The sequence below is a fragment of the Felis catus genome, chromosome C2 (genome assembly GCF_018350175.1).
Source record: "Felis catus isolate Fca126 chromosome C2, F.catus_Fca126_mat1.0, whole genome shotgun sequence".
Taxonomy (NCBI): Eukaryota; Metazoa; Chordata; class Mammalia; order Carnivora; family Felidae; genus Felis; species Felis catus.
In genome coordinates, this window is record NC_058376.1 from 137,364,159 (window position 1) to 137,425,106 (window position 60,948).

Consider the following 60,948-nt stretch of genomic DNA (forward strand, 5'->3'; position numbering starts at 1 on the left):
ATGTTCTGTCTTCACTGTCTCCATTGTCATCAACTTGCACTCACTACTTAAGCTACTAAACTCTGACTCAGCACTGAACCCAAAGGACTTTGCAAAGTTAACCAATCATCTTCATTCGGATAAACCCAGTGATCTCTGTTAGTCCTTATCCCTTGTAACTTTTCAGTCCTGTTGAACACTTCTGATCACTGTCTCCTTTTTGAAACATTTTCAAAGGAAGAGACCATTGCTCTTTATCTGAAACAGAGGGCTGAATGCCAATGTGTTGTGAGCTAAGTAAGGGAAAACTGTACTTGGAAAGCAGTCTTTAACCATCAGTAGAGTCTGGGGAGCTATGGAGTACAAACACAGACATACTTTCAGAAGTGGGAGTATTTGGGGATAGCTTAAACTTCGGCTTTGAAAAATTGGTTATTGGAAGGAGCTGTTGCTGACTGGCTGACTTAAATGTATGGCTACCAAAGACAGTTGTTGCCATGCAAGTCATTACTGACCAGTTGAGATGGATTTAAAACCAGCTCTAGAGATTATTTTACATATCTTGGACTGTGGCCAAAGAACAATCAGTCCTTTCCTTGAATTATTAGAAGTAAATCAACTTTTTAATTTCTCCCTTGGCTTCTGTTCCTCTCCTAACTTTCCTCCCATGTCGTTAATTTCCCCATTTCAAGCTTTACTTGCCACACCATTTCCCTTTTTTAAATGCTAGACACTTAAGTATTAGAATTCCTACCATCCATAGACTTTATGTGCACTCAATTTCATGTGTCCTAAGACCTCTTCTCTCTTCATCAATCTCTTGATGATTTCAGCTAATCTTCTGTCTTTAAACACATTGCTTGTACCTCCCCAGAGCAGATTTCTACATGAGACCTTACCCTTCTACCTCATATGTATATACCTAGTTGCCTAATTAATATCTTCACTTGGTTGTCTACTGCACATTTCAAGCTCAACACGACCCAAATGAAACTTCCCCTAAAATTTTCTTCCATTGATAGCCCTGCTCATCTCCACTAATGGCAATTCAGTAATTTATTTTTATTGTGATGTAATTGACATATAAAATTCTGTAAGTTTAAGGTACACATGTTGATTTGATACATTTTACAGTATGAGTACCACCATAGTATTAACTAACACCTTTGTCATGTCACATAATTATCATTTCTTTTTTGTGGTGGGAACACTTCAGATCTAGTCTTTGAGAAACTTTGATATTTATAGTACACTATTATTATTTATCATCATTATGCTGTGCATTACACCTCCAAGACTTTTTCATCTACTATTTCCAAGTTTGTACCCTTAAACCTCTAATTTCCCCACTTCGTAGCCTCTGGTAAACACCATTCTACTCTCTGTTTTTTAACAAGTTTAGCTTTTATATGATTCACATATTAACTAATATTATACAATTTTTGTCTTACTCTGACTTATCTCAGTAGAATGCCCTTACAGTCCACCATGTCGTCTTAACTGGCAGGGTTTCCTTCTTGTCATGGCTGAATAATATTCCATTGTGGTGTGTGGGTGTAAGTATGTACATGTGTATATATATATATGTGTGTGTGTATATATGACATTTATTTATGGACACTTAAGTTCCATATTTTGGTTATTGTGAATAATAGTATAGTAAGCATGGAAATGCAGATACCTTTTCAATATCTTATTTTCATTTCCTTTTGATAGATACCCAGAAGTGGGATTATTGGAAATACGGTAGTTACATTTTTCAATTTTTGAGGAACCTCCATACTGTTTTCCATAGTGGCTGAACCAATTTACGTTCCCACCAACAGTGTACAAGTGTTCCCTTATCACCACACCTCAAGGACACTTTTCTCTTGTTTTCTTGGTAATAGCCATTTTAACAGGTGTCAGAGGATACCTCATTGCAGTTTTGATTTGCTTTTCCCTGATTATTAGCCATGCTGATCATCTTTTCATATACCTGTTGACCATTTGGATGTCTTCTTTGGAAAAATGCATCTTAGTTACTCTCTTTCTTAAAAATGTTTATTTAGGGGCGCCTGGGTGGCTCAGTCCGTTAAGCGTCCGACTTCAGCTCAGGTCATGATCTCACGGTCCGTGAGTTCGAGCCCCGCATCGGGCTCTGTGCTGACAGCTCAGAGCCTGGAGCCTGCTTCAGATTCTGTGTCTCCCTCTCTCTCTGACCCTCCCCCGTTCATGCTCTGTCTCTCTCTGTCTCAAAAATAAATAAACATTAAAAAAAATTAAAGAAAAAATGTTTATTTATTTTTAGAGAGAGAGTGTGGGTGGGAGAGGGGCAGAGAGAGAGGGAGAGAGAGTCTCAAGCAGGCTCTACACTGTCAGCATGGAGCCCATGCTGATCTCAGTCTCAGGTACCATGAGATCATGACCTGAGATGAAATCAAGAGTTGGACGCTTAACCAACTGAGCCACCCAGGCACCCCTCCTCTGTCTATTTTTAAATCAGATTTTGTTGTTGTTGTTGTTGAATTGTGTGAGTTCTTTAACATATTTTGATACTCAATGATGGAAGGACACTTTCTTCAACAAATGGTATTGGGGAAATTGCACAACCACATGTAGAAAAATGAAATCAGGCCCCTATCTTATACCACTCATAAAAATTAACACGAAATGGATTAAAGAATTCAAGGCCTGATAACATAAAACTCCTATAGAAAAAGATGGAAGAAGCTCTTTGACATTTGTTTGGGCAATGATTTCTTATTGGGTATGACATCAAAAGCCCAAGAAGTAAAAACAAAAATCATTAAGTAGAACTGTATCAAGCTAAAAAGCTTTTGCACAGAAAAAGATATAATTTAAAAAAGGCAATCTATGAAATGGGAAATACTTGCAAATCATATACAAGAGGTTAATATCTAAAATTTATAAATAATTCATCCAATGCAATAAACAACAACAAAAAAGCAACCTAATTTTAAAGTAGGTAGAGGAACTAAATATTTTTCCAAAGAAGACATCCAGATGGCCAACAGGTTCATAAAAAAAATGATCAGTCATAGAACAATTCAATCCTATGCTATGTTGTCTTGGGGAGGGGGGGGGCACTGGGAAAATTCCTGTGACCAAATTTGTATTCTGGGGTTTTGTTTATTTGCTTGCTTATTTGTGTGCTTTTCTGCTCTATGGTGTGCTGAAATCTTTTGGGAAGAGAACTGGATTGCTCTAAATTTCCTCTTGTCCATGGTAATCTGTCCAGGTGGCACTCTCCAGGTTTTTTCCAGACTACTGTGAGAGGGGTTGTGGCATGTTTGCTGGCTCTGATGATTCTGCAACCTTTATGGAGGTCTATCTGCTTATTACCGGATGCACAGATGGGTGAAACTCTTTCCAGGTCCCTTGGCATCTGGAGCTAGAGCCCACAACACCCACAAAGGTGCTTTCACTTATGGGTGGATATCTAGTTCACTGTTAAAAAATAGGGGCAAAAAGGAGGAACCTCTTACACCGCCATGCTCATGCCCATGTTATTGCTCTTAGCATCAGTCTTTTCAGTAGGAGTAATTCTTGACTTCTCTCCTGTCACACCACACTCTTCAATCTGTCAACAAATCCAGTTGACTGTAGCTTCAGAATAAATCTGTAAAATGATCCTATCTTGCCATCTCCATAGCTACCATCTTGGTCCTAAGCACTATGGCTGTTTGAGAAGGTTATCGCAACAGCCTCTAAACTCATTGTCCTGCTTCTATTCTCGATTTTTTCACCTACTATTAAGTTGAGCAACTATCCTGATTTTCCTGGGACTTACCTGGGTTGAGCACTGAAAGTCATGTGTCTCAGCACACTCCTCAGTTCCAGGAAGCTGGAAAAGATGGTCACCCTATCATTTACTCTCAAGACAGTGTCCAGAGTTGTCTTTTAAAAATACAAATCATGGGGCCCAGTTGGTTAAGTGTCCAACTCTTGATTGCACCTCAGGTCATGATCTCACAGATCATGAGATCGAGCCCTGCATCGGGCTCTGCACTGATATGAAGCCTACCTGAGATACTCTCTCTCCTCTCTCTACCTTTCCCCTGCACAGGCATCCTTCCCCTGCCCGCCCTCAAATAAATAAACTTGAAAAAATTCCAATACAAATAAGATCATATCAATCTTCTATTCAAATCCTTTGGTGTTGCCCTCCTTCACTCGGAGTAAATGCTAATACACTTAGAATGACCTACAAGTCCCAATGCGCAGAATTCCACTTCTTTCTCTCGTCTGACTTTGCTATAACTCTGCTTGTCATTATTTTGCAACAGCTACTGTGCCTTCTTTTATGTTCCTTGAGCTGTCCTCCCTTAGGATCTTTGCATTGGTTGCTCCTTCTGGAATACTTACCCTCTAGATACGTATGTGGCTCATATTCTCATTTATTTTAAGTCTTGCCCAAATGTTACCTTCTCAGTTATCTCCACCTGACCATTTAATATAATATTTGCAGTACCCACTCTCAGAACTCTGAAGCTTAGTTTCTATGCCTTTTTTTCCTCCATTGTATTTACCACCTTTAATATATAATTTATTCACCAATTATGTACACGTCTGTTAACAATAGAACGTAAGCTAACAAGGATAAGAATTTTTGTCAGTTTTGTTTACCAATGTATTTTCAATGTTTAGAATAGTTCCTGGCACATAATAGATTCTCAATACATATTTGTGAAATGAATAAATTAATGGCTTTATTTACCATTTACACATGGAATGTTCTCTGTCTCTTTCTCTCCTTCTACCAAACCTCTCTAAATAGCTCAGGTCTCTACATATTTCTGCCTTCTTAACTTGTAATATCAGAGTGTCCTACTGGAATTTCAGACTCATTTTATTCAAACTGTAATTCATTGTCTTCCTGCTCAGGCCACACATCTTCCAATGTGTTCTTTTCCAGTGAATGACCATATTTTATGTCTGATTATGCAAACTAGGAACTTGAGAGTAATCTATGACACTCATTTCTCCATGATCTACAATATCTAAAATTTTGTCACTTCTGAATAAGTGGAATCTCTTCATTTTATTCCACCTACACTATCAACATCCATGCCCACGCTTCTTATCATTTCTTAGCTGGCTGATGTCCTTAACTGATCTTCTCTCCTCTGTTTTATCTATTCTTCCTAGAACTGCAGCCAAGCTGAAACACAACTTGTCAACTTGTGAATACACACATACCATCATCACTTTGCTCAAACATTTAAATAGTTTTTATTGTCTTTAGAATAAATACTAAATTGTCAATATGGCCTCCAAGGCCAGGTATGGTCTGGGCTTTGCCTATGTCACCATATCTAGTGCTAATGTCCCCCTAGCTCTCCTAATTCTAGCTGTAAAAGTCAGTCTGACTTCCTTAAATGCTTTATGCCCTTTCGTCTTGAGACATTAATGCACACTTTCCTTCTGCCTGAAATATTCTCCCTCTCCACCTTTTCCTGATTTATTGCCTATTTCAGAGCTCCACTCCAACATTGATCTTTCTGGATAATGTTTTGGGACTCTCCAAATCTTGTCAGTGTCATGAACAGGCTCTCATAAAATCATGCATTTCTTTTCATAGTCCTTTAAAAAAGTAACTTAAATAATTATGTGATTGCTTTTTGAATGTCTGTCTCCCTGATAAAATATCAACTTTATGCGGGAAGAGACTATTTTTTTCGCTGCTGTCTCTCAAGCGTGTAAACAGTTTGTCTTAGTCCATTTGGGCTGCTATAACAAAACAGCACATGCTGGGTACTTATAAACAACAGAAATTTATTTCTCACAGTTTCTGAGGCCAGAAGTGATCATTTTTCAGCACCGTTGTTTTCTGGGGGAGTCCCTTTCCAGGTTGCAGACTACTGACCTCTAGCTGTAACCTCACATAGTAGAAGGTATTAGTGAGATTTCTGGAATCTCTTTTAGAAGAGCATTAATCCCATTTATTAGGGCTCCATGCTCATTACCTAACAACCTCCCAGAAATCTCATCTCCTAACACTAGAGCTTTGGGAATTAGAATTTCAACATATGAATTTTGGAGAAAGAAAAATATTGAGTCTCTAGCACAATTATTTGTACATTTTAGGCATTCACTAATTTTTATGAATGGATGGATGGATGAGCAAACGAGTGAAGATTAAATTCTAGTTGACACCTCTCTGATTTTGTTCTTCCTCTCTCTTCTTTCTCCTTAGGGTATGTTGATGAAAGTCTCCCAAGCTACATGATAGTTACATTTTTGAACATCAGATCTATGGAAGCCTTTTTTCAATAGTGATAAAGAATTATTTTTCTTCCCTTAGTAAGTATAGCTGCAGGTTAATCAGTAATTAATTTTGTAATGTTCATATGTTACATAAAATAATAAGGCTGTACATGCTTTCTTCTCAGTGTAGTGTGCTGATATGAAGCCAAGATATCAGGAAACTAAAAGCCTTGGGAGAGCCTCTTACCTGAGCAGCTTTAGGTGAGGGAAAGTGTATAGGGTGAAATTAGGGTGATTATAGAGTGTTTTCATGGAAGACACCAAGTGCTGATTGGGGTAGTTATCGGAATTACAAGTGTAGATAAAAGCAAATATTAGTTAGGTGAATTACATAACAGAAAATACCTACTTAGGGAGGAAACACTAGGCAAATTGATTAAATTCTCCTGGATAGAACCTTGCAGACTATCTTGTAAAAGTATCAGTCACCTGTGTACTTACTTTGCCAGTCATATTAAGATAAGTGCCTTATCTCTGATTATTCCCACCGCCCAATTTGTATTCTTAACAGAAAGGTACAAATTTGATTCTATGAAATTTCTGAAGGATTGTGGAAATATGTATTAGAAAATAGTTACACTTGTTTCTGAAATGTAGGATGGCAGGATTAAGATGAGCTCTTCTAACAGAGAATCAGAATAATAATGGCTTAATCAATAAAACAGTTTTTCAAAAATGTAACAATATGTGCATAACTGGCTCAGGGCTAGACTAGATCTTTCACAGTGTTGGGACCCAGGTGTAGTTGCTGCTCTTCAATCTCCAGGGTCCTGCTTTAATCCAGTACTACTTACCATCCAAATTATAGCCTGTGGGAAGGGTACAAGGGGAGGTGAAGAGCATGTCCTAGAAAGGGCACACTCCACATCTGTTCTGATGTCATTGGTCAGAACTTAGTGGTAACCATAGTTAACTCTAAGGGAGGTTGAGAAATATACTCAATATCATGAATGGCCATGTGTCTGCTTAAAATTGGGGCTAGTATTACTATGAGAGACAAAGAAAAGCATATCTTGTGGGAAAAATAACAATCTCTATTATAGTAAATAAATCTGATCTTATTCATGTTTTACAAACATCTCATTCAATGTGTTTTCTGGAGTTGTTTTCCAGTGAAAATAGTTTGGAATATTTTCTGCCTTTTGTTAAACAAGCCAATGATAAGCAAAAATAATGGTAACTTAAGGTCCACATGAGAATGGGTGGAAATTCTTGTAAGCTAGAAATGAGTAACAGAAGTCAACTGGGTTGTTGTGTTTTCCTTGATGCAAACTAAATTTTGTGAATATAGACTACATGTGATGGTGATTCCATATCCTTTTTATTTACTCTATGCATCTTTAGTAGCTTGTATTTTTCCTAGTTAATATTTGCTCTGGACTGTTGTATCCACTGAATTAAGGAGAGAACCATCTTCTTTCCCATTTTTGGCACCTCATATACACAATGCTGGATGCAGAACCGTCAATATTTGATTTCTCCCAAGGATACCACTCACACCAAGGTTTAATGTATATAGCAGAATTTATTGAAGATTTTTTGGTAATGTTTTGTGTGTGTTCATGTTTTACATCCATATTGAAGACAACAAAATATTATTAGTTTGGTTGTTTTTTTACATTTTTTTTTTTTTTATTCTCAAGAGAGAGAGACAGTGCATAAGCAGGGGAGGGGCAGAGAGAGAAGGAGACAGAGAATCCAAAGCAGGCTCCAGGATCTGAGCTGTCAGCACAGAGCCCAACGCGGGGCTTGAACTCACGAACCATGAGACCATGACCTGAGCTGAAGTCGGATGCTTAACTGACTGAGCCACCCAGAAGCCCCTAGTTGTTTCTTAAAGTGTCTCTTTTAAGTTTTTGCCTACTTATTCTTGAGCCTTCCTTCTGCCTTCTCTTTTCTGCTCTCTATCCCTCTTCCAAATTCCTGTTTATTTCCTATTTAAAACAGTTTGACTTTTTCTTATTTTTTAAAAGTTTCTCTTGGTTCTGCTCGTGTAAAAATATTTTTTAAGTATATATGGTTCTTAACTAATTTTTGGTACCAGATATTAAATACTGATGTGATTATTGTCTCACTATTTGTGTTCTAATTATATGCATTTCCTGAATCTCAACTGCCCAATAGAAATATGTGAGCTATTTATTTACTTTAACATTTTCTAATATCACATTAACAAAGTAAAAATAACCATGTACAATTAATAGTGTATTTCATTTAACCAAGTAAATCTAAAATGCTATAATTCTAAGATGTAATCAATATAAAAATTATTAAGAAATTTACTCTTTTTCTTTCTGTACTGTCTTTACCATCTGGTGTATATTTTAAACCTCTAGGAGCACATCTCAGTTCACGTGCTAAATTTTCATTGGATCTACATAATTTCTATTTAGATTTTATAACATTTGTAGTGGAAAGATCAGATTTACATACTCAAGTCTTTGCCAATATAAATAAAAGTTTTCCAATAATTGAATTGAATAACAAAAATAGTTTTCCTTTAATATTCACATCTACATTGGTAAAGGTTGTTTATCTTTTGCAGGAAACTTGATTTCACTTTGAAGCAAACACCAGTTTTAAAATTATATCTATCCAAGTTAAATAAATTCACAACTTTTTGCATCAATTTATGTTATTAACTTTGAATTCAAAGAAGTACTCCATAAAGGGCAATTCTAAATCCAACAATATGAACATGTCCTTTTAAAAGTTTTCCTTGTAATTTTGCAACTAATTTCCCTAACACAGTCCATTCTGCATATTGACTGATGTTAGAAATATGTGTAAAATCAACATTATTGATTTATATTTTAAAAATTCTTCGTTTCAAAATAAATTCTAATACTTCTCTAGTCAGTTCACAAATAAATTCTTCCTTTCTTTGAAGCTTTAATTTAGTTTGTTCATGTGTAGTGAAAAAAAAATCCTACTTCATATTACCATATTTGTTTGTCTTTGATTCTTGAATATTTAACAAGGACTTCTCTTGTTTCCAGAAAATTCTTAATTTGAGTTACAGTACAGTAAATCTTTTTAAAAGTCTTCCATGCCTTAACCAATGAATACTGGCAACAAACTAAAGATTATTAAATATATTGTCTCGTGTTTCTTTCCAAAGTTCCAAAAGTTCGCTATGATTTATGTATTCATGAAACTTTTCAGAGTCTACTTCAAAAGCCAAAGCATAAATATTTGTAACATGTGTCATACAGTGGGATGAAACAATTAAAGAATTATTCTCTTATTTTAAAATCTTAATAAATTCATATTTTTGACCTAATATAGAACATTGTCCATAGTGATAAAAAAGTTTTCCCATACCTAGCTGAAATCCTTCTTTGAAAGATGTATTCAAAAATATATATGCTATGCAGTTGATAGTTTAGATTATAATTGACAACACTGCCTCATAAATTTGAAAGTTTATTGAGACAAAACATGCCCAAAGATTTAATTGTATAATGTGTTTTGTTTTGGATGACTCATCTCATGCAAAAAAAAAAAAAGTATTGACAATTTATCAAATTTTGAATCTTTGATATTCTTGGAAAGGTATACTATGGGCATTTGTTCAGTCCTCATGACTCACTAACTAAATTTTCATGACTGAAATAGTAATTTACTTTACCATCTCCTAATCTAAAAATGGCATTTTTTTGTGTGACTGCAAGAATCCAAGTTGTTTTATAGCTTACCAATGTTATAATCTTAGATCCTGTTAAAAATAATTTATAATTTTTGGCATTTAACTTTATTTTAAAGCAACCAATTTCTTCAGTTCTTTTTAGCTACAGAGATAAAATTTCTTAGTAAATTTATTATGCCCACTTAACATTGTTCTCTTTAGTGTCCCTAAGATTGTTTTTGCAAATCAAGCAACTTTTTCATTTTGCTCTGCTGCAGCTAATTTTAATTGCTATATGTATTATTTTAATTAAAAGTAATTTAATTGTTATAATTAAAATAATAATAAATATATCAATTTATTATTATAGATACCACTGCAACCCTTGCTGTCTGCATAAAATATTCAAATTTAAATAAACGTATTTTGTTATAATTGGTACATTAAAATATTCAAATTGAATCAATTCATAGACACCAATTGAATTGATGATAAGCTTATGTGTATTACTAGAACTGATGAATGTTTCCAACATACACATTATAACATGGAAATAATATCCTACATGATCCAGGAGTCAAAGTGAAATGTAGCTCTACCAAAATAATAAACTTGTGTAACACAAAAATATTTTACCCTACTTGAGTTTTTAAATATAAATAAATTAAAATTGAAAGTTACATTCCTTAGACTCACTACCCACATTCAAATGTTCAATGGTCACATGTGGCTAGTAGCTATTGTACTAATTAGGACAGTTATAGGTGCTACGGTGACATCTCTTAATGTTTAACTCAGTAATTTCTTACATTTCTTAATTGCAATAACCTTTAAAAGAACACATTTCTCTAGTTGTATGCTTTGTCATAAATTGTGTCTTTTACGTATTCTTCCTACCTAGCACATTTCCTACTCCTTGGTAAATATTGTATGAATAAATAAGCAAAACTGTACTTTCTTTTTACCGTTTTCTATTCCTTCCTGTGATAGACTTTTCCAGTATATTTAGAACCACCTGTAAAGCTGGTCAAATCTAGACTAGGTCAACCATTTGGCCTTTCTGCAACCATCAGTTTTGATTTCTGTTCTCTTCAGTCATCTAAGTCATTATTACTCATTTGAATGCTTTCCAGCCACCAAAATATTGTTGCTATCATTCTTCTATATTCTACCAGTTAATGCTTTTGTAATGTCATTTCAGGAGGGTATAGAAATAAATGCTTGCATCCAATTACGACATTTCCCTTTTCTTTATTAACTCAATGTAGTCTACACTTTGGTTTTTTCTTTATTATAGATATTCTCTCGGAAGTTGCCAATGACCTAAACATTAGCAAATCTCACTGACTATTTTCATTTCTACAATATTTCATGAATTCTATCTCTTCATATTCGGGAGACAACTTTCTTCTGGTTCTTTTATTTTCATATTTCTCACTTCTTCTTCACACTCTCCCCTTCAGTTTATCCTTAAGAGGCCTCTATTTTCCTATCTCGTCTTTTTCTACTTTTCTATAGACCTTAATTTTTCACTCAACTTAAGACCATCCAAACCTAAACTCATTATTCTCTCATAGACAGAAACATCTTTCTTCTTTATGTAAACTCTATACAAGCAGGAAATATGTTTTCCTTGTGCATAATTTTATTTCCAATCCTAGCAGGTGCGAGGCATGTAGTAAGCATATAATAAATGTTGTAGAATAACTTAATGAATGAAAACTCATTTTAAATTTTGTTTTCTTACATCAGTAACTAGATATCTTGAATTTCCTCCTTTTGGATTTCCTTTTTCTGCCACCAATTAAATGTTCTCCAGGTTTATCCTGGGCCTTTTATGCATTTCGCTCCAAACTTTCTTTCTATATTTTCTCTTAGCCATGACTGTAGCTACTATGTTTATACTGGTGACTACTTATGTTTTGATTTTTAATTCCAAATTTTACATAAAGCTCCAGACTCCTATTTTCAGTTGCCTGCTTTGTACCATCAGAGTCTCAATCTGGCCCCTAAAACTGAACACTTACCATATCCAACAATTTCTTCTCCACCGTCCATCACAATCTGCTCTCCATCTTTTGCCGCCTATGCTGGATTATGGAATCACTATCCACCAAGTTGCCCATGACACACTGTCCCTCCATCTCCCCATATGAGTGAATCAGTTGCCAAATCCTGCATTGTTAAATTCATGTAATTTCAAATCCAATTCTTCTGTAGGTCAAATGCTATCATCCGATCAATAATTCCTTTTTTTTCCTCTTTCCTCGTTGCAACACTGGCCTACCTGATCTTCCTGTCACCATTCTTTCCCATTTTAGCCCATCTTCAGTATTCCCTTATTGTCCAGATGATTATCTTTCTAAAAGTCAAACTCAGTTATATAACTCTCTTGAACAAAACTTGATTTATCTTTGCCTCCTGTTATCTACACATAGAAAGACCTCACAAGCTATTTTTCTAGACTTGGCTCACAACTCCTTCCTCTCCTCCACCCTTAACTTCTATGGTGAGCAGTGGCAGGCTCCCTATTAATAAACCCAATGGAATTATTTTATCTATTTCTGAAACTGCTACCTCTTTAATGCCTTTTGTATATTTTTAGAGAAATATATATATTTCCCTCTGCCTGAAATGACTTACTGCCTCATCTTTGCCTGAGGAATCATTCAGTACTCCTTGCAAATGGATATTCACAGCATATCTGTAGGTTCTAATATAGAAATCTATCATTATTTGAAAAACAATGCTTCGTTATTTGAGAAAGTTATTCTCTTGGAAAGCTTCTGCCTTCCAGAGGGGAGATGTATGAAAGGAAGGGGACAGTGCTAAACCATACATAATCAAACAAATCAATCCTGCTAATTAGTAGCATGGCAGGTGTAGAGTCTGGCCTGGCTCACACCTAGCTTAGAAGCAATTCACATTCTATTTCTGCTGTGATGCTTTCTTGCAGGCAGTCAGCCACATTCTGTGTTTCCTTCGTATTTGGTGCACAGTTCCATTAAAGCATATATTAGATAGTTTTCTAGTCATTTGTTGACATGTCTACTGACATGTGAATTTCTTGTGGACAAGTCCAATTCATCTTTATATCCCTGGATATATAATTTACTCTAAACTCACTTATTTTGAATAAATTTGGAAGAATAAAAGAGTGAGAATGTTGAAGATCTATGAATCAAAAACCTGTTCTTGATAGCTCTCCAGTTTCTTGGATTATGTATTTCTAGAGGGTAGACTGTACCTGCCAAGGCGAGGATTTATAATAGTTTCTTTCAAAGAAAGTCTGCAATATCTGAGTTTCTTATGTTTGAAGGTTGAGATGTCAGTTTATCTGGATCAGAACTTCATGTTTAGGCGCCTTTAAATAACTTCGTGTATGGAGATAAACTTTTGATGGACCCTTTTGTGGCATGAGCAAGGCCACAACTCTGTGATCCTGGTATGTAAAATTGCTAAATGGGAAAGAGAAGGGGGACTTTGCCCACGAATCTTAGGGTCTACTTGGAACCAAATGAACAATATCTTCCCCTTCTCTCATTTAATATAAAAGAGTCTTTTTATTTAAAATTCTTGCCTTGGCAGCTATGTGAAAATGATATTTTAATCATCAGGTCACTTATTAAAAGGTATGATATTGGCCCAAGTGCCAATCTCTACCCTTTAAAAACATGAAATCTGAGAACTTGAGAGCTATTAAGAATACATTTTTTAATTTCAGTGTTGGGGAGATTTACTTCAGTGAGGTATAGAGCTCCAACCAAAATTGGTGGCAGACACGTTTAATAAGATTCCTGGAATAACGTCTTAAGGAAGCAAGAAATCTAAACTTGAGTAGCCTGAGTCACTAAGGACAAATGTAGCTTTAACTGTTGCTACTTCTGGTACTTGCTTTAAATCCACATATTTGGCAAGAAATTTGCTTTGAGGAATATTAACTGTATATGTGAGTACAAACTATAACAGCTAGAATTGGGGGTCCACAAGTGGCACCACGTTAGAAGCTGTGGCAGGCATATGGACCTGGAATTATCCTGTGGACAAATTTCCAAAGGATGGTGTAGGATTCTGCTCCAAGTATAATAGCAATAGTACTTAAGTCAGTCTCCAGATCTTCTCTTGCTGTCAGGAGAAAATTGACTTACCTTTGGACTAGGTAAGCTTACCCTGGGATTCCTGGATAATTAAGGGGCAGGGAAAATAAGCCTTGATGGGAACTGGTGAGCTTCCTGCTAATAAGTCACAGGGAATTTGAATGATTAATTAAAGAATAAAGATGGCATATTTGCTCTCTGCAGTTGTGGTGAGGCTCATACTAGTTAAATAGAGTGCTTTGTAGAACTACTTTTGATACTTTGTAGAGGCCCAATGGCGTGACATCTTTTAGTAAAATCATGCAGTTACAAGTGTTCAATAAATGAAAAATATTATACACATGAAAGAAGTTTTATAATAGATTATTAGTATGAATTCAGAATTTATATAAGAATATTTGTGGGGCGCCTGGGTGGCTCCGTTGGTTAAGTGTCCAACTTTGGCTCAAGTCATGATCTCATGGTTTGTGAGTTGGAGCCCTGCTTCAGGCTCTGTGCTGACAGCTCAGTGCCTGGAGCCTGCTTCTGATTCTGGGTCTCCCCATCTCTAGGCCCCTTCCCTGCTCATGCTCTGTCTCTCTCTCTCAATAATAAATAAATGTTAAAAGAAATTTTTTTTAAAAGTATTTGTGAAAATATTATGGTAGCAATTACTCTGAGTGAAATTATCTTAAAAAATATGAATGAAGTAACCTTACCAACAGTATTTCTCTGATCTTGTACAAGGGAACTGTCCTAGGTATACTTCTGTCGTAAACCATTCATCCAAGGCTTTGAGACAGATATGCTTAAGTCTGAAATGCAAATGATACATATTTAGAGACAAAGCATATTCTAACTAGGCAGTAAAAGGCAAGACTTTTGTTGTCTTTCATGACCCATTTAATCCTGTTGCTCTACATTCATTATGAATGTCTCCAAAAGGTGCCAAAATAGACAGGTGAAATGTAGAAGATTAAATTATGTTCAATAAACCACTTGTTTGCCCACACTGTGCCAACAATAAACATTCCATTTACATTTTTTTCTTCACCTAGTTGGCTTTTTTCCACTCTCATCCTTATTATTTTCTTCCTTCTTTTCTTTGAATTTAGTTTGCTCTTCTTTTTCTAGTTTCTTAAGGTAGCTAGGTTCTTTATTTAAAATCTTGTTTCTTAGGGTGCCTGGGTGGCTCAGTTGATTGTGTCTGACTTTGGTTCAGGTCATGATATCACAGTTTATGAGTTTGACTCCTGTGTTGGGCTCTTTGCTGACAACTCAGAGCCTGGAACCTGCTTCAGAATCTGTCTGTCTCTCTCTGTCTCTTTCTCTCCCCCTCTTGTTCTCTTTCTCTCAAGAATAAGGAAATAAACATTTAAAATTTAAAAATAAATAAAATAAATAAGATCTCATTTCTTTTCTAATATAGGTGTTTAAAGTTAGAGATTTCCCTCTAAGCACTGCTTTCACTGCATTCCATAATTTCAATAACATACAAAAACCTGCTCCTGTATTGTTTCATTTTCCTCCCTCAGTTATACTATTGTCACAAATTATATTTTTATAAATTATGTATACATCAACTTAGATTGATAAATATTGCATTATGCAGTTGGCTTTTAAATCAGATAGTAAAAAAAAGGAGTTACAAACCAAAAGAAAAAAGATATATATTGTCTTTATATTTACCTATATAGTTATCTTTACTAATACTGTATCTCTTTGCGTAGATTCAGGGTTAGCCAGAATGATTTTATTATACTTTCTTGAAAGGCAAGGCTGCTAGCAACAAAGGATATTAGTTTTTTATTAGTCTGCAAATTAAAAAATTTCCTTTATTTTTGAAAAAGAGTTTTCCCAGAAATAAGATTATCAGTTGACAGTTCCTTTCAGAACTTTGAGTATGTCACCCTAGAGTGTTAGTGCCTTCATGATTTTTTTATAAAGGTGTTTTTATGTTTATTTATATTTGAGAGAGAAAGTGCGAGCAGGGGAAGGGGAGGGGAGGGGGAGCCACCCATGTGCCCCTTGCCTTCATGATTTCTTATGTAAAATCAGCTCTTATTTTACTGAGGAGCCCTTGTATGTGATGAGTCACTTCTTTCTTGTTGCTTTCAAGATTCTCTCTTTGACTTTAATAATTTGACTATAATGTGTTTCAGAGTGGATTTCTGAGTTTATCGTACTTAGAGTTCCTAAACTCCTTAGATGTGTAAATTCATATCTTTAATCAAATTTGGGAAATATGTAGCCATTATTATTTCTTCTAATTTTTGACCTTATGCATATGTTTCTTTGCTTTATGGTGTTGATTATGGTGTTGAACAGGTTTCTAAGGCTAGGTTGATTCTTGTTCTCTCCTCCCCCTCTCCCTCCTTCTCTGTGATCGTCACCATCATCCCCTCCTCCTCCTCCTCCTCCTCCTCCTCCTTCTCCTTCTCCTTCCCCTTCTCCTTCCCCTCCTCCTTCTCCTTCCCCTCCTCCTTCTCCTTCCCCTCCTCCTTCTCCTTCCCCTCCTCCTTCTCCTTCTCTTCTTAATTGACCTGTCTTCAGGTTCACCGGTTATTTTTTCTGCCTGCTCAAATTGATGTTGATGTTGAAATGCTCAAGTGAATTTTCATTTCCACTCCTTATTTCTGAATAATACTTTTCAGCCCCATAATCTCTAGTTGGCTGTTTTTGTGCTCTATATATCCTTATTAATATTCTCACATTGTCTTCGTTTTTGGTGTGATTTCCATTAGCTCTTTGGACATATTTAAAATAGCTAATCCAAAGACTTTGTCTAGGTCCAATGTCTGTTTTCTCGGGGATTATTTACATTGATTTCCCTCTCTCTGGGAAAGGGTCATACATTTTTTATTTCTCTGTATATTTCTTAATTTTTTGTTGAAAATTGGACATTTCAAATAACATACTATGGCAACTCTGGGAAACAGATCCTCCCTCTTTCTCAGGGGTGCCACTGTTGTTGTTTGTTGTAGTTGTTCTTATTGTTTAGTGACTTTTCTAAACAAATTCTGTAAAATCTATATCTTCATCATATATGGCTACTAAAGTCTTCACTTAGTCTGCTTAGTAGTCCCCACCAGGGAGACATGTTTATCACTGAGTTTGGGTGAGGGTAAATAAAGACAAACATTTTGAGTGGGTTCTTCCAAGTATCCATCAAACAAAGAAAATAGGGAAACTCATTAGGAATGAGATTCAATCTTTTTTCCTATAGAGCTGATAACACAAGTTATTATTTTGAAATCTACCCCTGATCTGGGGAATGAATGAGGGGCTAGAGCAAATTACAATATCACAAAGCTTGCTGTTCTTACTGATAGCAATTTTTCCTGATTAAATGCTCCCAGGTTGCTGTCAGCATTTAGTTAATTTCTGTATTTTTCAAAAGTTGGTTCTGACCAATTCTCCCCAGGTTTATTTTTGTTTATTTTCTAAAGACAGACTTTTAAAAGTTTCTAATTCATCATTTTCACTAAAGTCACCATTAATGATTTTTTTAAAAATTACAGTGATGTAGAACACAATGTCCAATGTAATTATATTTTTAATGAACATTTATGTGATTGGCAAGGTGATAGGGGATTCAGTATTTTCTTGGATGTAATCTTTTTAATACCTGAAACTGATTGGTACTCATTCCTATTTTGCAGCTAATGAGAGTGAACGAGTAAGTGAGAAAATAGTAATTTGCCTAGGAGCCAAAGCTAGCAGACCTACTTAAGATCTGTTGCTTATGCTAAGCGTAATGTTAGGTTATATTTCAAAAATTCAACTTTGGGATGACTGACATTCTCACAATAGTTTCAGTAGCTGCCTATTAGGGTTGTTGAGAACATTTTTGCTCCATGTGAATAGTAGGTTCAGATGATCTTGAGTAGTTACTATGGAAAACATTTTATTATAATATCATATTAGATCTCACAACTTTCACATACTTGTATTCTTTTTTTTTCCACATTGGAAAGGTGATATTTCAAAATTTTAAATAACTTGACTAAAATCAGTGCTATAGATAAAATTTAACCCAGAACTTTTTGGCTAAAAAATAGTGTTCTCTCTTTCTCAAATCATTGAACTTTGTGATCTACTCAGGAGCTAAAAAAAATCAGATTTTTCTGTCACACCCATTACTTTTCCGAAAATAACTGAGGAAAATGAATGTATGGAAATTTTAATCATACATTAATATTAACTAACATTCATTGAGCAATAGCATGCTACATTATTTCCATGCATTATCTCTAATGCTCATATCAATCAATCCAGTAATGTGGGTATCCTGATTCCTTTTTTACATGAAAATGGAAGGTCCAACAATGTAAGATATGCCTAAAGTCACACAGGAAGTAAATGATTACGCTGAAAATCAATTGCAGACTCATCTGATCCCAGAGTTCAAGTTTTTTTTTTCATTGTGCACAGCTATTTAGTACTTTGTAGACAAAATACTTGGGAGATATTGTGGGAGATAAATGGGAATCAATGGCACACAATGGCAAGGTACTGCACTCACACTAAGACTTAATTGAATGGTCATCCAATTTTTTGAGAATAATTGCTCTCTCTTTTGGAAGCTCAACATAGAGAATTTCAAACTTAACACAAATGGAAATTTATATCCCACTAAGAATACCTCTCAGACACCAGAAAGTACTTGGATATGATCCAAAATGTACAATCAATTCATCTCTTTTAGAACCTAAAGAAAAGCAGAATGGAACAAAACAAATCACAGTTTCACCAATGCAATGCCAGGCCTCAGAAATGCCTATGGGTCTCAATAATGTGTTCTGTGTCTTCTTCCTAATATTCTGCTAGGTTCTTGGGATACCAAGGGCAAACCCAATTCCCAATTTCAAAGAGTTTATTTATCTATATACATATTTATCTGTTTATAAAATATCACATCATTTCTATGAAATACAGTCACATTTCTGGATGTGGAGAAAAGGACAGGTTTCTAGTCTTCCTTTGCTCTTCTAAAATGATTCTCAGCCCATGACTTTAAATCTCACTTAGATCTAGGCAACAGAATGGAGGGATGAGAAACTGTTCCATGAGTTCCTAAGAATTCAATGCGTTATCATAATGGCAGCTATAATTTGATAAGTAATCAGTGTTTATAAGACATTATTCTAGTTTTGCCTGTATTACCACCTATTATGAAGATACCAGCATTACTCTTGTTTCCAAAACTAGAAAATCAGAGCTAGAATGAATTAAACAGTGTATATAAGACTATACAGCAGATGGACATTGGGGATGGGACTTAAACTCACAAATTTGTTGTCATGTCAGTTCATATAATGCAGCGTTACAAATAAGACTGCAACATGGCATTATATAAACTGACATAACAAAACCAAAGGGGAGAAGTATGTATGATTCAATTAAATGATGGAGTGTTAAATACCAGCAACATGCTAGCCCTAATAAAATTAAAGACATACTTAAAATAAAATAAATACAAAATAGGACATATTTGGAAAAGTATTTTAAATGTATACTATGGAAAATAATTGAGATCTTTTACCTAAAAGTTGTTTAAAATCTATAATAAAATGATAGACACCTTACAAATTAAGTTGACTAAAATGAGAAACAAGTTTTAAGAGGCCAGTTAGCTCAAGACCGTAGGTTTAGATCCTCTGATGGCTAAAAAAAAAAAAAACCACTCAAAATATCATGAAATGCCAGTTTAGCTTACACAATTAGCCAAGGTTAATTTTTTAAATGATTTACAGTTTTGAAGAGTACATGGAGAAAATGACACATTCACACATATGCAATAGTTTCAGGTTTTGCAAAGAATGATACAGGAAACAAAAATATAAGGCAACATAAATGCAACTGTCTATGTTAGATGAATATATAAAAGATGCCAACATGACTAAGGACAAAATTAAAACATTATAAAAGTAGACCTATGTTTGAAACAAAGAATCTGAAGTAAGCCTTAAAGGTGTATAGATTTAAAAAAATTAGAAGACAACAAAAGATAAAACCCACTGTTCTTTCCCCAAAGAGCTGTGGAATATATTCTCTAAGACCTTAGACATGTTTTTAATGACTGCATGTTTTCCCTTAAAAATTTCATGTATAAAATTTTTTTCATGGAATATGGCAATGTGTTTTATAAATTTTGAAATACCAGGCCTAACTTACATGTAAGTGACTTGGCTCCTAAGACTTGCTCTATATTAGAGTGAGTGTGAATGGACATAGGATACATTTGAGGCTAAAACATATACGTTGGTACGTTTTAAAATTTTTTTAAGTGTATTTATTTTGAGAGAAAGAGCACATGTGCATGTGGGGAAAGGCAGTGAGAGCAGGAGAGAGAGAATCCCAAGCAGGCTCCACACTGACAGCACAGAGCTCAATGTGTAGCTCAACCCCAGGAACCGTAAGATCATGACCTGTGCCAAAATCTAGAGTAGCACACTTAACCAACTGCCCCACCGAGGCATCCCAAATGTTGTTTTATAATAGAAGTAGTAATTGCATTATTAATATAAGATTAAAGTCTAATGGAATCCTGAGTATGATTTAGAATGAAAAAAACTTCTTAAATGTCCATTAAGTGATTTATATATAATACCTATAGGCTCAAAGATTATTTAGAAAGAGCTATAATGTTTTCTCTGTTTAGTTATTAAATCCCCTGATTTGCAGGTATTTTCTTTCTTATAAGTAGAGCCCTTAAAAACTTTCCTAAAGTGTTTTAAAGCATGTTTTCACATTTGACTGTCATAATTATATAAGGGAAGCAAATATAATTCCTTCTGTTTTAAACACTAGGAAACTGAGGCATAGTGACTTCAACTGCTATATATAAGGGTCACAGAATGTTGGTGACAGAGTATCAAACTGGTGTGTGTGTGTGTGTGTGTGTGTGTGTGGTTTGATAATGTTTAGTTTGCTTTTCTTCAAGGGTCATTGAAGCATATGTTGGGGAAGGTATTCTTTATTCATTTGTAAATTCATTTACAGATAACGTGCTTAACAATGTACTGAACCAACTCAACCCCTTATTTTCTTTCACAATTTCTTGACGCAGTTGCTTCTTTGCGTAAATGTTTGTCATTACGTATCTTCCCCCAACACTAAATTTGCAGGAGCAAATGCAGCACACTGTATATCCCTTAGCACAGCATTGTTCACTAGGAATGTAATGTGAGCCTCCTACATCATTTAAATTTTCTATAGCCACATTTTAAAAAATGAAAAAAGATTAAATTAATTTTATTATATTTTATTTAACCCAACATATCCAAAATACAACTTGAACTTTAATTAATATAAAAATTATTATTGAGATATTTTTCATTCTTTTGTATACTAAGTCTTTAATATTGCATGTGTATTTTAGACTTCTAGCACATCTCAATTTGAACTATTCACATTTCAGGTGCTCATAGCTAAATGATTAGGCAGCACAGCCTGAGAGCAATTAGAACCTCTGATTGTCTATTTTGACTTTTAGTTAAATAAAATTTGAAATATTTCCAGACTTTAAATGGACTCTGGGGAATATATCTGCTTTCAAAGTTACCACCGAACTTCTGCTAGTTAAACTTTGTTCTCATAATCTGTGCATAATTAATTAATTGAAATGTGAGCATCTTTTAATTGACTGTGTCCTTTCTTAGTTCCTCACTTTATTATGACCTTTTTCTTACTCTTTTCAGTAAGATCTTTCCCATCTCCTCATGGACCAGCCTTAGGATAGGAGCAGGAAATCACTTATGTTGAGACCAAGGAAAGTTCCTTCTTCCTAGAGAACCCCATTTCCCTTACTGATGCCTGATTTCCACAGAAGTCAGTCAGTTCTTTTTATGTACTATTTTATTAGTCAACCTGCCTTTATCGTAGACATACCCCCAAATTTCAGTTGCTAAACCCAAAATGTGTTTAGCTAAATACAGGCTCCTTTCCAGCAATGGCCCTGGGGGAGCAGGTATTTCTATTCCACAAAGTCATTGAGATGCCAAGCAGTCGGAGGCTCTACCTTTTTGAACATAATTTCTAAGGTAGTTCTTTCAAACATCAACATTCAACTGACAAAGAGCAAGGATAGAGAAGGTACATGCGTTCCCTAAACTCTCTCAATCTGTAAGCAACATACATCATTGTTAATTATGTTCCACTGGCAATAGTCACACACTCACACTTAAATGCCAAAGAGGATGGGAAATGTATTGCCTCGGCCACCCTGTGCCTTCTAGTACAAACTCTCCTAGATGGAAATAGGGCATAAATCTCTGGTCGACACCAAGCCTTGTATGCCACAAAGGCTAATTTCTTTTAACCATAAATTCTCTTAGGGAGGTTCCAAAACTGAGATATCAGCAGTGATATACTAGAGATGTAAGGACCTGGATTCAAATTCTGGTTCTGGCCCTTGAAGCAATTAGTCAACTTCCTTGAATCAGTTTTTCCTGTTTCTGTCAATATGGCTGGGAATTGTGGCAGAGATGAAAACTGTATTTCCAATATCATTATATCCTTTTATTTATAAAATGAACTCCAGTTTTATGGGAGTGGGAGATTTATCCAGCTAAAAGCTACATTTACCAGTTAGCATTGAACATATGATTTATTTTTGGCTGATGTCAAAATTGGTGATTCATTTTTTGTTTTAGATATCAGTTGTTATTCATGCTTCCACATGAAAGTATAAAAAAATGCAGAGATTCAGGTCCTTCCTTAAGAGCAGTATTTCATAGGTAGCAGATAAATGTGTACAAAATTTCTGAGGAATTAATTAAGTTGTGTACAAGATAGGATAGTACTATAGTATCAAACAATCCCAGATTTCAATGGCTTAACTCAACAAAACATTCTGTATGATTCACACAAATTCTGCTGCAAATCTAGTTGATTCTCTATGGCAACAGTTCTCCATTTGATGAATCAGTAGCAGGGGCTGAAGATGTACTTTTTTCTCCTAAAATTCAGAGCTTCTCAGGCAAGCAGCACAGACACATGCAATAAGGTGTCCTGTGTCTAAAAGTATATAGACCTTAAAATCTTAACTGACAAGACAGTGAAAGAATGTTTACATGTGTGAATGTGTCTCTGGTTTCCTCCAGGTTAATTTACTGTTTTCTAATTTCTTAATATGGGATGAGGTCTAAAAAATTTCCTTTGAAAAACTTCAAATGATTATAAATAACTTTCATTTGAAAATATATAGAGTGCAACTTTTCATCCATTTTGCCATCAACTCTCCTTTAGTTAACTAGATACGGTTCTCTTGTAAAGGCCTCTCTTCACAAGCTGTCTCCAAATCACTATTTTCTAAAAGCCAACAATGAAAGGGTGACATTTTACCAAGGTAGACTAATGGAAGTCAAATCCTATTGTAAAAGTAGAACTGAAATTATGCTTCATGCACATCTGGCAACATGTTCATTTGTACATAAGAAAGGCATGAATAAGATTAAGTCTCAAATAAATTATCCACTGATTATGACAATTAACTAGCTGTCGTAGGTATTCAATTATCTAATTATGGGCCAAAATTGTGTGCCAGGTGTTCCCTATGTCCAAATTTCCAGTATGTTACATTTTTTAAAACAAATCTGCTTCATTTGGAGGAACGTTCTAACTTAAAATACTTGGACTCAATCAAACTATTTTCTTTTCTTTGATATATAAAGACCCTAATTTACAAATGAAGCCATCTGAATAATGCATGAAGAATGTGTGTGGATTCAAACTCATTTGTCCACATCACAGCAACTGTTTGTACTGGCCCAACTGCTTACTATGCATGCAGATGTTAAATTGTGCACCCTCTATCATCTGTTTATAATGCAAAATGACAGGTTGACTTGATTTTATCTAGCAGAAATAATTCAGGCATCCACACTGGCAAATTTGACCCAGAAGGTTTTATGAAATGTTCTGCAGTGAAACCTGTGGGTGAATTAAAATGCGTCTCCTCATTTCTGTGTATGAGTGTGTGTGTGTGTGTGTGTGTGTGTGTGTGTGTGTGTGTGTGTGTGTTCATTGCACAGGGTTTTTTAAGAACCAGAGATTTTCCTTCTTAAGCTTCAAAAAGAAACAATTTTCTCCATGAATCAAAAAAGTGTAAATAACACTGTTTTCCCTTTTGGTTTTACCTCCCACCATAAAATAGCTGTGAGCAATATGCTCAAGACTACAGGTACCTGCTTTAACAAATTCAAAGAAATAAGTTCTTGGAAACTGCATTTTTATTTAGACAGAAATTCATGTAGGATTTTTACAAGGACTTGTTGATCTCTGCCCTTTTTGTGGTAGTGAATGTAACTCCCGCTGAAACCAAGAATAAATCTTGTTCTATAAAACAACTGATTTTAAAGGCCTTTGATTGCATTGTCCAGTGTATCAAAAACATCCATACACTGACACCCATTAATGTAACCAAAAGTATCTAAATATAAATGCAAAGAGCATAGGGAAAGAAAGCATTAGAAAGAAACTGTTTTATAAATACACGGTTCTGATGTTTGTAGAGTTATATAGTTAACCTCAATTCTTTTTCCCACTGTCCCTTTCTGCTGCAAATTCTAACTAAATTACTTGGACATTTCCAAAACCTAGCTGGTCTTCCTTTCACCAGTGCTATGTTCTCAGCCTTCAACCCTTTAGTTCTTTTTTGTAAAATCTGAATACAGCTTCAAGAGAGCATCTTTAAAGTCCTGATCTTACCATCTTATTATGCTGTTTCCCTGTGGAGCTTGTGTGGGTTTGGGGTTAGAAGTAATCTCTGTAAGGCTCGGGCAGAGCACCAAATCCACATCATTTGCTTAGCAGTTGGGGATTCTCTCTTACAGAGCTATGAACTGTTTTCATAGCCTTACCTTTGCCATATTCCATTCTTTTTCCTCTCCATCTCCAACATCACGCTACCACTCATTTGAACACAATTCTCCCAAATAACATATATTGCTCTACTTGAGGGCCCTTGTTCAAAAAAAAAAAGATCTATGTTATTCTACAATGTCTGCAATATCCGCTTACTGAAACACTGAGATATATTTATACATCTACCAATTCCACAAACAGCCATTCTTGCCTCCCTAAGCTGGGGTATTTTTTTTTTTTTTTACCAGAGCCACATCAAGAGCACTTATTTAGTTTGTATTGCCTCATTTATATATCTGTGTTCCATCTGACTATCAGAGGTATGTAGACCTAACTGCACTATTACATTATAATCCTTTACATCCCATAATGGAAACGGTATATTTCCTGTGTGCTGCCTTCATAACTCTCAGGATGTTGAACACATGACAGGTAGATCTTTATCAGAACTGAATTTAGATCACTTCTTCAACAAGCATATATTAGCTACTTAGTATATGCCTGGTGTGAGGCAAAGAGTTTAGAATGAAAATAGGAATGAAGCACAGAAATACAAAATAAGTAATTCAGGGAGTTATATATAAAAGGTGATGAGATAGGAAATAGCCGTCCTCATCCTTCCACAGAAACACTTATTTAATAATCACATGCAGATTATAATCCTAGAGAACTCCAAAACTCTAGTCAAGAGGTTTCAGCACCCCCAGAAAGTCACAGGGCCAAGAACAGTTGCATTGAAATGGGTTAGAAGAGTTTTACTTTATCCACATATCTCCTTCCCCCAAACCAGCACTGTGAAACATCTGCTTGATGATTTCTTCCATTGAAGGGAAGAGAGAGTAAAAGCATCATCCCATGTCCTCAGCCCTTCAGGGTACTGCCTGAGAGACCTACTCCTACTTCACCTCATCCAGAGTGCTGAAGGATCCAGCAGAGGTGAAAGTCTGGAGCAGCTAAAGCAATAGGAGTGGCTGGTGACACTCAACCTATAGGAAGGATCTCAGCCGTCAGCTTGGATGCAGGATTGAGAGATGGCATATAATCCTGAGATTATATACCTAATATCCCTTACACCTAATATCCCAGAATCCCTAGGGAAAATGGGAGAGCACCTCTCCGTACCTAACACAGCTCACGGGGATGGGAAAAGGTGACAATACTGAGTTTTCTTCTTCAGGAGGGAAGGAGCTTGCACCCAGTGTCCCAGCATTTTGGTGCACTTTTCTAGGGGAAGGGTCAGGTGAATCAGCACCTGCCAAGGCTCTGTGGGATTGAGAAAATCCTGGGACTCCACCCCAGGAGGAGAATGTGCACATGCACACAAAAGGTCTGAAACACTCTCAGAATCTTAAGCGGGACTGATTGGTGAAGGTCTTGCCTTGCCAATTACACTCCATAAAGACTGGAAGAGGTGGCCACTTCTTCAAATGGACAGACACTAATGCAAAGCTGTAAGGGACACAACAAATTAGGGAAGTGTGACACTATCAAGGGAACAAAAAGTAACCAACCCTAAAGAAATCTATGAATTGCCTGACATCGAATTCAAAATAATAGTTTTAAAGAAGCTCAGTGAGCTACAGCAGAATGCAATAGAATATTAAATGAAATTAGGAAAATGATACATGTACAAAATGAGAATATGAGCATGGAGAACCCATAAAAAGATTCCAAGAGAAATTCTGGTGCTGAAGAATATAATAACTGAACTAATTGAATAGAGAGCTCTGATCAGAAGAAAGAAGCACAGAAGCCAGAGAAAAGTCATTTGAAATTATCTAGTCAGAGGAACAAAAAGGAAAATGAATAAAAAAAGAGTGTAGAAAGCTGAAGGGATTTATGAAGTATCGTCAAGATAGTCAATACATACATGGTAGGAATCCCAGAAGGAGGAGGAAAAGGTGCAGACAGCTTATTTAGAGAGAGATAATGGCTCAAAACTTCATGACTCTGTGCAGGAAAAACACATCTAGGCTTATGAAATACAAAGGACTCCAAACAGGAAGGTTCAAGAATTTGCACTAAGACACATTATAATAAAAAAGTTTTAAGTCAAAGACAAACTTTTAAAAGCAGCAAGAGAAGTGACTCATCATGTCCAAAGGAGCCCCCATAAGACCCTCAGTGGGTTCCTCAGTAGACATCTTGCAGGCCAGAAGGGAGTAAGATGATTCATTCAACAAACTATCAGAGTTGCCAATCAAAAAGTTAATAATTGGAAAAAAAAAGTTAATAATTGGAAAAACTGTCTTTTGAAATGAAGAAGTGGTAAAGATGTTTCCAGACAAGCAAAACTGGGGGAGGTTTGTTAGCATCGGAACTGTTTTTGCAACCAGTATTCAAGCTCTTCAAGTTAAATGAAAGAATCCTAAGCAACATAAAATATGTGAAAGTAGAAAACTCATGAAGGTGAATATAAGACAAGTAGAGAATACTGTATCACTGTAATGGTAGTGTGTAAAGCATTCTTAATTTTAGTATAAATGCTAAAAGAAAAGAGTATTAACTGCAAATTTGTTACGGATACCTAACCTAAAATCTGTAAATTTTGACATCAATAATATAAGGTATGTGGGAGAAGAAGTAAAAGTGTAGATGTGATTGAATTAAGATATCATCAGATTAAAGTCAGCTGTTAGAAGGTGTTTTATGTTAGTCTTCTGGTAACCACACACCCACACAGAGACACAAAAGAAAAAGACAAAGGAATAAAAATATACACTAAAAAACAGTGAAACACAAAGGAGGACAAGAGAGGAACAGAGGAACAAAAGAGTTACAAGAGAGACAGAATGCATTTAATAAAATGGAAATAGTGAGTCCTTCCCTATCAACAATCACTTGAAACTAAATGGAACAAAAGAAAAAAAAAGACTGAACTATACATGGTCTAAGAACAACTCAGTTTAGATTTAAGGGCACACATAGGCTGAAAGTGAAGAGATGGAAGAAAATGTTTCATGCAGATAGCAAGTAGAAGAGAGTAGAAATGGCTGTATTTACACCAGACAAAATAGACTTTAGGTCGAAAACAGTCACAAGAGAGAAAGAAGGATGATATACAATGATAAGAGAATAAACTTTATATCATTATAAATATATAACAATTATAAATACCTGTGCATCCAGAATCAGAGCACCTAAATATATGTCAGATATTAACAGAATTGAAGAAAGAATGGACAGTAATACAATAATAAGGCACTTGACTACCGTACTTTTCAACAATGCATAGAATATCCGGACAGAACGTTAATAAAGGAAAAGTGAACTTCAATAAATTTATAAACCACATGAACCTAACAGAATATTCCACCCAACAGCAGCAGAACACACATTCTTCTCAAGGTACACATGGAACATTCTGCATGATAGATCATGTTAGGCCATGAAACAACTCTTAACAAATTTAAGAGACATGAAATCCTATTAAGTATCTTTAATGGCCACAGTGATATGAAACTAGATATTAGTAATAGGAAAAACTGGAAAATTTGTGGAAATTAAAAACCACGTTCCTGAACAACAAATGGGGCAAAAAAAATCATGAAATATTTTGACGCAAATGAAAATGAAAACACAGCCTACAAAAATTTATGGGATACAGTAAAAGCAGTGCCAAGAGGAAAGTTTGTAGCAATGAAGGCCTACATTAAAAAGGATCTCAAGGGGCGCCTGGGTGGCGCAGTCGGTTAAGCATCCGACTTCAGCCAGGTCACGATCTCGCGGTCCGGGAGTTTGAGCCCCACGTCAGGCTCTGGGCTGATGGCTCGGAGCCTGGAGCCTGTTTCCGATTCTGTGTCTCCCTCTCTGCCCCTCCCCCGTTCATGCTCTGTCTCTCTCTGTCCCAAAAATAAATAAACGTTGGGAAAAAAAAAAAAAAGGATCTCAAATAAACAACCTAACTTCACATTTCAAAGAAGTAGGAAAAGAACAAACTAAGCCCAAAGTTAGCAAAAAGAAGGAAATAAACAACATTAGAGTAGAAGAAAATGAATTGGAGACTCTAAAAACAAAAGACCAAAGAAACAAAGAGTTGGGGTTTTTGAAAAAATTTTAAATGGAAAAACTGTTTGCTGACCTAAGAAAATGAGAGAAAACTCAAATGTAATTAGAAATGAAAGAGGAGAGGGGCGCATGGGTGGCTTAGTCAGTTGATTAGGCATCTGACTTTGACTTTGGCTCAGGTCATTATCTTACTGTTCCTGTACTCGAGCCCTGCGTCAGGCTCTGTGCTGACCACTCAGAGCCTGGAATCTGCTTCAGATTCTGTGTCTCGCTCGCTCCCTGCCCCTCCCCTACTCACACTCTTGTCTCTCTCAAAAATTAATAAACAATTTTCTAAGAAATGAAAGAGATGATACAACTGATGCCACAGAAATAAAAAGGATCATGCAAGACTACCATAAACATGTATATGCCAACAAATAAGATAATCTAGAAAAAGAGAAATTATACTCTAACAAAACTGAGTTAAGAACAAATAGAAAACCTGAAACAAATAGATTGAATCAATAATCAGAAATCTGCCAACAAAGAAAGGCCCAAGACCAGATGGCTTCCCTGGGAAATTCTACCAAACATTTAAAAAGAATTAATGCCAATCTTTTTCAAATTCACCAAAAAAAAAAAAAAAAATTAGAAGGGAGCACTTCCAAACTCATTCTATAATGCCCGCATCACTATGACATCAAAGCCACACAAAGACCATAAAAGAAGATTATAGGCCAATATATCCGATGCAAAAATTCTCAACAAAATACTGGCAAGCTAAATTCAACAGTACATTAAAAGGATTATAGACCATGATCAAGTGGGATTTATCCCTGGGATGCAAGGATGGTTGAACGTTTGCGAATCAGTTAATATGATATTCTAGATAAACAAAATGTGTGATAAAGATTACAGTCATCTCAATAGATACAGTCAAAGTATTTTACAAAATTCAACACTCTGCTATGATAAAAATGCTCAACAAAAAATATATAGAAAAAATGTACCTCAACATAATAAAGGCAAAGTGATAGCTAACATTGTATTCAGTGGTAAAAAACTAAAACAAAAATTCTGTAAGATTAGGAACAATATAAGGATGTCAACTTCCACCACTTCTATTCAATATAGTACTGGAAGTTCTAGCCTGTGTATTTAGGCACTAAGGATAAATAAAAGACATCCCAGTCAGAAGGAAAAAGTAAAATTTTCTCTGTTTGCAGATGAAATGATCTTAAATACAGAAAATCTTAAAAACTACCAAAAAAAAACCTGTTAGAGCTAATACATTCTTTTAGTAAAGTTGCAGGATACAAAATCAACATACAAACATCAATTGTGTCTCTATATACTAAAAGTGAGCAATATGAAAAATAAGAAAATCCCATTTATTATAGGATCATTTTTTGAACATTTGGAAATGAAGTTATTCAAGAGGTGAAAACCTTGAACAGAGGAAACTATAATACACTGATGAAAGAAATTAGACATAAATAAATAGAAAGTCCTTCCATTCATATTCATAGATTGGTAGACTTAATATTTGTTAAAATGTCTATACTACTCAAAGTAATCTACAGATTCAATGCTATTCCCATCAAAAAACCAATGGCATTTTTTACATAAATAGGAAAACAACAATTGTAATATATACGTGGTATAACAAAAGACCCAAAATAGCCAAAGTAATCTTGAGAATGAGGAACAGAACTAGAACCATCACACTTCTTGGTTTTAAAATATATTGCAAAGTTACAGTAAAACAGCATGGTACTGGCATAAAGATAGACATATAGACCACTAGAACAGAATAAAGTGCTAAGAAATAAATGCACACATATCTGATCAACTGATCTTTAACAAGGGCACCAGGAATACACAATAGTTAAAGGATAGTCGCTTCAACAAATGGTACTGGGAAAATTGGATATCCACATGCAAAAGAATAAAATTGTACCCCTATCTTAAACCATGCAAAAAACTCAAAATGGAGTAAAGACTTAAACATAAGACCTAAAATTGTAAAACTAAATGTAAACATGGGAAATCTTCATTGACCCTGGCAATAATTTCATGGATATGACACCAAAAGCATAAGCAACAAAAGCAAAAATAGACAAGTCAGACTATATCAAACTAAAATGCCTCTGTATAGTAAAAGAAGCAATCAACAGAGTGAAAGGGTAACCTATGGAACTGAAGAAAGTATTTGTGAAGAATATATCTGGAAAGGGGTTAAATTCTAAAATATATAAGGAACTCCTACAACTCCGTAGCAGTCAATCAGTTAATAATAATCCAATTAAAAGTGAGCAAAGGACCTAAATAGACATTTTTCCAAAGAGGACAGAAAAATGACTGAATGATACATGTTAAGTGATGAATCACTAAATTATACTCCTGAAACCATTATTACCCTATATGTCTGTTAACTTGGATTTAAATAAAATTTTTAAAAATGACTGAATGTTCAGTGTCACTTATGCCAATGGATAGAAGCAGGGAGAAATGGGAAGTTGTTTTTCAGTGGGTGTAAAGTTACAGTTATACAAGATGAGTAAGTTTTAGAGATCTGCTTTAAAACATAGTGCTTATAGGGGTGCCTGGGTGGCTCAGTCGGTTGAGCGTCAGACTTCGGCTCGGGTCTGTGGGTTTGAGCTCTGCATTGGGCTTGGCGCCTGGAGCCTGCTTCCAATTCTGTGCCTGCCTGCCTCTCTGCCCCTCCCCTGCTCATGCTCTCTCTCTCTCTCTCTCTCTCTCTCTCTCTCTCTGTCAAAAATAAATATTAAAAAAAATTTTACACATAGTGCTTATAATTAATAATACTGTATTATGTGCCTAAAATTTCTTAAAAGGGTAGATCTCACGTTAAGTGTTTGTTCTTACCACACACCGACACAAAAGCAGAGGGACACAAGGAAATTTTTAGATGTGATGAATATGTTTTTTATCTTGATTGTGGTGATGGTATCAAGGTGTCTGTATATGTCCAAACACATCAGAAATTGTATACATTAAATATGTGGAATTTTAACGTACCCGTTACACTTCAATAAAGCCATAAAAAGTAAATACCACACACCTGAGTCAAATTCTTTCCCCCAGTAATGTAATTCACAAGGAAGTACTTAATTCTCTTGGTGGTTGAGGTGTCCAAGGTTATTCTGTTTAAACCTTTATATATTTATTTTTTAATGTTTATTTATTTTGAGAGAGAGAGAGAGCATGAGGAGGGGAGGCGCAGATAGGGAGACACAGAATCTGAAGCAGGCTCCAGGATCTGAGCTGTCAGCACAGAGCCAACCAACTGAGCCACCCAGGCGCCCCTGTTTAATCTAAATCTTAAAACCTAGGACCACCTGGGTGGCCCAGTCAGGTAAGCACATGACTTTGGCTCAGATCATGATCTCAATAGTACGTGTATTCAAGCCCTGTATTGGGGTCTCAGCTGTCAGCACAGAGCCTGCTTTGGATCCTCGGTCCCCCTCTCTCTGCCCCTCCCTCACTTGCATTCTCTCTCTTTCCTAAAAAGAAATAAACATTAAAAAAAATCTAAAAGCCTGGATATAAAGAAGTTGTGAAGAGGGAATTTAATAAAAGGAATATTGTGAAAAATTATGTAGATACTGGAAGATGTGGTGTAATGTCAGAAAAGGCCAGTAATAATACTAGAAAGAAAGGCCAGCTTTTGAATGGTCTCAAATGCCAGGGATAACTCTGTTGCCCAACCAACAGCAATACCCCATGATTTTTTTTTTTGCCATGCTTGCAAGCCCACTTTCAACTACTGAAGCTGAAAGTATCAAGATTCCCCTTTCCCAACCTTCCTTGGATCTACAACAGGGCATGTGATTCTAAGCCGGACAATGGGTCCTGAGAAGAAATATTCTATACGGCTTATGGGAAAGTTGTTTCCCCTAACACAAAAGGAAAAATCGGAAGAAACCCTTATTTCTAACTTTGGTTAATATTGTGTAATATTATACCAGGAGCAATGTATCCTACACCTATGACTTTTCCTTTTCATATCCTTAAAACTGAGTAAAGGAGAGTGTTGCAAACATGTGGATCTTTGATAATATTCTTGTTTTCCTAATTCAACCAGCCTTAAATTCTCCACCCTGGACCTTGTTATGTGATAAGATACTATGTTGCTTGAACTACTACTAATTAGGATTCTGTTATTTGGAGGTAAGTTTTCCTAACCAATACAATCCTGTATGTATTATTAGGCCATAGAATGGGGAAAAGCAGAAAAGTAACAGAATGATATTTATGTTTACAAATACCACTTTCACTATGGTGAAAAAGATACATAGCAAAGGAGAAGAATGCAGGTAAGATTAGAAGGTTGGTTTTATATTCGTTTTTATATTAAGATGGGTAAATAGTGATGGGAAAATAAAGTAAGCAGCAGAAGATATTTAGAGCACCCTTTCCTTAAGTGTATTCCATGGAATGTTAGCTTTAAATGGTTTTATTAGGTAGTAAATAGAAAAGTTTGAGGCATCAAATCATAACCTGGGAGAACTCTAGGTTAAGTCAAACTCTTACTCGCTAAAGTGCAGCGTAAACTCTTAACTGGGGATTGAATAACAGATTTTTCTCTATGTAAAAGTATTTTCGCTGAACTAGTGTTTCATGGAACACATTGTAGGAAGTTCTAGACTTGGGTTACATTTATTTGATAGAATGCCCTTTGATAGAGGGTTAAACATGAGATAAAATGTTTCTTTTTTTAAAATATTTTTTAATGTTTATTTTTGAGAGAGAGTGAGAGAGCACAAGTGGGGGAGGGGCAGAGAGAGAGGGAGACACAGAATCTGAAGCAAGCTCCAGGCTCTGAGCTGTCAGTACAGAGTCCGATCTGGGGCTCAAACCCACAAACCGCGAGATCATGACCTGAGCCAAAGTCAGATGCTTAACCGACTGAGCCACCCAGGTGCCCCAAAATGTCTGTTTCTATCTTGAGTGGTATGATAGATAGTGGTACCATTAATTGTGACAGAAACTTTTATGGGGAAGTAATTCATTCTTGGACGTTCTGAATTTCGAGTTGCCTGTGGGATATCCAAATAGGAAAATTTTGATAGTTTCGAATATGCATCTGAAGTTCAACCATATTTTTTTTCTAGGTACATAGGTAGTGATTAAAGTCTTATGAGTAGAAGAAATTGTCTATATTAAATTCTTTAGTATAGACTTTGATCGAACTTCCTTTCTGTCTAATTGAGGACATTTGAGGCTTGGAGAATATCCTTTGCAAATCTAATTGGACGGTAGTTTCTAGTGAAATGTCTAAGAGGGAGATGTAGGGCTGATGCAGGCTGCAAATTTATAACAGCTATTCATCTTATATCCTCTTTGTCCATTGAAAAGGCAGTTTTGAAAAGTAAAGATTCACTCTTAGAGTTAGAGGTAGATAATGAGTGTTTGCTTCCAGCAATACCTGTGATGTGTGAACTTTGGGCAATGTCAAAGAATCTCTCATGTTTCTCTCAGTCTTGAGTGCAAGGGTTTCTGTTATTAACTGCAGCTCAGTGTGAAGCAGGAATCTGGAGACAAAAACTTGAGTGGTCATTGTGAGCTCTCTAAGCTACAGAACCCTATAAACCCAATTAGGTTTATATTTTTAAAGAGGCCAAAAGTTAAACTGTTGACACTTTCAGATGGGGCAGCATGAGCACAATTTTGTGGACTCTGGAGTGGAGTGACTCACAAAGACCACTCATCAAACACTCTCTCCTTCCTGAAGGCCGTTTGAGTGTTTATCCCTCGAGCATTCCATGTCAAAACGCGTATCTGAACTCTCATCTTTTTTCACCAGCCACTACGCTCTAGATGTGGCAAAATATGGAGAAACTGCAGGCAAAATTGCCAAGTCTGCCATTATGTCAGTGCGCCTTGTTGATCCCAGCCATGGGTAATGTGATCACTGATGTTCTCACCTTTTCTTGCTATGTATTCAGAGAATGACCACTGCAGACATGTGGACCCTTGACACGGAAGCAAGACAAGTTGATTGGTGATGAAACAGGGAAAACAGCAAAGTATATGTAGAAGATTGCAGAGCATACTTGCCCAGAGGAAACGTTATATAATTTGCCTTCCCAAGATTTATTTGAGTTTATTTGCATTTGGGGCGGCTATAGTTAATAATGTCTGACATTATGTTACACATGGCAAGATTTAAAAAAAAGAGCAGGGGCACCTGTGTGGCTCAGTCGGTTAAGCATCTGACTTTGGCTCAGGTCATGATCTCAAGGTTTGTGGTTCAAGCCCCATGTCGGGCTCTGTGCTGACAGCTCAGAGCCTGGAGCCTGCTTCAGATTCTGTCTCCCTCTCTCTCTGCCCCGCCCCCACTCATGCTCTTTCTCTCTCTGTCTCAGAAAAAATAAACATTAAAAAAAATTAAAAAGAAAACTCAGTACAAAGAGATTCTTACAGTACACCTCAGAATTTTGAAGTCAAACAAAGTTAAGGGGATTTAACATTTTATCATGACACCCCCAATAACTGGTGACTGGGCATGCAGTGCAGTAAAGATGACTATGCATTCTTTGTCACAGCCCCCACAGGGCATGTGAAATTGCCCTTCCCTTGTGTGTGTTTGTTTATGCTGTGTGACTACTTAAAACAATAGAATGTAGTAGAAATCATACTGTGTCAGTTGCAAAGTTAGGCTTTAAAATATCTGGCAGCTTCTATTTGCTCACTTTTGGAACAGTCACTGTTGGGATGCCCCTTCTCAAATCCAACTGCTGCTCAGAAGGCAAAGCCACATGGGGACGCCATGAGTGTGAGTTCTGTTCAACAGCCTCAGTTGAGCTCCCAGCCAGAGGACAGCATCATCCACCAGTCATGTGAGGAAGCCATTTTGGCTGTTCCTGCCTAAATAAAGTCCCCTGATTATGTAGTCCCAGCTGACATCACACAGAAGAGAACTACCCAGCTGACCTTGGTCAACATCTAGAATCATGAGAAATAGTAAAATTGTTGTTGTTAGCTACTAAGTTTGATTTGATTTGCTATGCAGTCAGTAATTGATGGTTGAAATAGATAACATGGGCTATTGTTGTGAACAAGTACATTCTTAACTTTTAGATGCCATTCAGTAACAAGAAATTCCTGTCAGCTGACACATGAGAAAATAGGGAATGGTTCAGTGTTCTACTTATGAAATAATAGAAGTTGATGAAATTCATGAGTAGCTGCATTAGGGGATCGCGAGCAGATGTAGGTCAGTTATTTGTAAAAAAAACAGGGAACAACTGTGTTCAGCCACAACAGTGTGGAGAAACCACTCATCAGAATGTAACATAACCATAGAATTATGCAATAAACAGCTTATAGTATTATGGCTAACTGAAGAAATATTGAGATATGTCACTGCATATGAAGTATAAATATAACCACGTAAAATAAAAAGGGCAAATGATGTCTAAGAAGAAAAGACTGAGAACAGTGCTTCAAAGTACGCATTAACTTCCCTGGATGTAGCATTTGCATACTTAACTCTTGGGGTAAAAACAAAAGCAAGCAAAACCCTATGAAGCAACAAAGGAGGAAATAGTTGAATCTCTCCTGGTCAGAGAGGTGGCTTCATTGAGGAGTGTTCACTTGAGATGAGATGAGTTTTTCAAAATGAGGAATTTGTAAGCTGGTACATGAGAGGAAAAGTCTAAGCGAGGAAGTAACCTATGCAAAGTCACAGAAAGAGATAAAATATCAAAGAGTAATAACTCCTGGAAACTGTAATTGTTCTGGTGCATAATTTGGGGGGGGGTAGAGAGAAAAAAGGTTATAATATTATAGACCAATCTACTAAACCCAGTATTTCCATTTAGATTGATTTCTCCTTTTTCTTTGAATGCCCATGATGCTCTGTTTAGTTATGCTTTATATTATAGTTGTTTGGTCACATATCTTGCATTCTATTTTATATCATAAAACCCTTGCACCAGAGACTTTGTTCAACAAATGTCATTGTGCTAACCTAGCTTTCCCAAGCCCCTTTTAGCTGTTTAAGATTTTTACAAAGACCTTTGGACTCTAACCTACCAAGAACAGAAAGTGAGCTGAGAATTCTGTAATCCCAAAATGGTCATACTCCATGAAACCCAATGGAGATTATAGCTGAGAAAGAAAATGGATGAGGAAGAAGGAAGAGCCAAGGGAAAACGGACAGATTAGAACTTTTCAGAGAGAAGAATCTGGGCCAATCAAGGGATTACCTTCCCAATGCCCAGAGGAGGGATTCCTTACAGTGTTTACTTAGCAGGGCTTGTTATGTTCCAGCAGCTACTGTGTCTACCATTCTTCCCCCTCCAAAAAAGAAGAGTGTGTATTGTGGTTATCTTATGTCAGCACGGGTGTGGAGGCTAAGATACCTGGTCTCATTACCCAGCAATTTCAAGAAGGTGATGTGTTACACCCATTCTGATGGAGACCCTACTGCCTCACACACAGAGACTCTAGGCTCTCAGGATGCGACGTCTGTGTGGGTTTTTTGCGTTTACTACTTATGGGAGAGTTTCAACGCATTCACTGTATTTGAAGAAGGAACAAAAGGATATACTAGTTGTAGAAATATGACCTACGCTCGACCAAACATTTGTATGCTCTCTGCTCATTTCCCCGACACATTTGCAAAATAGGTTGGGGCTGTGTGGTTAGATATGGCCAGTAGACTGTGAGCAGAACCAACGTGTGTTACTTCTATGATCACACAGTTAAGACCTAGGATAATGCTTCTATCCCTCTCTTCCACTGCCATGGCAGCTTGAAGTGCATTTAGTTTATACGATGTAGACAAAAAACAGAGAAAGATAGCCTGCATTAGACTGTATTAAATCACTGAAACCTGAAAGTTTGTTTATTGCAACAATGAGTGTTAATCTCCTTAACAAATGAATTCCTGGGAGGAAGTGCTTAGCAAAACCTTTCACGTTTCTTCTCCAGTATTCCACACACCCTTGTGAGGGATATTTATATTTTTTATATCTTCCAATCCTTTATTCAATCTCTGCTTCATCTCTACAATATGTCTAACAAAAAAGTTTGCTAATTTGGCCTTATCCTCTGTATGCTTTCTGAAGTGAAGTAATGTATCTCTGGCTATGGCCTGTTTTCCAAACATGAGTGGATTTATTGTTCTACCATCCAGCCAGAAATTAGTTTTCCTTCTCTGTGTTGCAATTCCCGTCTGCTGGGTTGTCAGCTACAATCTCATAACTTGAAATGTTCTCTCCAACTTGTTGGAGCTACATCTCTAACTTAAATTTCCAGGGCTAATGTTTCCCATTGTTCATCTTTGTTTCTGCTAATTTAATATCAGAATACTTCCTTTCTTATTGTACGTTTCTTCACAAAGAAGGCAGCATTCCATTTTTAATGCAGAACTTAAGAGTTTAAGGGCTCATTCACATATGGTAATGTAGTTGATTCTCAAAATAACTCTGTAGAATCAGGCATGAATGGTATTATTCATACCTTATCCCCATATTCCAGATGAGGAAAATGAGACTCAGGAGACTTCCCCAAATCCCCTGGCTATGACTGCCCACCCAAGAATTCTTATTCCAAGTCTCATTTTTCCACTCCACCTTTATTACCTTTTACCAATTTTATCATTTGTTCCTGGTTGTATATTTTATGTATACATCAGTCACTAATATGATATCTGACATGTTTTGAAATCTGTATTACTGTGCCTAAAATAATAGTAATACAACATGCTAGAATGCTGAAAGTTTTAAGGAAGAGAAAGTTGGAAATCCAAACAGGAAATAGCAAAGCTAAAAATTAAGGAAAGAGAAAAACAGACATTTGAGTTGTTTCCAGTGTTTTTTTGCTTGCTTTGTTTGTTTTTTGTTTTGAGTTTCTGTGCACACACATGTGTTTTGTTTTGGGTTTTTGTTTTGTTTTGTTTTGTTGCATGTGTGTGTGCGTGTGTGTGTGCTATTAAAGACAGTTCTCCCCTGAACATTCTTGTTCAACTCTTGATGCTCATGAACAAGATTTTCTCCCAATCTAAGTTATAGAACTAGGATTAGAATTAGAAATGTTGGGAAAGTTTGAATGAAAAAGCCAGTTCACAAAAATCTGGTATACATTTGTATACCTGGTGGAAGAGGCCCTGGCCCAGCAATTCCAAGCAGACCTGAATGGGGAGATAGTAAAACTGGCAACAGGTGGATACCACTGGTCGGAGCACCTCCACCACCTGGAACGGGGGCTGTCCCCCTGACCCTGTGACCATTGTTCTTGTTATCTATACTGATCAGGCTGTGGGTGGTGGGTACCGTGTGTGCCCCAGGAGCCCCAGTCATTCCAGAGGAGGCTGCCACTGCTAGAGCCATGGTAGTCCTTGGGATGAGTCTTTGTACCATGTCAGTGGGATTCCTGGCTGCATCTTCGTCCACACCGGCAGCTTCCTTGGTGGGCACTGCACCCAAGAGGTGCCACCTTGGCCCAGTGCCTGTGCCTCCCACAAATCCTGTGGGCCAATAAAGTTTCTTTCATCTCATAAATAAACATTTATTTATTTATTTATTTATTTATTTATTTATTTATTTATTATTTTGAGAAAGGGAGAGCAGGGGAGGGGCAGAGAGAGAGAGGAGAATCCAAGCATGTTCCACGCTCAGTGCAGAGCTTGATGTGGGGCTCAATCTCAGGACCACAAGATTATGACCTGAACCACTATCAAGAGTTGGTTGCTTAACTGAGACACCCAGGCGCCCCCCTAGCCCCTGCCACTGAAAAACTTTTGTACATAATCACCATACATGTGTATACATGTGTGTGTGTTTATATATACTGTAGATATATACTATATATAGCATATAGTGTCATATATATGATATATAGAGAGTATGATACAATTTTCGTAAAGCTCCAAAACAACTTGCAATTTATTACTCAATAATAACCACTAAAATACTTTTTTTAAAGATTCATTTATTTTTGGGAGAGAGCAAGTGGGGGAAAGGCAGACAGATGGGGACAGAGGATCCAAAGTGGGCTCTGTGCTGACAGGCTAATAGCAGTGAGCCCAATGTGGGGCTTGAACCCATGAACCATGAGATCATGACCTGATCATAGTTGGACACTCAACTGACTGAGCCACCCAGCCACCCCTAAAATACTTTTTATTATAAAAATAGAACTATGCAATTTATTTCAATATGTAGACACAATTTTGCTTTTAGAGGTCATTGTGATATTGTTTCTGATATCACACTTAACGATTTTTATAAAGTTATCATTTTCTTTTTGGCCATAGTTATTAACAGCTCACTTCTTGAGATACAAAAACTGATAATCATTATTTCTGCTGCCCTTTCAAATAGATATTATTTTAGTATCATGTGGGATTAAATACTAAATTTAAATATAGTTCTGGCATAGTACGTTTTTTAATTTTATTTTTTATTTTTAAAAATTTACATCCAAATTAGTTAGCCTATAGTGCAACAATGATTTCAGGAGTAGATTTCTTAGTGTCCCTTACCCATTTAGGCATAGTACTTTTTAGTTTAGTTTGTCATTTCAAGTCTTTTTCGCTTGCACTTTGGCTTTGTACTAAATGAACATTAAAAATTGAATTTTTTTCATAGTCTGACTATTCATTGATATAAAACTAAAGGTAATCATGAAAACATTGGAGATGTGACTACTCAATAATATGATAGTATCAAATAGGTAAAAAAAAAAAAAGGATAATTATTGTAGTAAGCCAATATAACTGGCTGAATACTATTTACAAAACTGTCCTGTCACCAAGTATAGAGGAAATTTTATAACTTGGGGGATGTCTGTTCTGCATCCAACCCTCCCTCTTATCTTAGGCATTAGGGATTGAATCCTGTCCAGCCTTATGAAGTGACTGGCAAAACCTCAAAGCACCATGGGTAATTAAAGATCTAAGAGCAGGATGGGGAAAAAGTAAACAATGTCGCCATGTTCTGGTGATATTGTTCAAGCATCTGGTTCCATTTTAGGTACTAAGTTACATGACCAGAGCTTAGCTCTAGAAAATTGCCAAATATCATAAGAAAAAAGGTTAAAAATCATTACCAGTTCACAATTGCAGCCTTAAAGGTGGTCCACTCACATCTTTTGAAAGAGAATCTGCTGCAAGGAGAACAGTTAGCTGAGTCCCAGCCCTTCAAGATCTGTCTCAGCTATCAATTCAAGACCATACACTTTCTGGGCAATCTCTAGCCAATGACCAAACAAGATGGGGATCCAAGGGCTTACCACTTGTGGTCATTTTGACTTTCTTCTTATGGGCAATCTTTACACTGAAGTTTCCTGGTGGTGGGCTGGCTGAGACTTGTGCAGAACTGTCTGAAGGTCATCCAGCTCAATCCTCCTTCCTTCCCTTGCTTTTGCAAGGTGAGACCAGCATCATGCTGAGAAGTCTTTTCCTGACTATTTTTACCTTTTCTCTCTTTTTTCCCCTCAGAGGAATTACCTCCAATAACTCTCTTGCATTTTTATTTTCCTTTTGCCACCTGTTTCCCAGAGACCCAGAATTGTCACTTGGGAGTCATTATTGACCTTTGTGAGATATCAGACTTGTAATTTCTACCTTTTTTGGTGGAGAGGGCGAGAGAGCATGCCCGTATATGAGCTTCTTCATAACTAGTCTCAGAAGACCATCAGAAAGCTCAATAACCTTGGAATTGGTACAAAACACAATTAGTAAAACATAGGTTTCTTACTTACAAAAATCTACTTGCAGAAAGTTAGCTGGTGATCAAAAACTTTAATTTGATTAGGCAGAAGGAAAAGATCCTGTGGCTATTTAGCTAAGGAAAAGAGGTGGGGAGGGGGGATTTGTAAAATTCCAATACATTGTGTGCTTTAACGAAACCTAAGCTGCCTCCTCATTATTACTGTTATTAATTTAGATTGTTTTCTAAATTCATCTAATTTAGATTTTCTGGCTCAGGTAAAAAAATTCTCTGCTTTATGCTTTGGAAGTTAACCAAATTCTTATGGGTTGTTGACTTATTTAATAGAACCTCAGAAATTCACAGAGGCTAATTATTGAGGAGAATATGTCTTGCCATGGGTTTCTTCAAATGTTAAGATCTGTGATACTATGAATCCTTGATAAAATAGTACATGTAGTATTGAAGAAACAGACTACAACCTGCCTCTAGACTATGGGACACTTGAAGGCATGTCTTTATGTCCAACTTTTGAGAGCACTTAAGACAAGTAGGCATTTGTGAAATGTTTCCTAAATTGGACTGAGATCCAATTTTCAGTTATTTGTTCCAGTGAATCCAGACACAACATAACTTTATTGCACCAAGTTTTACTGACGTTGATGGCCAGTATTCGCCACGAGAATTGGATGGAAGTATTTAGAGTTGGATTTCAGTGTATATAATTTGAAGGACCCTCCATTCTTTTTTACTTTGTCAGGACCTTAAATGAGACTGTTGAGTTATATGTAACGAGCATGGGAGAAAGCAGTTATTGGTCTGGCTTGGCCTGCAGATGTTTGGGATTACACCTAATTGCTTTGCTGCTTCTATTTTCATCAGCCTGCTGACAGGATTTTTGTAAATGTTGGAAGAAAGCCTAACTTAAAGGGGTTAAGCTTCTAAACTGCTGTGATCTACAGTCAGTTAGAAGTGACAAATCTTAAGCAAAAGATAATCTCTTCCACTTACAGAAATGCCAGCCCAAATATCATCTGTAGAAAGACTTCAGCAACTTTAATATATTCATGTTAGAGAACAGAATTTAAAAATAGGCATTTGTGGATCTTTTAGGTCCCTGCTGCTTTATAGATTTTAACTATGCTGGTTAGCAAGTCTTTTCAGCTGTGCTCTGATGGTTTGCATAGAGACTCTGTCTTTTATGGAGATTTATGGAAAGCCTGTACCACAAAGGCAAAGCTAATACCCAGTCTCCCAACTTCATGTATCTTCCACATAATGGAAAGCTTATGAGGCAAGGGAACGTGAACCTATTAGAAAAGTTTTAAGCTGCAGGTAACAGAACACTCTATGAAAAGTGGCTTCAAAAAAGGAAACAAAATTATATACAAATTATAGAGATAGATCTCTTTTTGTTTGCTTTTTGTTGTGTTTCTGTTTTTGTTTTTGTTTTGGAACAGCGTCTCAACTATATCAGGGATGTGAACATTTCTGTTCATCTGTAGTCCTTCTCTCATTGACACGAAATGGTAGTTGCAGCTCTAAGCAAGCAGAGCGTCACCAAATCACATTCCAAACATGAAGGAGGAAAGCAGGTAGAAAAGGGGCTTCCCTTTTGTTAAGGAGTAAAATCCTTTTTAGATTCCCCTGCTGGTCTGTCTTTATGTCCAATTCGCTAAAATCAGATAATATGGCTATCTCTGAGTCCAAGGGCGGCTGGGAAAGTGAGGAGATGGCTGGATAAAACTGTTAAATTCCATAAGATTGGTTGCAGTTTCCCTTTTGAAGACTTTCAGGAATTTGTTAGCAAGGAAAATAAAAAGTTATAGGGTAGCCTTGCAGTAATTTTTGCAAACTCCCAAGTCAATCCTAGGCATGTCCTAATTTGAAGGACCAACGAATGAATTTCTCTACTTGTTTCCACATATCCCAGTGTTGCTACTTGTATGATATGAAAGGACCAACAAAAGTAAAATGAAAACTAGTAAAAGTTACAAATAGTAAAGACACTTAAAATGTGTCCATAAGATTATCACCAGAAAAAAATCAGCGTTCAAATTTTCATGTTGCTCTTAACATGTTCATGTTATTTTTTACACAATTACTCTTAAGAAAGTTTGTGTTCTTTTACATTCTGCTGTTTTCATTTGTCATAAATATTTTCCTTTTTCTATATTACTTTAATAATTTTCATTTATAGCATCATAGTTTTTCATCTATTATTGACTCCAGATATATGTAACAATTTTCGTATGATTGATATTCAGTGTAGCACAAAGGGAAGCTACCTAGCAGATCAGGAATTATGGCATAATCCTACTTGGCCTGAAATTTCAGTTATATCACTTACAATATGAATGACCTTTCAAGTTATTTAACTGCCTGCACTACAGTTCTTATATCTGTAGAATAAAGTTAATAGTAATACTCTAAAGGTAATAATTATTAATTATTAAGTACATTTTATTAATTTAATTAGGTAAAGTTAATAAGTAAGATACTTCCTGTAAATTGCTTAATATGGATCTCACTGTGCAATCCAATATGGTAGTCACTAGCCACATAGGACTACCATGTATAGATATATCATCTATCTATCTCTCTCTATATATACATATTAAAGTTTATTTATTTTGAGAGAGAGCAGGGGAGTAAGCAGGTTCTGCGCTGTCAGTGCAGAGCCCAATGTGGGGCTTGATCTCATGAACTGTGAGGTCATGACCTGAGCTGAAATCAAGATTCAGATGCTTAACCAACTGAGACACCCAGGTGCCCCCATGTATGATTACTTCAATTTAGGCTTAAATTAATTAAAATAAAATTTCAGTTCCTCTACTGCACACTACATTTCAAGTGCTCAATAGGCACAAGTGATGAGTAGTTACCATATTTAACAGTGCAGGAAAAGGTATTTACATCATTATAGAAGATTTTATTGGACAGCACTGTCTAGAATATAGTAAGAGCTCAATAGGTAGTTGTGCATTTATCTTTTCCTTCTTCTGAATGTCCTTGGAGAAGTATTCCCCACTTCCTTATGGCTAAGCTCATAACAATTAAAATTATGGCATTTCATTTATATTTAAGTAGAACTGAACACCTGTCAAAATGCTTTCGTAAATATTTAGACCCTCTGCAAACCAAGTCTTTTTAGACATTTAATTACTGAACCACTAGTTTAGAATAATCATGTCACATAGTAAGAGTCAATAAATATAGTCACCGAGTGAAAGAAAGACTGACTGAATGATAGTATAACCCAATAAGGTATCTGAGCAAAGATCTGGTCCCTTTTATCGATGAAAATGTTGAGTCACTTAGTGAGTTACCAATATATTACAAACCAGCACCCAGTTGTCCAGGCCTAGGTTTTATCTCATAATGTCACTAGCAAATATTTCAAATTTGAATTATAGATAAATCAGTATTATTTCTAAAGATCAATGTAGAAATTTCCATCTCTATTCTATGATAAGTGTATCTGAAATTAGTGCTTGAAGCAGTATGTGTATATATACCCCCATATATATATAAATACATATATACATATATTTTATATATACATGTATTAAATATATAATATATATAAGCACTACATTTATATTTAATCCGAAGTCTCCAGTAATAGTGTATTAATGATATTAATACTCTATTATGGTTAGGAGACTCAGGATGCCAAATTGTGCCCCAAACATATCCACGCCTGCTCTTGAAAATTCCAAGGGAAATTTGCAAACAAACAAAAAAACAATCACAAATAGGAATTAAAGGCAGATTTTATTTTGACTGGTTTTGTGCTCATAACTGCAATGCCCAGCATTCTGGAAAAGTGAGCTAGAATTAGTGATCTTCCCAAAGCCTGCAAGAGTATCTCCCGCCTCCTGTCTAAATTTTGCCATAAGCCAGCTTTCTGAGGCTGATTGATTACCAAGCCACGGTACACTGAGACACAGAAATGTTTCAAGATAGATAGGCTAGGCTGTCTTAACTGATCTTGCAGCATAAACAGAAGAGGCAAAATGGGGACTCCAGAGCGATCCCTTACATCCCTGAGAGCAGGCCCTTGAATAGCTTCCTACTTTGGCATCTAGGGGATGAGACAAAAATGAGAGAATACAGAAGAAAGGAGAACATTCAGGTCCTCATGCATGAGGTTTTCATGTACAGTTGTCTTTCCTACAGGTAAAACGATCTATTTAGAGTTCCAAGATGTAACTCCATAAAATGAGCTGCTTCTTGATTTGTGAAAAACTGAAGGTGGGAGGGGGAATAGAAGAGAGGATCTTCCCTGCTGCATTTGGGACCCTCAAGGAACCACCAGTCCCTTGATCTCCTACCTAGATTTTTATATTTAATTTTATTACAGGGTGTGTCTAATTTTGCTTAAAGAGTTTATATAGAAACATCTTTTTGAAGTGTTTTTCACTGATCAGAGGCAAAAACTTTTTAAATGTCAATTTGATATGAACTCTGTTACTGATGGAGTGTTTGTGTCTTGCCGAAAGTCCTATGGAATCTCCAATGTGATGGTATTTGGAGTTGAAGTGTTTGGGAGGTGATTAGTTCATGAAGGCACAGAACCCTTGTGAATGATGAGTGCCCTTATACAAGAAACCCAGAGAGTTCCCTCACTCCTTCCACCACGTAAAGACACAGTCAGAAGAGGGCAGTTTACAGCCTGGAATGGGGCTCCCACTTGCACTTGACCATCTGGCACCCTGATTTCAGATTTAAGCCCCAAGAACTGGGAAAAATAAATTTCTGTTTTTTTTCTAAGCCATCCAGTCTATGGTACTTTGTTCTAGCAGCCTGAACAAAGTAGAAATTAACAGAAACTACTGAGGCAGATACTTAAGTGCCATAAGTACTGATTGGCTGAAGCCTTGTGACATACAGAAGGCTCAGAAAAAGAAGAATCATGACACATCATTCAGTAAAATTGTGTGGGTTATGAGTGATCTATGTATTTGTGTCAGATGTCATCCCAAGGGAAATCATTTTTTTTTTTTTGGTTCCTAAACTATTTCTGGATGCAACAAAACAAAGCAAACTTTTTCCTGAAGGAATCTTACAGAGTAAATATATTCATTTTATTCTATAGTTGGAAAATCTTATTTTCAATCTTATTTTTAATCTTATTTTCAACCCTGCTCATTGCTGTATAGGCAAATTTAAACATAACCTGTGATCTAACTTTACTGCTGTATGTTAACATCTATCTTTTTATATAAATAAAACGCAAATCAGGCAAAACAGGATCAATTTGCGATTTGGGTCACTTTCCTTTCAAAGTTGAAAAAATGGTGAGACTAGAGTTGATAAAAAATGATGAGAATTTACCAAAATTTTCTAAAAAACAAAGAATCTTTTGGGAACCATAATCACAAATAACCAGTGCAATAAGTCCCAAATTCTCTATTGATATAATTTTGTACACCAGCCAGGATTAGGAAATATACCCAGACTTTTGATAAAAAATACAAAGTTTGACTCTCATTTTCTATATAGCTTATCATGGTGTAACTCTACACTTTTTACAATAGTGATATTGATGTATCGTTATTTCAGTTTGTTGATGATATCTCTCAAATGATGAGACCTATCACTTCTGTTTGTAAGTTACTATATTTAGTAATTCTGTTTGTAAGTTCTGTGAGTTATAGTCAAGGGTTATGAAAGCCACAAAAGGCAAGAAGATGTGGGTGTATACATTTGTATTTGTGCAACAGTATGATCCACGGTGGGAGTAGAACACTACTGTCGATTGGATATCTACTGTATTCTAGGCACTGTTCATTCTTTTATTCTCTGGATACTTCTCATTAATTACATTTGAAAGGTTAATCTATCCAAATACATCAATATTATGTCACACACACACACACACACACACACACACACACAAAACCACTCTGTTTTGGTCCACTTAGTGGTTTTAAAAGCAATTCACATTTCATCTTTTGACAATGCCTTTAGTTTTTGAAGTCAGTATAAATAAGTATAAATGCTGCTTAACTAGAAACAAATCTTTTAAGTCCCAGAGGGAGACTGAAATTAGCATATCCAGTAAACAGCCTTAGTAAAAACAAACAAACAATTCTTTGTTTTAGGTTTCTAAATTAAAATGTGACTGTGTATACATGTATTATCACAGAATGTTAAAATTGATACCTAGTAGGATTTCGAATGTAGTGTGCAGAGGTGTACTAGTCTGCTGCCATGACAAAATATTACAGCCTGGGAGATTAAACAACAGAAATTTATTTTCTTACGGTTCTGGAAGTCTAGATAAAGGTACCAGCTGACTCCGTTTCTAGTGAGGGCTCTCTGTCTGGTTTGCAAAAGCTCCTTCTTGGCTCTGTCCTCATATGGCTTTGCCACTTTGTGCATGTGGAGAAAAAGATCTCTTGGGAATCTCTTCCTCTTCTTACAAGGACCAACACTGCTAGATTAGGCCCCCACCCTTATGACCTCGTTTTACTTTGTTGAGCTCCCGAAGACCCTGTCTTTAAGTACAATCACATGTTAGTGCTTTAAGAGCTGTAGAACTCTCAGCACATAACATCTCTTCCCAAACCTCTGCACTAAGACACTTGACCAAACTCTAGCATGGCTGCTAGTGACATAAGCCATGTCCCTAGGATAATCCCAGGGCCCCTCTTAAAAAAAGTCTGCCTGAGAAAACTCAGTGCTGCCTGGAGAATTCACTGTTTGTTGCAGCCAACACTGGAGGATAGGCCCCAAACTTCTTAGAGCATTTACTAAACAGGGCTTACAAATGTGAATAGGTATCTCTTACCACATGTGATTTCCTCAAAGACCTGAGAGCTACTCCTTTGAAATGAGTCATCTGGAAGGATAGGACCAATGTCTTCCAGTGTTTGTAAGGAGGATAGAATCTTGTCAGCTTGCAAACACAGCTGACGGAATCACATTCACACTGGCCAATGGTTTGTGATTTTTCACTTCTCTGACTCTACTAAGCCGCTGCTTTCCTTCCTGTTTCCTTCCTTTGAAGAACCCAATCACATCTGCACAAATCAGAATGGAAGTCTCATGGAACTCTCAGTTCTTTCTTTCACTGTCAGTACCTACTGGGTAAAATCTGTTTTCACTGCTTTAACGATTGTTAATCATGTTTATCTTTGATGGCTTCAACATATGAATTTGGTGGGGAGGGGACACAGTTCAGTCCATTACAAGGGGGTGACATTAAAGTTACCAATAAGTGAGACCAGGTCTATCAAACGTGAATACAAGACACTTTGTGCGATAAGGAAAGAAAATGGTCAATTATTTCCTGCCCCCATATCCTTGCTTAGAGTGAATTTCTGCCAGTGTTTGCAACCCTTCAGCTCAACATTCTACTTACCTTCTTGAGGGATAACTTCCCTTCATTTAGCGTAGGCCAAATAGTCTAGGTAACTAGGTGTTACAGAAGCATCTAGTTGCTTAGAAACCAAAAGAGCAAAACCCTTTTCTCACTATCCCAGGTCACCTGATCATGGCCATGCCGCTTGGGTGCTGGAGGAAGCTGACTGTGAAGAGTATGATTGACATGCAGGAGGTTGAGTAGGGAATATTCTTGGAAGGAAAGGAAAGCAAGCAGGTTTGGACAGAGGGAGAAATTGGGCTACAACATAGTCTCAGTGCAGAGGTCAGCTAATACCACAGCAAGTTCTGAGCAACAAGACCCTTTGGCGTTGTGCTGAGTTAGGACCAGGGGAAAAGCCCCATGCCCATTGTTGTATCCAGACCACCCCAGTTAGGGAGAGTGCAGTTTTCTTTAATCAGCACCCTCCATGGGGGTGTTGGCTAGGGCTTTCAATCACAGTATTCTAAGCAACTGGGACGAGAAGTCCTTTATTCCTGAAGGGTCATGTCCGTGGCACATTACACATCCACCACCTTGCCAAGTAAAAGGTTTCTCTGTGGGGAATTAAATATTGAGCTAATAACACAAGAGAAGACAGAATGGTTAAAATTCATTCATCCTAGTGACAAATGGCTAGACCTAGCTCACAAACATAATTTCCAGCAAAAGAAGTCAGACACAACAGAGTACACATTTTGTAATTCCATCTTCCTGATATTCAAATGCAACTGGCAAAATTAACGTATGGGTGTTAGAAGTCAAAATGATGTTTACGTTGGATGTGTTTTTATTTTTTAATTTGGTAGAGATTTTATCATTAAGTTGTCAATTCTTGTTATTTATAATTACAAATAGCTTTAAGCACAACAACTATATGCATAATTTTATGTGGGTGCATTCAATGAACAAAATAAATGTAAAATTATATTTCATACTTATATATAATCTTTAATATTTATATATTTATGAAGTTAGCCAAAATTAGGGCTCTATAAGAATTTTTATTTAAGGAGAGTCCATCAGTTTTTCCAACTTTTAAAATGCTCTTTCATAGAATTCAGTTGGGTGGGAGCCAATGTTTGGGCAGACAGGTACAAGCAGCCAGGAAAATAGAAGCTAGATTACTTTGATTGAAGGCAAAATGTGGAATCAGACCCAAGACAAACACTGGCAAAGACAAAATTAAATACTAGAAACTGGAACTTAAAGACACAGAGGTGTCACGTGAGGTTTGGGGATGATTTTTCACAGATTAATAAAAAAATAACTACCACATACTGAGCACTTCCATGGTTCAGACATCCTGGCCCATGCATTTGAAAATGCATGTTAAAGAATCTGATATTTTCATCTGAAGTTTTATTGAAGCAGGCATCGAGGCTCAAAGTAGTTAAAGTCACAGAAAAAAGTGTTCCAGCCAGGATTCAACCCAAGTCTGTTCCAAAGAAAGTTTTTCCTCTTTATATTATCTAATAATAAACTGAAACTATTTGAGATTCACACACACACACACATGCATTACATGTATATGCGACAATAACAAAGGTTTTTAGCCACAACAGCTGTGACACAAGCCATAAGGAATAGACAGCCTCAAATCAGAGATAGTCTAAGAGAAGCCATTCAATTCTGAGGCATTCTGCTCAGGCATTGTACGTACTTTGGCTTCGTTTTCCCTCATTTCAATCAGCAGAGGAATTTACTTGGAAGCAAAAACCTTGGTTTCTTAACTCTTATTACCCACCTGAAGTCATCGTTTCTGTTTATTACATCATAATCATCTCTACTTGCCACCAATTGTACATTCCCAAAGAGGAAATTAGGATTTCAAGAGAAGACAATGGAGTAGGAACAGATGTGCTACTAAAAGAGAGACATCCTATTATCCTGAAAATGTACTTCATAATGAAAAACAAGGGAAAAGAGATCAGAAGGTATTGTCATATTTCAAAATAGAGTCTGTTTTAGCAGCAGGATTACATTTAAATAGAAAGATCTGCTGAAGTTTCTATGTACCATTCATAGCTCTTTATGTTTGACACTTCATATACTAGAGAAAGTGCAAAAATTTTTGAAAAAAAAATATCCCTCTGTTGCATTGTTGGTAAATCTTTTACTGTACGCTTTGCAACATGTTCCTCGATTCTGATTTTCTCTAGTCACAGCAAGTTGACCCTACTTTCAAGTGTGACACTTTCATGTGGCTCCCCTTCCACGATTCCCAAAACTTCTCTTAGATTACACCATCTGCTTTAGAGTGCTTCATAAAATATATGTCTTCTTGACCCTAGGGAAGCAGCTATGGTCAGAATGGGAAACCATGTCATGATTCACAGTTTTTAAAAATGTATGTTTGGTCATACCAATGCATTCATAAAGCAGATCTTGTTCACTTAATACGTGTCAGACATTTGATAGGCTAAGGGTACAGAGGTTAAATATTTGTTACATAAGCTTAAAGCAGCCATAGCAGAGTGAAAGAGATCAGCTAATGGATAATCACAAAATTGTGATCAATGCTATGACAGAGGTATTCACTATATCCAATGAAAGTTCCTTGTAAATGCAGAGCCGCCAATGGAAGGAGACCAAAACTGAGCAAAAACAGTGTTTGCAAAGGTACAGCAGTTAAACCAAGCGTGGTACATTAGGGACAGGGACAGGGACAGGTACTAATACCTATGTGTTGAGAGGAGTGTTGGCTATGGAGGAGACAGGTGATGATGGCAAGGTGGTCCAGGCAGAACCAAATGAGCTCTTTAATTAGTATTCGTGTGTGCAGAATTTTGTCTTAGAATCATTCTGACAAAATTCCTAAACTAAACCTGCTGCTGATGATTCCAAAGCTCAGTGGGAGCCCAGTGAAGACCAATCTGTTTTCTTCTCCAAGAGCTGCCCTTTTATCGTCCTGGGTTTGGAATACTTTGCGCTTGCTGTTTCTGTGGCAATAGAAACATTTTTTTTCCCCTGTCATTTCCTTTCCATTTCTCTTTGTTCCTCCACTCCTTTTCCACAGGCCTAGTGAGTTTTTTTTTTCTAATTAACTTTGATTAACTGGATGTCAACTGATTAGTAACATCATCATACCTACAAAAATCCCTGAACTGATACACCATCGTATCAACATATTCTGCCCACATTCGGGAAGAAGAATTACATGAGGCATGTACACAGGAAGCAGGAATTTCCAGGACCATCTTAGAATTCTGCCCACCCCATGGGCCATCCAACAGAACCCTATCACAGTTTTTTACATTGTAGATACTCAATATATAGGTGTTCATTGACTGAAGATTAAAAAATACCTTTGTAACAAAACTGTATAAATAATATCTAAAGATTTAATGATGGTGTCTCTCCTACCCTGACAAAAGCTTATTCGGTCCTTTAGTTCTCTGTGGGTCTGTCTCCCTTTAACCTTTATAAATTATAATGGCTAGTACTATTTAGCTTTTTCAACATTGTTCCCGGCTTCCGTCAAATGTGGAATTTTTAATAGTTTGAACAGTCTTGGGTCTTGGAGGTGATGCAGCACAGGCTTGCTTAGGTGTGTGATTTCTTCCATACTTCCTTCAGAACCTGCAGCTGACCTGTTAGGAATTTAGAATGTGACTGTTCTAACAAAATATTCTAAAAGATTCCAATTTCTTTAAATAATCCTCATGGGGAAGAAATTAATTAAGGACTTTAATGATTTCTAGTTGCAAACATTTCTTGTTTGAGTCTGGACACTAATAGACAAGTGTTTTCCTTTTTATTTTTCTTCTTCTTCTTCTTCTTCTTCTTCTTCTTCTTCTTCTTCCTCTTCCTCTTCCTCTTCCTCTTCCTCTTCCTCTTCCTCTTCCTCCTCCTCCCCTTCCTCCTCCTCTTCCTCTCCTTCTCATTCTCCTTCTTTTTGTAGAAACAGACATGTGGAAAAAGCAAACTTATGTGAATTCTAAACAAAGTGTGTGCTGACTCTTCATGTTCAGTTTTCTTATAGGAAAGATGCAACATACAAACCTGCAAAGCTTGTCTTTTTTACTTGCAACCGTGAAATAAACGGCATAAGCTGTTTATTATCCACACTGCTTTATATAAGAAAAATATATTGATACTTCATAGTCTTGGAGAGTTTCAGATACTATGTGGGGATTTTTCCCTAATGGTCTCTCACAATAAACGTATATAATTAAAACAGAAACAGATTTAAAAAGCTTACATTTTATTAAAATCCATGCAAAGGGACATAGGAAAAGACTACAAAGTTTACTGTGCGTCTGTTATGTATATCTGTAGAAATGTGAATATAAATGGAAAACCCTAGTATTTTAACACTGGTTTCCCCTGATTTGGAATCCAGAGCAGTTCCATATGTCCACCTGGTTCAGAGAGGGATAAAAGGACAGAGCCAAGGTGTAAATGCACAGTTCTAGCTAACTATTTGAATATCTCAAAATGAAATAAATGTTGACTGTTCCATGTCCATTAATGTATATTTCTTGAAATTGATAAATCTAAGTTGCTTGGAATAAAAAACTCAAGGTTTGCTAACTTATTTTTAACTATTAATTAAACATTAGAAAAAATTCTAACACTGAAAATACTAAAGAAATCCTCCATATATCTACCTCATAAAGAGTCATGAATGAAGAGATGCTAAAATTATTAAGAATAAAGAAACCAAACCTATTTAATTGCTTCTGTTGATGGAATTAGCACATAATGGGGGGAAGGAATATGTTAACAATTTTGAATTTGGTTCCTACAAAATTTATTAATACGGGATTGAAGACATTTTCACTTAAAAGAATTGACGCAAAATGGGCTAAAACTTTTTCTCATGGTTTCACTTGGGCAAACAGCTCAACACTAAGATTCCTTCATGAGACAAATGGGATTGTATTTAACAAGGGTGGCATTCTATTGGCAATGATTGGCAATGATCTGGAAGGGAGAATAAAGGAGATACCCACAGAATCATAATATATTGAAAACTGCTATATAGTAGAGATGAAAACAAACCAGAAGCACAACCAAGGACAAGGATATTGTATTCAGGTCAGAGAGGACATGTTGTTAATGACAGTGGGAAATTAGTTAGAATCAGGTATTCAAGTCTCTGAGAAGCAGTGCTCAAAAAATGATCACAAATACCACTCTTTCTCCTTTTGGTTGCCTAGTTTGACCTTGTCTCCCACAATTCCCTCTTTGCCTACAAGACTCTCACTTTGTTTTCCATTGATTTCTGCAAAGAACTATTAAACACGAAGTACACCCCAAATTAGGTTGTTCTTTTTAAATAAAAATACTGATACTTAAACATAGTATAACACTTCTTGCTAATATTATTTTCTTCCGATTAACTAGAGTCCTGGGATACCATATGATTCATCTACATTCACAAGCATGCACATACACACAATACACACACACACACACACACACACACACACACACACAAACACAGAAATATACACATAATCCAAAACATGCTTTTACCCTGAAAATTGAAAAAGTCATGTATTTTTCTTTTCTTTTTTTCTTTTCTTTTTTTTTCATGGCGGTATTTTTTTTCCTTTCCTGTTAAAATTGTTGTAATTTTTCTGTCATGTAGGTAGACATCAGACACTATTTCTTGTACCAAACTCCAATAAGTTAGAAGAAACAGAGAAGGCAATATTTTGGTGATGTTCTTGGGCTTTTCCTGCTAACATAATACATCATGGGAGGGAGTCACAGAAGTCTGATATATAAAGAAATGCTTGGTTGCTGGATTTGCGTAGTATAATATGATTTAACTATGAAGCTATAATACGATGAACTATTAAGCTACGTGTGGAAAGCATACAAAAAGAGGCAATAAACAAATCTTGAGAGGAAGGAATCTCTTTCTTAGCAACAAAGCAAGGAATTATACACTGGTGTTAAAAAATTTACTCTGAAAATAACAGAAATTGATCTGACCACAATGATAACATGTCAAGGGAAGAAACTGCAAATTATTTCAATAGTTTCATCCCTAGTGGATTTTTAAACCAGAGAAGATAAGAGACAGCAAAGTATATTAATATGGGCAACAATAAGCTGGCAGAAAGATAGAGTGAGAGACCTCTTAGGTCATTTTCATTATTATTCATCAGTTTTTAAAAATGCATTTGATATCTTAAAAGGTCTTGGAGTTTATGAACACATTTTTCCCCAGTGTTATAAGCCAAAAAAAATAATAAAAAAGATTAAAAAAAAAACATGCTGTATCTTGAAAGCAATTTCAGCCATTTGCCCAGCAAGCTGAACATTTAGAAATGTCTTATGGTGCAAATTAATAGAGTATCCTAAGATTTATGTAGTAGTGAGAAATTACAGATTCCAAAAACATAGGTCTTAGACTTAACGCTTAAGGCCCTTAAAGACCTAATTTCCAAATTACATTCTGTGAGAGCATTTTAACCCCCACCGCTTCCTGTAGTCTACACATTTACCAAATAGCAGCATCACCCCTATGCTCCCCCCTTGCTTATACACCACATGTTCGCTGGGCTCCATGCCTTTCTTGGCTCATGTAATTTTCAGCCTGTACGCATCTAGCCACACCCCACTCATATGCCAAACATTCTCCAGCACCCTATTGATTACTTTCCTAGGTAAATTCCCAAGACCTCTGTTCAAATCTCTTTTCTAGTGTGTTCAGTTTTGCGTTTTAATTATTTACACACTTAATTTACTTCCATCATAACGGTGGTTCCCCAGACCTAAACCTTCAGCCCCTTGGAAGGAATGGAATTCTTAAAGGGGACCCACACATTTATACATGTTTGTATATTTTTTCAATCAATAGACTAGTGCAACTATAGCCGTTATTACATGAAGAAATGTAAAATATTGAGTCTAACAGGAGACAGCAAATTACAGCTTGTGGGCCAAATTCGGCCAAGTTCCTGTATTTATAATACAATTTTCTTAGAATAGAGCCACACCCGTTCACGTACATGTTGTTTACATGTGTTTTCATGCAATAACATTGGAAATGAGTGGTTGCAATAGACAACAAATGGCTTTCAAAGCCTCATATATTTACTGTCGGATTGTTTACAGGATAATTTTGCCTACCTCTGGTCCAGAATATAATCATCTTGAGGACAGTGGTAGTATCATAGATATATTTGTGTCATTCCCTGTAGACATCTTAGAGAAAGTGTTCAAATGCTGGAGATTTAAACCAGAAATTATTTCATTTTCTCAAAAACATGTTCTTCCTTTTTTATTACCACTCCTGCATACAGTTATCAACAAATACTTACTTGAGTTTACAAAATACTGGCCTTACTGACTCCTCTCTCTTCACTGTTCATATCTATTAATCATGTCGTATTCATTTTTATGTTAATTTGACCAAATCATCTGGGTAGCCTCTCCTCAATCTCTGTCCCCCTCCCTCTTCCAGGTGTAATGCTTGATTGAATGTGCATCCCTTCTGTACATGATTTCATATTATAACATATATTTTTGCATATGTATGTTTCCTTAATATAGAGTACTGTTTTAAGAATTTACATATATGGTATCATATTGCACCTACATTTCAGAGAGCGAATCTTTTTTTCTCTTCACCAAACTGAAATCTTTTTCTGCTTCTGACCCTTCACTTCTGTCTCCCTCTTAAAAGGACCCTTGTGATTATGTTGGGTCCACCCAGATAATCCAGGATTAGCCCCCCACCTCAAGATCTTTAACTTAATCACATTGCAAAGTCCCTTTATTACGCAAAATGACACGTTTCAGAGATTAGGATGTGGATATCTTTGAGAGGACATTATTCAGCCTACCACAAGGATACAAATCATCAGTTATTAGATGCTATCAATTTCCTTTCCAAAGCCATTGTAGCAATTCAAATACCGCTCGTGGTGTTTCCATGTCTTTATGAACTACTGGCACTGTCAGTGTCTCTGGAAACTGTAAAATCTAAACCTACTGGTATTGCTTGTACCTTTAAATTTTGTTGTAATTTCAAATATGCAGAAAAGTCACATGAACACTTAAAGGAACTTGTATACCATTTACTTGCATTCACCTATTCCCTGTATTTGCTCCATTTGAGACTGAGCTAGACATGTATATCCCTTGATCTCTAAACATTTCAGTGTGAATTTCCTAAGAATAAGGATATTCTCTTATTTAGCCACAGTACAGTTATGGAAAGCAGGAAATTTAAAATTGATTTCGTACTTTCACATAATTCTCAATCACTGTTTAAATTCCATCAGTTGCCCCAACAATACCCTTTATGCTATTTTCCCTTGTTTCAGGATCCAATTTAAGGTCATAAATTACATTTATTTGTCATTTTTTACTAGATTATTCTACCTGAAAAATTTCTTCAGTGTGATATTTTGACATAGCACAGGTCAGTTATTGTACAGAATGTGCTTTAGTTTAGGTGTGTCTAACATTTCTTCACAGTTTTATTCAAGTTATACACATTTGTGGCAGGAATATCCCAGAAATGTTATATTCTTCCTAGCATATCCTGGCAACATGGTGTTGACTTACCTCAAAACTAGTGATAACCTTGGCTGTCTGTTCAAATGGTTTCTTTCGTATTTCTCCACTGTGATGCTATTATTTTTTTCCCGTTGTAGTTAATAGTAATCTGTGGGGTGATACTTTGATACTATACATATCTTGTTCCTCCTCAAACTTTCACTCACTAATATTAGTATCCATGGATGACTGACTCTGTCATCTATTCTGTATTTATTAGTTGATGTTTTTGTTTTGAAGAAAGAGATTTCCTTTCTCCTTCCACGTATTTATTTACATCTTTTTGAATTCATGTATTTTTATTTTCTTCAATGGATTATATAAACCATTAATATAATTTATTTTTATGTTCCAGTTGTCTCAGATTTGACTACTTGGAGCCCTTTGAAATGGCTCAAGAGAATTTTTAACATATTTCCATCATTCACTGAGTGATCTCTTATTTTATGGCACAAAAATCTGTTTCAGGCTTACCTTGTGCCTATGTTTGTTTATTTTCTGTCTCCTTATGTTATAGCTATGATGAAATAAGATTAGTGAGGTGCTTGATGTTTGGTCTGGGGAAAGGAATATCAATACTAAAATGTGATTATGTAATGAGTTCTCTTCACAAGGGAGCTAGAAGAGAATGACAATAATGGTGAGAAGGAAACACTGCTAAGAAAATACTAGTATCAAGAGGGTGTTGTGCCTTATCAGTGTTATTGTACTTAGAAAAGACTGCACTTCCTTTACTTCTGTTCTCAGTGATGTCACCTAGGCTCTCATGTAATACTAAAACCCAGAAGGGTTTTACACAGCAGTAATTGACAAAAACTTGTGATAATAGTGGATCAGAAGGTCTTTCAGCACCTTTTCCTTAACATATGTTACGTAAAATTTTGTGTTCCTAAACCAAAGCAAACTAAGATACGTTCTGTGGAATAGTACATATCATTCTATATGTGTGTAAAATAATGAATATAATTTTAATGAAATAATTTTACATTAAATCTCTTTGATACATATTTGGCCTTTATATGCTCATATCTATGTGTGTTTTACTTGTAGATTTCTGTGCCCTTAAATTGTGGTGTCATTGGGGCATCTGGGTGGCTCAGTTGGTTAAGCATCTGACTGTTGATCTCAGCTCAGGTCATGATCTCATTAATTGTGAGACTGAGGCCCACATTGGGCTCTGTGCTGATAGCGCAGAGCCTGCTTGGGGTGTTCTCTGTCCCTCTCTCTCTCTGCCCTTCCCTTGCTCATGGTCTTTCTGTTTCTCTCTCTCAAAATAAATAAACTTTAACTAACTAACTAGCTAAATAAATAAATAAATAAATAGTGGTGTCATTATATTCCAGTTGATTGTGTATCACTTCACTAATTTATAAAATACACATGCACACACATACACACATATTTATTTGTTGCTGTGCTACAGTCACTATGCTAGACAGTAAGTGACAGAGTAGTAGGAAAAAAAAAGTCCTGAGCAGCAATATTAGTTTCTTATGGCTGGTATAACAAATTGTCATAAACTTAGTGGCTTAGAGTAACACAAAAATATTATACATCTCTGGAAGTCAGAAGTCCAAGATAGGTCCTGCTGGGCTAAAATCAAGTGTCAGCTGTCTGTGTTACTGCTTGGGGCTCTAGGGGAGGACCTTCTTTCTTACTATTTCCAGCTTCTAAAAGTCACCTACATTCCTTGGTTTGTGGACTCATACTTTGATTTTCAAAGCCAGCAATGCTGAGCGGTCTTTATACTGCCATTTGCTCTGTTGTTCTATCTGAAATCCTGGATAATCAATAATTTCCCTATCTTAATGTCAGCCGATGAGCAAGCTTAATTCAATCAGCTACCTTAACTCCCCTTCACCATGTCATATAATATGAACTTGGACATCACTGAGGGAACATTATTCTGTCTACCACAGTAGCCAAGACTGGTTAAGATCTCTGCCCTGGTGTACATTGTATTTTAATGAGGGGAGAGATTAACAAATATAGAAACATGTCATACATTTTTAAGAATAGATAAATACTTGAATAGAGCAGGGTTAGTGGAAAGAGATTAATGGGGATTGAGAGTTATAAAAAGTAAACTATCTTATCTCCATTTTATAAACGATAAGCTAAGACCAAGAAGTGAGGCACTTTTTCCAGTGTTCGTGTGGCATTCACATCTCAGTCCCCAAATCTCATTGCTTTTTCTATGATTCAGCTCTCTCTCCACATTTACCCACCTATCAGATTAGGATGGAGGTGAATCTACCCGTGTTACTCCCAATTCCACCTGCAGTACCTGACATAGTGTCTGGGATATAACAAAACCTCACTACTTACATGTTATTGGTATTGATATTCTTCTTAGGCATTCTCATCGCCTGTTTTTCATTGCTTCACTGAACCAAGACAATTATTCTGCAGGGAATACTCAGAAGTTTCCTTTGAAAAAAATTTCTGTGAGAGATAAAGCACTACAAAGATCCATAACCTATAATATTCCCCTCATTTATCTATGGATTTTTTAATGCTTTCTACAGGTGGGTCAGAATCATGGATGAAATATCAGCAAGCAAAGGATGTGCCCTCAAAGAAAACAAACAAGGCAAGTTACTCAAAAGTTGTGACCAAAAAGGGGAGCCTGTGTGGCTCAGTTGGTTATGCATCCAACTTCGCCTTGGGTCATGATCTTGGGGTGAGTGTGAGCCCCACGTCAGGCAATCAGCACAGAGCTTGCTTGGGATCTTCTGCCTCTTCCCTGCTTTCTCTCTCTCTCCCTCAAAAATAAATAAACATTAAATTTTTTAAAAAATTTAAAAAGTTGTGACCAAATGGCCCATAGAATCATTAGGCCATTTTTTTAAATTTTTTTTTAACATTTATTTATTTTTGAGACAGAGAGAGACAGAGCATGAATGGGGGAGGGTCAGAGAGAGAGGGAGACACAGAATCTGAAGCAGGCTCCAGGCTCTGAGCTGTCAGCCCAGAGCCTGACGCGGGGCTCGAACTCACGGACCGCGAGATCGTGACCTGAGCCGAAGTCGGACGCTTAACCGACTGAGCCACCCAGGCGCCCCATTAGGCCATTTTTAATAGCAGGGCATTTCTTTGAAGGAGACGATAGTGCTCAAGAACCGGATTGCCTAATTGAGGGAGTAATAATTTTCTTCACTTTCTTGATACTGTTTCTAAGTCATACCACTGCTTTGAAGAAAAATCCACTGATTTCCTTGTTACCTAAAACAATCCAAAACCCCTGTCATCACGTTAAAATCCCTTCACAATCTGGATCCAATCTGTCATTCCAGTTTCATTTTCTGCCACCCTGTATTCTATTGTAGACGACCATTTTGCATCACAAGTGTTTCCAATTTTTAGGGAGTTCCTTGCATTCCATACTTCCCTAGAGTGTATGTTTCATAAAAGCAAGGACAATGACATGTATTTTTATAGTGTTGGTGCTTACACAGATTTAGGCATATAATGGGAATCAATAAATGAACTATAACTAATAAGCTAAATAAATATTTATTTATAGTAAATAAAATAGTAAATAAATGAATT

General features: G+C 36.3%; 1 long non-coding RNA gene across 1 annotated transcript; it reads right to left on the reverse strand.

Annotated features, from left to right (window-relative positions):
• Window positions 1-14,621: 14,621 nt before the first annotated feature.
• Window positions 14,622-60,132, reverse strand: LOC123380147. Its single transcript, XR_006585541.1, has 3 exons — window positions 59,725-60,132; window positions 55,963-56,058; window positions 14,622-14,768 (listed from the first exon to the last, which is right to left on the reverse strand). It is a non-coding gene; the product is annotated as an uncharacterized LOC123380147 (long non-coding RNA).
• Window positions 60,133-60,948: the final 816 nt, after the last annotated feature.